At 46.6% G+C, this 72,089-nt stretch overlaps 2 protein-coding genes and 1 pseudogene across 2 annotated transcripts; 1 reads left to right on the forward strand and 2 right to left on the reverse strand.

The window, feature by feature from the left end:
* The first annotated feature begins 31,132 nt into the window (after positions 1 to 31,132).
* On the forward strand, positions 31,133 to 36,076 carry LOC123067766 (benzyl alcohol O-benzoyltransferase-like; annotated as a pseudogene).
* Positions 36,077 to 36,806: 730 nt separating this feature from the next.
* On the reverse strand, positions 36,807 to 41,104 carry LOC123072035 (exocyst complex component EXO70A1). The gene is made up of 5 exons (XM_044495595.1): positions 40,201 to 41,104; positions 39,939 to 40,057; positions 39,727 to 39,833; positions 39,514 to 39,615; positions 36,807 to 38,513 (listed from the first exon to the last, which is right to left on the reverse strand). The coding sequence occupies exons 1-5, from the start codon at positions 40,358 to 40,360 to the stop codon at positions 37,046 to 37,048; spliced, it is 1,956 nt and encodes a 651-aa protein (XP_044351530.1). The 5' UTR covers positions 40,361 to 41,104; the 3' UTR covers positions 36,807 to 37,045.
* A 196-nt stretch (positions 41,105 to 41,300) lies between these two features.
* On the reverse strand, positions 41,301 to 46,454 carry LOC123072034 (putative disease resistance protein RGA3). Its single transcript, XM_044495594.1, has 2 exons — positions 42,846 to 46,454; positions 41,301 to 41,943 (listed from the first exon to the last, which is right to left on the reverse strand). The coding sequence occupies exon 1, from the start codon at positions 46,276 to 46,278 to the stop codon at positions 42,874 to 42,876; it is 3,405 nt and encodes a 1,134-aa protein (XP_044351529.1). The 5' UTR covers positions 46,279 to 46,454; the 3' UTR covers positions 41,301 to 41,943; positions 42,846 to 42,873.
* Positions 46,455 to 72,089: the final 25,635 nt, after the last annotated feature.

Consider the following 72,089-nt stretch of genomic DNA (forward strand, 5'->3'; position numbering starts at 1 on the left):
TAGGATATTCCCGCCTAAAGCGTGGCGTCGCCTGCATAACCCTGGTAAATGGGCCAGGATCAGTGTGTGACGAGAGCGACATGTCTGCCAGGGCTAGCCTTTTTACCAATGGCCGGTTTTCTCGTTTTCTTCAAACTTTTTTCTTTTTTTCGTTTGTTTTTGAAATGTTCTAACAAATATAATTGGAATATATCTGAAAGTGAGAACATTTAATTTACTGTTTTATGACATTCATAATGCATTTTCAAAATATTCATGCACTGTAAAAACATAGTTTGTGCAATTTTTAATAAATTATCGTATTTGTAACATATCGAATTGTTCACTCCTTTAAAAATAGGTTCATGATAGTTTTCAAAAAAATTATGCAAGCAAAAATCCGTTCAGGTGATTCTAAAAAATGTGCATGAAATGTAAAAAATTGTTTGTGCAATTTTTTTTAAAAGTCACATATAATGGTTGTAACATTTATAAAAAATGTTTGAACACCGTTTTTTTGCTTTTTTAAAGTGTTCAACTTGTGTTTGAAAATGTTCGTTGTGTATTTAAAAATGTTCAATGTGTATTTTAGAAATGTTGTATCTAGAAATTGTTTTATCTACATACGAGAAATCTTCAATTATATTAAGAAAAGTTGACATGTATCTTCAAAAATGCAAAAAAAAAATAGATAGAGCCTTCTCAAAACTAGCCAAAAATGGACGGAAAGTTATGATGAATTCATCCTTAGAAGCTTTTCACAATCATTGGCTACCACTTATTGGGCCGGCCTACTTTCATTGTCCCTTTAGGTGAGCGCTACTTTTCAGATCGCAATAACATTGGCGGTGAGCAGAGCAAGACCGGTCAATGCACCCAGGCATGACTTGCAGTCAATGTTGATGTGTAGTTCAGTAAATTTGATAACCTAGAGGATGGATCAGGCATCACTTTTCTCGCGAACGCAAGGACGCACAAATGCATATGGTTTCCCCCGCCTTTTGTCTGCGTCGACGCCCGCGGCTTGCCTCATCTCCTTTGACTTTAGGGTCATTGAGGTGCGGTGGATCCCGACCCTTTGCCGGCGACAGGGCTATGTTTTTAGGTGTTTTCTTGACTTTTCGGCTCGTGAAAGATGGAATAAGCTTTTCTCTGTCTAGTTCCCGTTGTCAGTGTCAAAACCGGCGGATCTCGGGTAGGGGGTCCCGATCTGTGCGTCTTAGGCTGATGGTAACAGGAAGCAAGGGACACAATGTTTACCCAGGTCCGGACCCTCTCAATGGAGGTAAAATCCTACTTCCTGCTTGATTAATATTGATGAAATGAATAGTACAAGAGTAGATCTACCACGAGATCGTAGAGGCTAAACCCTAGAAGCTAGCCTATGATGATTGTGATTGTAATTGTGATCGGCCTTCTAAGGACCAACCTCTCTGGTTTATATAGACATCGGAGAGGGCTAGGGTTTACATGGAGTCGGTTACAAGGAAGGAAATATAATATCCGGATCGCCAAGCTTGTCTTCCATGCAAAGGAGAGTCCCATCCAGACACGGAACGGAGTCTTGAGTCGTGTATCTTTACGCTTCAATAGTCCGGACGACGTATATAGTCCGGCTGTCCGGATACCCCCTAATCCAGAAATCCCTCAGTAGCCCCTGAATCAGGCTTCAATGACGATGAGTCCGGCGCGCAGTCTTGTCTTCGGCATTGCAAGGCGGGTTCCTTTTCTGAATACTCCAAAGTACCCGTTACGACGAATAGTGTCCGGCACCCCATCAATGTTGTACTCCTCGGCTTCAGTGCCTCAATAATGACCATCTCCACGTGTCGAGCGAATGTGAGGAGCCGAGGCATTTTTGCATTCGCCACCCCCAATCCTTCGGGCTGACCATCTATTTGAAGAGACGGGGATTCTCAGATCCAAACCTCACTCTCCCCCTCGAGCAAGCATCCAACAGAGCGCTCCGAAAAAACCATTCCAACATGGCCGGTTATCACAGCTCTTCTGCTCGCTCTCCTCACTCCAAGCCGAGGGACTGGGAAGAGTGTTCAGTTCCTCATAGCCGTTGGATAGAGTTACAAACCCAAGGGTTTCTCCCATCGGCGTTCATGGTCCCCGTCCGAGCCGGAATAGCCACCTATAACGGAGGGGAGCAGGCAGAGGGATCTCCTAATCCATCTCCAGAGGAGCGAATATGCCTCATCCCGCATCTGCTAAGGGGCGTCGGGTTTCCCATCCACCCGTTCCTTCGCGGGCTCTTGGAGTTCTACGGCCTCCAGTTGCACAACTTTACCCCTGCCTCCGTACTACACATAGCAGGGTACGTTGCCCTTTGTGAGTTATTTCTAGGCTGCGAGACTCACTTCGGGTTACGGAAGAAACTGTTCTGCCTTGTCCCCCGCAGCCAGAGAGAATCCCTATGTCAAGTGGGCGGGGCCGAAGTATGGCGTATTGCCGAGACCGGATACCTGTCCGACACTCCCAAGAAGGCACCAGAGAACTGGCCTTCAGAGTGGTTTTATATTAACGATGTTCCCCTTTCGGATTCAATCCGGACAGGTCTCCCCAAGTTCAGTAACGCCCCGCCGAGGGCACGTCTGAGCTGGCCCCCTGGGGCCGCCTCGAGGACGATACCAGGGAAGTACACTTCCTGATGAGCGGGATAAAGTTACTGGCCAAATACGGACTGGCGATAGTCGAGGTTATGGCAATATGCGTAATGCGGGGAGTGCAACCGCTTCAATATTGGGGGAAGCCCATGTGGCACTTCAACGGGGAAGATGATGTCACCCGCTGTGGCCGTAAGGGTCCGGACTCCGCCACGGCTCTGGCAAGGATATTGTCCGATTTATACAAAGGAGAAGAGGAAGAATTCCTTCACATTAAACCGCAGGATGGATTCTCCATGTACAACCCCCCAAACTGGGTAAGTCGTTATTCCTTTCCCCCGCCTCACTTATTGTGGCATTCTTTGCTAAGATTATCTGCTTCGATATTTCCGAGCAGGAACTGAGGAGGGTCGTAGAAGGAATCTCCAGCCCCTCCCCACAGCCAAAGGACCCCGGAAGGGCCCTAGATCCAGGACTCGAAGAAGATCCGGATATTACCATGGAGCTTGTCAACGAGATATTCTATCAAGCAAGCTACGATGGCGCCTCAGTGGCCATTATTGCCGACTATCACGGACTGCTACCTACGCCGCGTGTAAGCCAAGCCGAAAAACCCTATCCTCCGAAGAGGAATCCCTTCAGATGTCATGCCTTACCCTGGAAGTGTCGTGTTTTTACAGAGACGACGGGCGGAGCGCGGGGCCGAGCCCCTAGGGACTCGTCGGCCATGGGTGTCCAGATCGGGCAGACTTAAGAGGAAGGCGGTAAGGGTCGACACGCCGCTGCAGAGGTAAGGCAAAAACCTGTCCTGCGATTATGGTATTTGAAGTATAACAGCGCCCTTCGTGTCCTGATAGGAAGAGGAGTAACCGGACTATATCCGGGGATCCCACCAATCACGCCTCCACTAGCCGGATTCCAAAACCGGCTTCGAGAGCGGAGGCGGAAGTGGGGCCGATGTCGCATACTTCTCCGACAGAGGACACGAATATGCTCTCGGCCACGAACTCCGAAGTAGAGAGCGCCATGAAACGCCGGCGCCGACGGGCCATGCTTCGGAAGAACATCTTTTCCGAAGAGGCATTTAATGCCTTCAATTCGGGAGACGCATACATCCGAGCTGCTCAAGGCGGGCTTGCCCGAGCGATGGACCAGTATACCAAAGATATACGGGTAAGAAAATTTGATAAGCATGTATAGCAGTAGCCCCTGAGACTTGAAACGGTTGGAACAACTGTTTTAAGGATCAATTTATGCACAGGTCCTTGTAGATAAGAATGAGCAATTGTCTCGGGAGCTGGAGGAGTGCAAGGCCGAGCTGAGGGCCACAGTTGCCAAGTTAGAGGAATCCCAGAAGCCCTCATCTGGTAACATTTGTCTCAATTGTACAAAGATGCACAGTTAGTAACTGGCTGATATGATAAGTCTAACATAAAATTCTGCACACAATCTCGGGCTGAATCCGGAGGGCGTAAGAGATGACGAGTCACATCTCAAAAGGCAGCTAAAGTCTGGCGAGCGCGTTCTTACGCAAGTTAGGCAGGAGAAGAACAATCTTCAAGATGCCAAAGTCCAGCTGGACGTGGAACTGAAAGACGTCCGCGCTCAATTGGCGAACTCCGTGAAGGAGAACAAAAGGCTTCGACGCGGCATTTATGGTAAGTGCCTAGACAAACTGTAGTATAGTTCGACGCGGAAGTATATTGAAAAGATTTTGCTTGTAGGAATGTTAACGGGTCGCCCCGAGGAGGAGATTCCCTCATCTGCATGCGATTTTCTACAAGACCTCTCACAATTGCACGAGCGAGCTCGGCAGGTGATGCAGGGCGTTGCTCAGGCCTTGTGGCCATCAAGCTTCCTGCCGAATGACATGGGGGAGCTTGTGGATATGCTTCAAGGAGCACGGCGGCGCTTCCGATTGTAGAAGATGTCAGCCTACCGGCAAGGTGCAAGGGAAGCCTGGGCTATGGTGAAGACGCGCTACACCAAGCTGGACCCGAACCATATGGCCGAAGTCGGACCGGTGGGGCCAGATGGGCAAGAAATTCCCGTGAGTCTGGTATATGACCAGGTAGCGTTAGCCGCAAAGTATTCTCAACAGGATTGTAAGCTAGATAGCCTGTTGGATGGTATAGAGGAGGAGTATAGTCAGTCCAAGTGATTGTGTAATTCAATGGACATAAGTAGTCCCTACCCGGATTAAAATCATTTGTCATGGCGGACCTTTTCGCTTCAGCCCCCGGATCCTACAGTCCGGTGTGTGTCTGAATACCCGCTCAGTTATACAAAATCGGGGTATGCGTGGAAACCAGGCATAGGGGTCATAAGTGCTTGAACAGACAAGTACCCAACTAGTTATGTTCTATTACATGGATAGTAAGAAACATCTTCCAGGGAGAATAGTTCCGTTAGGGGTTCCTTTCCCTGGGTACGCATGCGACAATGCACATGTCCGGACTGCGAACAAGGGCGCAGGATACAAAAATTTCTGGGGATTTACGTTGTAATAAACGAATACATCTTTTGTTCACCGACCGAATATTCTCTTAAGGACGCTAGCTTTCGGCTTCACCCAGTCTGAGGTACACATCTGGCTGAACCGGCAGTAACAATCGCAGAGGTGCTCCCCTTATGCCCTAGCCGAATTAACGGGAACGTAGGGCATAAACACAAGAGCAGGCAACCCAGCTTGGCCACATCTTAAGTCATATTGATGCATATAATGGTGAAGAAAAGGCACATATTGAAAAAGAACGCATATGTGATGGGCAAAAGGCCATTAAAGTAATTATATTTAGCTTCCGAATAGGAAGCCCCCAGGTATTGTTTACACACATAGTACGGCCGGAGTAATCCGCGCGTCCGTACTGTATTAAGTACTTTGTGTGAAGAGGAAAAAAAGGTTCAAGAAAGGAAAAGGGAGGGATCATAATTAAAAAGGAGGGGGTAAGGAGACGAACACTGAGTTCAGCGCTAGGCGTAGAATCTTTGGAGCCTAGCCGCGTTCCATGTGTTCGGCTCGAGTCTGTTATTGGATGCATTACATAAGCGGTACGCTCCTCCGGTGAGAACTTTGTCAATGACGAAGGGACCTTCCCACTTGGGTTTGAGCTTGTCCTTCTTCTTCTCCAGTAGGCGTAGAACGAGCTCGCCAATATTATAAGTTTTGGCCCGCACTTCTCTGCATTGATATCCTCGAGCCTGCTGCTGATAGAATGTGAAGCGGGCTTTTGCGATGTCGCGCTCCTCCTCCAGGGCATCCAAGTTATCCTGCCGATCTAACTCGGCTTCCTTCTCTTCGTACATGCGTACGCGTGGCGAATCATGTATTATGTCGCAGGGTAGTACTGCTTCTGCGCCGTATACCATAAAAATGGTGTATATCAGGTGGTGCGATTCGGCGTGGTCCGCAGCCCCCAGAGTAGGGAGTCAAGCTCTTCGAACCAGTGCGTATCCGACTCTGTCAAGGATCGCACTAGTCTGGGTTTGATGCCGCTCATGATGAGACCATTTGCCCGTTCGACCTAGCCGTTTGTTTGGGGATGGTAGACGGAAGCGTAATCAAGCTTGATCCCCATTTTGCCGCACCAAGTTTTCACTTCATCGGCTGTGAAATTTGAGCCAGTATCAGTGATGATGCGGTGGGGGACACCGTATCGGTGTACGACCCCTGATATGAAGTCTATTACTGGTCTGGATTCGGCCGTTTTGACTGGTTTGGCTTCTATCCATTTGGTGAACTTGTCCACCATGACCAATAAGTATTTTCTCTTATGGCTTCCCCCTTTAAGTGGTCCGACCATATCCAGCCCCCAGACCGCGAAGGGCCAAGTTATGGGGATTGTTTGGAGAGCAGTAGGGGGCATATGACTCTGATTGGCAAAGAGCTGGCAACCGACGCAGTGTTGGATAAGGTCCTGTGCGTCTGCTCGGGCCGTCGGCCAACAGAAGCCTGTACGGAAGGCCTTGCTGACTAGTGCTCGAGCCGCGACGTGGTGCCCTCCCAGTCCGGCATGGATTTCAGCCAAGAGCTGCCGCCCTTCCTCTTCGGAGATGCACCTTTGGAGCACTCCGGTCGCACTTTTCTTATAGAGTTCCCCTTCATGGACTTTGTAAGCTTTAGAACGCTGGATGATGCAGCGTGCTTCATTTTGGTCTTTGGGGAGCTCATGCCTATTGAGGTAGGCCAAGAAAGGCTCAGTCCACGGGACGATTACAACCATGATTTCGTGGGCCGAAGGTGTTTTTTTGGTGGTGGATCCTCCGATTATGTCTGATAGTTCGGAATCTAGGGGTGTGTTCGGATCCGTGCTAGTATTGCCGGACTCCCCTTCGCATACTATGGATGGCTTGAACAGCCTTTCCAAGAATATGTTAGGTGGGACAGGGTAGCGTTTAGCACCGATGCGGGCGAGGATGTCCGCCGCTTGATTGTTTTCTCGAGCCACATGGTGGAATTCGAGCCCCTCGAACCGAGCTGACATCTTGAGGACGACATTACGATAGGCCGCCATTTTCGGATCCTTGGCATCAAAGTCTTTGTTTATTTGTGATATTGCGAGGTTTGAATCCCCGCGCACTTCTAGGCGTTGGATGCCCATAGAGACTGCCATCCGAAGACCGTGCAGTAGAGCCTCATATTCGGCTGCATTGTTGGAGTATGTGTATAATATTTGGAGGACGTACTGGACCGTGTTTTCGGTGGGAGACGTCAAGACTACACCTGCTCCCAATCCGTCCAGCATTTTAGAGCCGTCGAAGTGCATGATCCAGTTAGAGTACGTGTCATACTCTTTAGGGAGTTTGGCTTCTGTCCATTCAGCGACAAAGTCAGCCAGTACTCGCGACTTGATGGACCACCGTGGTTTGTATGTTATGTCGAACGGAAGGAGCTCGATGGCCCATTTAGCAATCCGGCCCGTAGCGTCGCGGTATTTATTATGTCATTGAGTGGTACTTCAGAGGCCACCGTAATCGAACACTCTTGAAAGTAGTGTCGTAGCTTCCGGGATGCCATGAAGACCGCGTATGCTATTTTTTGATAGTGTGGGTATCGGGATTTGCATGGGGTGAGGACCGTGGATACATAATAAATAGGCTTTTGGAGCGGGAATTTGTATCCGTCAACCTCTTGTTCGACGATGAGCACTGCGCTTACAACTTGATGTGTTGCAGCTATGTACAGCAGCATAGGCTCGCCGATATTTGGCGCTGTTAGGACTGGATTACTGGCCAGTAAGGTCTTTATTTCGTCGAGTCCGGCCGCGGCTGCATCCGTCCACATGAAGTGTTCGGTACGCCGAAGAAGGCGGTAAAGAGGTAATGCCTTTTCTCCTAACCTGGAGATAAAGCGGCTCAAAGCGGCCACGCATCCAGCTAATTTCTGGATGTGCTTGAGGTCTGTTGGTATAGCCAGCTGCGACAGAGCTCAGATTTTTGCCGGATTCACTTCAATTCCTCTATTGGAAACAATGAAGCCCAACAGTTTCCCCGAGGGGACGCCATAAACGCATTTTTCCGGATTCAGCTTGATGACATATGTCCGGAGGTTATCGAATGTAAGCCTCAAGTCATCTATTAGGGTTTCGACGTGTCTTGTTTTTATGACCACGTCGTCCACGTATGCCTCCACTGTTTTGCTGATTTGCTTTTCCAGGCATGTTTGAATCATGTGTTGATAGGTTGCGCCGGTATTCTTAAGCCCGAAAGGCGTAGTGTTGAAGCAAAAAGGGCCGTATGGCGTTATGAAAGCTGTTGTAGCTTGGTTGGACTCTGCCATCTTTATTTGATGGTATCCAGAGTATGCATCGAGGAAACACAGCAAGTCGTGTCCTGCTGTGGCGTCGATGATTTGATCAATGCGAGGGAGGGGAAAGGGATCCTTGGGGCAAGCCTTGTTGAGGTCTTTGAAGTCGACGCATAAGCGCCAGGATTTGTCCTTCTTTGGTACCATTACCAGATTTACCAGCCAACCCGGATGCTTGATATCTCTGATGAATCCGGCCTCAAGTAGCCTGGCTAGCTCTTCCCCCATGGCTTGCCGTTTGGGCTCTGAAAATCGCCTTAGGGTCTGTTTGATAGGTTTGTATCCTTTTAGTATGTTAAGGCTATGTTCGGCCGATCCACGTGGGATGCCCGGTATGTCCGATGGGTGCCAGGCGAAAATGTCCCAATTCTCGCGTAAGAAGTCTCACAGTGCGGCGTCCATTGCAGGTCTCAACTATGTCCTGATGAAAGCTGTCTTCATGGGGTCCGTTGGATGGACTTGGAATTTGACTATCTCGTCCAAGGGTTTAAATGAGGTGGACTTGGGTCGCTTGTCGAGTATCACGTCGTCCCTATCCATGGTGGCCCGCAGTGTTGTTAATTCTTTGGCTGCTAGGGCTTCGGATAATGCTTCCAGGGCTAGTGTTGCGGTTTTGTTTTCGGCGCGAAGTGCGACGTCCAGATCACTGGCTAGAGTGATGATTCCATTGGGTCCGGGCATTTTAAGATTCATGTACCCGTAATGGGGTATAGCTTGAAAGCTTGTAAACGCGTCCCGCCCTAGAAGGGCGTGGTATCCACTGCTGAAAGGAGCCACTTGGAATGTAATTTCTTCGGACCTATAATTCTCCGGGGTGCTGAATACCACATTGAGTGTGATTTTTGCCGCACACCGCGCTTCCCAACTAGGGATAATTCCCCTGAAGGTTGTGCCACTTTGTTCAATGCGGCTTTTATCAATTTCCATTTTGTTGAGTGTTTCCTCGTAGATCAAGTTTAATTCGCTTCCGCCGTCCATGAGCACTTTAGTGAGCCGAAAGCCGTCCACGATTGGGCTAAGGACCAGAGCGGCTGGTGCCCGGACAGTCTGGAATCGAGGTTCGTCACTGGCATTGAAAGTTATAGCAGTGTCGTTCCATGGGTTTGTTTTTGCCAAATGGCAGATTTCAGCAGAGCTTTGATGAGCTCGCTTGCGCCTATTGTTTGAGGCAAAAGTCACGAAGACTATTAGTACCATATTGTGTTCGTTGGTGGGATATTGTTCTGCTTTATGGCTTGCAAGAAGATCCTCGCCGCTTTTTGCAACCTGCCAGAGTATCCAACATGCCCTAAGGCTATGAGTTGGTGGTGTGTCCGGAGTACTGTGGAGTTTACATGGCCCATTGAGCCATCCTTCCAATACGGTTCCCCGCCCTGGGGTGGGCTTTGGTTTTTTGGAGATTGGATCAGCCGACTTACAAGAGTTCACCCGTTTAGTTCGGACAAAGGTTTTGGCGAGAGCCGGACTATCCCAAAATCCTGTTTGGGTTTTCCAGGCGCTTTCCATCGCACAGTACTTCTGTACTATGGTTGCCAAGTCAGCAAAGTGTACTATGTCATGGCGACTTATAACATTAAGGATTCCTTTGTTCATGCAGTTTTTGCAGAAAAGTGAGACTACGTCCTCCTCGCGGTAGTCCTTGACCTTGTTTAACACAAGGAGGAATCTGGCCCAGTAGCGATGTACTGTCTCCTCGGGCTCTTGCCTGATATGGGAGAGACGGTTTAAGTCCGAGTGCGCGGTAGTTGCTGAATCCGGATTCTGATCCGATCTAGCACCCAGGGCATGGGAGCTTTCGAGTCTGACAGCTCGGGATCCGGGGTGCTCCCCAATTTCCCCGGCCCAGTGCCCGGTTCTAAGTCCGGGACCCGGGTCATGTCTTCCCTTGGGCGGGTGTCCGGCTCAGGGAGCTCGGTGATCCAGACATAATTCGTCCTCAAAATTGAGGGATAATCCGCGTGTGGTTCCTCCACTACCACTATCTCATGGGTGGCCGGCGGGGATTTAATGTCCCTTTGGTCGGGTTTAAGCCCGATCCGGTCATAGTCTGTAGCGACTCCTAGAGCGGTGATGCAATCCAAGAGCTCATTAAGGGAGGAGAGCTCTATTGGATCCATCTGTTCGGCGAGTTCCGAATTGATGCGAAGGTTATGTGTGATGACCAGAGAGACCATCGTCGGTGCGACAGCCGATGGGGCGGCCACGACGAAGTCGCCAAGTCAGAGAGTTTGGCCTATAGCTAGAGCTCCCCCAGAGGTAATGTTGTCCTTGACAACGAGACAAGCCATCGAGCCATGCAGCAACGACACAGAGGAACTCTCAATGAAAGCACCAATGTCGGTGTCAAAACCGGTGGATCTTGGCTAGGGGGTCCCGATCTGTGCGTCTTAGGCTGATGGTAACAGGAAGCAAGCGACACAGTGTTTACCCAGGTTCGGTCCCTCTCGATGGAGGTAAAACCCTACTTCCTGCTTGATTAATATTGACGATATGAGTAGTACAAGAGTAGATCTACCACGAGATCGTAGAGGCTAAACCCTAGAAGCTAGCCTATGATGATTGTGATTGTAATTGTGATCGGCCTTCTAAGGACCAACCTCTCTGGTTTATATAGACATCGGAGAGGGCTAGGGTTTACATGGAGTCGGTTACAAGGAAGGAAATATAATATCCGGATCGCCAAGCTTGTCTTTCACGCAAAGGAGAGTCCCATCCGGACACGGAACGGAGTCTTGAGTCTTGTATCTTCAGCTTCAATAGTCCGGACGACGTATATAGTCCGGCTGTCCGGATACCCCCTAATCCAGGAATCCCTCACCCATCCTGATGGTGCGTCCAACATTTTTGAATGGCGTGTGGAGGTATGTCTCCGACGGGTCTTGTGAGATTTGGTTTGCGTTTGTCTTCGGTGGATTCGATTGGATCTGGACTTTATTTGTTTGTGTTCGTGTGTCTACAAGTTGGATTTTTTTATGTATGCTTCTCTTCATCGACGGCGGTTGTTGTTCTGGTGCACTGGTCCTATGAGGTTTTAACACGATGACTTTTCGGTTGTCTACTACAACAAGGTTTTTTTGACTTTTGTGAGGGAGAAAAATGACGGCAATGCACCTTAGGCTTGCCCCACTGCTTGTAGTCGCTAGATAGTCTACAGGTAAGATGTAATTTCTTTACTTCTAGTGTTTTTGGTACTTTTTTTCTCAAATACGCAAAACTTGCGTATCATTGCATTGATAGAAGGAGTACGAGTGATTATAGGAGTTGGTACAACATATGACACGGACACAAAGTGTTTTTGGTATTGCTTTGAAGTGGATTTAATTGACCAAAATCCAATAACTTAGCATGCATCCATTCGCAAAATGTGCCTCATCCCTGTCATTTTTTCCAACACAATACAATAGTAGAACTTCTACTGCAGATATGGTCACTTCATTGATGCTGAGATACATCTAGAGGGCAAGACCTGTAGATTCACTGGTTTCTATGGGGAACCCCAGACGGAGCTGAGGAAGAAATCTTGGGATGCGATCCGGTTTCTTAAAGCCCAAGATAATTTGTCGTAGCTTTGCGAGGGCGATTTTAATGAAGCAATGTTTCAGTCGGACCAATTTGGAGGGAACACTCGGAGCTTTAATCAAATGGAAGACTTCAGGGTTTGTTTAGCAGATTGTGGTTTGGTGGATCTAGGGTACACTGGGTATCCGTATACATGGGACAACAAGCGTGATGGTGAGGACAACATCCAAGTTAGGCTTGATCGTGCGATGTGTAATGATGGTTTTGCGGAGATGTTCCTTGATACTACTGTTGAACATATTGTGACGGAGGAGTCCGACCATGTAGCCATAGTTATCCGTGCGATGGAGACAGCTCCATGCAGCACGCACAAAGGCCCATGCCAGTTCAAGTGGGAGGAAGCTTGGGTGAAACATCTTGAGTATGAAGATATGGTCACGACGGCGTGGCAAGCGGCGAGTAATGGTGACAGAGGTGTTGGAAATATGCCCTAGAGGCAATAATAAAAGGATTATTATTACATTTCCTTGTTCATGATAATTGTCTTTATTCATGCTGTAATTGTATTATCCGGAAATCGTAATACACGTGTGAACACATAGACCATAATATGTCCCTAGTAAGCCTCTAGTTGACTAGCTCGTTGATCAACAGATAGTCATGGTTTCCTGACTATGGACATTAGATGTCGTTGATAACGGGATCACATCATTAGGAGAATGATGTGATGACAAGACCCAATCCTAAGCATAGCACAAGATCGTGTAGTTCGTTTTGCTAGAGCTTTTCCAATGTCAAGTATCTTTTCCTTAGACCATGAGATCGTGTAACTCCCGGATACCGTAGGAGTGCTTTGGGTGTACCAAACGTCACAACATAACTGGGTGACTATAAAGGTGCACTACAGGTATCTCCAAAAGTGTCTGTTGGGTTGACACGGGTCGAGACTGGGATTTGTCACTCCGTATTACGGAGAGGTATCACTGGGCCCACTCGGTAGTGCATCATCATAATGAGCTCAAAGTGACCAAGTGTCTGGTCACGGGATCATGCATTACGGTACGAGTAAAGTGACTTGCCGGTAACGAGACTGAGCGAGGTATTGGGATACCGACGATCGAGTCTCGGGCAAGTAACATACCGTCTGACAAAGGGAATAGTATACGGGGTTGCTTGAATCCTCGACATCGTGGTTCATCCGATGAGATCATCGGGGAGTATGTGGGAGCCAACATGGGTATCCAGATCCCGTTGTTGGTTATTGACCGGAGAGTCGTCTCGGTCATGTCTGCATGTCTCCCGAACCCGTAGGGTCTACACACTTAAGGTTCAGTGACGCTAGGGTTGTATGAATATGAGTATGCAGCAAATTGAATGTTGTTCGGAGTCCCGGATGAGATCTTGGACGTCACGAGGAGTTTCGGAATGGTCCAGAGGTAAAGAATTATATATAGGAAGTGTTGTTTCGGCCATCGGGAAAGTTTCGGGGTCATCCGGTATTGTACCGGGACCACCGAAAGGGTCCCGGGGGTCCACCGGGTGGGTCCACCTATCCTGGAGGGCCCCGTGGGCTGAAGTGGGAAGGAACCAGCCCCTAGTGGGCTGGTGCGCCCCCCCCCCCTTGGGCCCCCTTGCGCCTAGGGTTGGAAACCCTAGGTGGGGGGCGCACCACTTGCCTTGGGGGGCACTCCACCCCCCTGGCCGCCGCCCCCCTTGGGAGATTGCATCTCCCAGGGCCGGCGCCCCCCCCTGGGGGCCTATATAAAGGAGGGCAGGGGGGAAGGCAGCCGCACCCTGTGTCTTGGCGCCTCCCTCCCCCTGCTACACCTCGTCCTCCTCCCGCAGCCGCTTGGCAAAGCCCTGCCGGAGTTCTGCTGCATCCACCACCATGCCGTTGTGCTACTGGATCATCATAAACCTCTCCTTCCCCCTTGCTAGATCAAGACGGAGGAGACGTCACGCTGACCGTACGTGTGTTGAATGCGGAGGTGCCGCCCGTTCGGCGCTAGGATCTCCGGTGATAGGATCACGACGAGAACGACTACTTCAACCCCGTTCTTTTGAACGCTTCCGCACACGATCTACAAAGTGGTATGTAGATGCATATCTCTCCCATGACTCGTTGCTTAGATGAACTCATAGATGGATCTTGGTGAAACCGTAGGAAAAATTTTATTTTCTGCAATATTCCCCAACAGTGGTATCATGAGCTAGGTCTATGCGTAGTTCTCTATTGCACGAGTAGAACACAAATTTGTTGTGGGCGTAGATCTTGTCAACTTGCTTGCCGCTACTAGTCTTTTCTTGCTTCAGCGGTATTGTGGGATGAAGCGTCCCGGACCGACCTTACACGTACGCTTACGTGAGACAGGTTCCACCGACTGACATGCACTAGTTGCATAAGGTGGCTAGCGGGTGTCTGTCTCTCCCACTTTAGTTGGAGCGGATTCGACGAAAAGGGTCCTTATGAAGGGTAAATAGAAGTTGACAAAATCACGTTGTGGTTATTCGTAGGTAAGAAAACGTTCTTGCTAGAACCCAATTGCAGCCACGTAAAAGATGCAACAACAATTAGAGGACGTCTAACTTGTTTTTGCAGCAATTGTCATGTGATGTGATATGGCCAGAAGTTGTGATGAATGATGATTGATATATTGTTATGTATGAGATCATGTTCTTGTAATAGGAATCATGACTTGCATGTCGATGAGTATGACATACGGCAGGAGCCATAGGAGTTGTCTTTATTTTTTGTATGACCTGCGTGTCATTGAAGAACGCCATGCAAATTACTTTACTTTATTGCTAAATGCGTTAGCCATAGAAGTAGAAGTAGTCGTTGGCGTGACAACTTCATGAAGAAACAATGATGGAGATCATGATGATGGATATCATGGTGTCATGCCGGTGACAAAGATGATCATGGAGCCCCGAAGATGGAGATCGGAGGAGCTATATGATATTGGCCATATCATGTCACTACTTTATATAATTGCATGTGATGTTTATTATGTTTTATGCATCTTGTTTACTTAGAATGGCGGTAGTAAATAAGATGATCCCTTATAATAATTTCAAGAAAGTGTTCCCCTAACTGTGCACCGTTGCTAAAGTTCGTCGTTTCGAAGCACCACGTGATGATCGGGTGTGATAGATCCTTACGTTCACATACAACGGGTGTAAGACAATTTTACACATGAAGAACGCTTAGGGTTAACTTGACGAGCCTAGCATGTACAGACATGGCCTCGGAACACAAGAGACCGAAAGGTCGAACATGAGTCGTATGGAAGATACGATCAACATGGAGATGTTCACCGATGATGACTAGTCCGTCTCACGTGATGATCGGACACGGCCTAGTCGACTCGGATCGTGTAACACTTAGATGAGTAGAGGGATGTCTAATCTGAGTGGGAGTTCATTAAATAATTTGATTAGATGAACTTAATTATCATGAACTTAGTCTAAAACTTTTGCAAAATATGTCTTGTAGATCAAATGGCCAACGCTCATGTCAACATGAACTTCAATGCGTTCCTAGAGAAAACCAAGCTGAAAGATGATGGCAGCAACTATTCGGACTGGGTCCGGAACCTGAGGATCATCCTCATAGCAGCCAAGAAAGCATATGTCCTAGATGAACCGCTAGGTGAAGCACCCATCCCAGAGAACCAAGACGTTATGAACGCTTGGCAGTCATGTGCTGATGATTACTCCCTCGTTCAGTGCGGCATGCTTTACAGCTTAGAACCGGGGCTCCAAAAGCGTTTTGAGAAACACGGAGCATATGAGATGTTCGAGGAGCTGAAAATGGTTTTCCAAGCTCATGCCCGGGTCGAGAGATATGAAGTCTCCGACAAGTTCTATAGTTGTAAGATGGAGGAAAACAGTTCTGTCAGTGAGCACATACTCAAAATGTCTGGGTTGCACAACCGCCTGTCCCAGCTGGAGATCAACCTCCTGGACGAGGCGGTCATTGACAGAATCCTTCAGTCGCTCCCACCGAGCTACAAGAGCTTTGTGTTGAACTACAATATGCAGGGGATGGTGAAGACCATTCCTGAAGTATTTTCAATGCTGAAGTTAGCAGAGGTTGAAATCAAGAAAGAACATCAAGTGTTGATGGTCAATAAGACCACTAAGTTCAAGAAGGGCAAGGGTAAGAAGAACTTCAAGAAGGACGGCAAAGATGTTGCCGCGCCCGGTAAGCCAGTTGCCGGGAAGAAGTCAAAGAATGGACCCAAGCCTGAGACTGAGTGCTTTTATTGCAAGGGGAAGGGTCACTGGAAGCGGAACTACCCCAAAATACTTAGCGGACAAGAAGGCCGGCAACACTAAAGGTATATTTGATATACATGTAATTGATGTGTACCTTACAAATACTCGTAGTAACTCCTGGGTATTTGATACCGGTGCCGTTGCTCATATTTGTAACTCACAGCAGGAGCTGCGGAATAAGCGGAGACTGGCGAAGGACGAGGTGACTATGCGCGTCGGGAATGGTTCCAAGGTCGATGTGATCGCCGTCGGCACGCTACCTCTGCATTTACCCACGGGATTAGTTATGAACCTCAATAATCATTATTTAGTGCCAAGTTTGAGCACGAACATTGTATCTGGATCTCGTTTGATACGAGATGGCTACTCATTTAAATCCGAGAATAATGGTTGTTCTATTTACATGAGAGATATGTTTTATGGTCATGCCTCGATGGTCAATGGTTTATTCTTAATGAATCTCGAACGTAATGTTACACATATTCATAGTGTGAATACCAAAAGATGTAAAGTTGATAACGATAGTCCCACATACTTGTGGCACTGCCGCCTTGGTCACATTGGTGTCAAGCGCATGAAGAAGCTCCATGCTGATGGACTTTTAGAGTCTCTAGATTATGAATCATTTGACACATGCGAACCATGCCTCATGGGCAAAATGACCAAGACTCCGTTCTCCGGAACAATGGAGCGAGCAACCAACTTGTTGGAAATCATACATACCGATGTGTGCGGTCCAATGAGTGTTGAGGCTCGCGGAGGATATCGTTATGTTCTCACTCTCACTGATGACTTGAGTAGATATGGGTATGTCTACTTAATGAAACACAAGTCTGAAACCTTTGAGAAGTTCAAGGAATTTCAGAATGAGGTAGAGAATCAACGTGACCGAAAGATAAAGTTCCTACGATCAGATCGTGGAGGAGAATACTTAAGTCATGAATTTGGTACACACTTAAGGAAATGTGGAATTGTTTCACAACTCACGCCGCCTGGAACACCTCAGCGTAACGGTGTGTCCGAACGTCGTAATCGCACTCTATTGGATATGGTGCGATCTATGATGTCTCTTACCGATTTACCGCTATCATTTTGGGGATACGCTCTAGAGACAGCTACATTCACTTTAAATAGGGCACCGTCTAAATCCATTGAGACGACACCGTATGGATTATGGTTTTGGAAGAAACCTAAGTTGTCGTTTCTAAAAGTTTGGGGATGCGATGCTTATGTCAAGAAACTACAACCTGAAAAGCTCGAACCCAAGTCGGAAAAATGCGTCTTCATAGGATACCCTAAGGACACCATTGGGTATACCTTCTACTTAAGATCCGAGGGCAAGACCTTTGTTGCCAAGAACGGATCCTTTCTGGAAAAAGAGTTTCTCTCGAAAGAAGTAAGTGGGAGGAAAGTAGAACTCGATGAAGTACTACCTCTTGAACCGGAAAGTAGTGCAGCTCAGGAAATGTTCCTGTGGTGCCTACACCAACTAGAGAGGAAATTAATGATTATGATCAAGGTACTTCAGATCAAGTTGCTACTGAACCTTGTAGGTCCACAAGGACACGTTCCACACCAGAGTGGCATGGCAACCCTGTCCTGGAAATCATGTTGTTAGACAACGGTGAACCTTCAAACTATGAAGAAGCGATGGCGGGCCCAGATTCCAACAAATGGCTTGAAGCCATGCAATCCGAGATAGAATCCATGTATGAAAACAAAGTATGGACTTTGACAGACTTGCCCGATGATCAGCGAGCGATAGAAAACAAATGGATCTTTAAGAAGAAGACGGATGCGGATGGTAATATTACCATCTATAAAGCTCGACTTGTCGCTAAGGGTTATGGGCAAGTTCAAGGGGTTGACTACAATGAGACTTTCTCTCCCGTAGTGAAGCTGAAGTCCGTCCGAATCATGTTAGCAATTGCCGCATACTATGATTATGAGATATGGCAGATGGACGTCAAAACGGCATTCCTTACCGGGCATCTTAAGGAAGAACTGTATATGATGCAGCTGGAGGGTTTTGTTGATCCTAAGAAAGCTAACAAAGTATGCAAGCTCCAGCGATCCATTTATGGGTTGGTGCAAGCATCTCGGAGTTGGAACATTCGCTTTGATGAGATGATCAAAGCGTTTGGGTTTATGCAGACTTATGGAGAAGCCTGCGTTTACAAGAAAGTGAGTGGGAGCTCTGTAGCATTTCTCATATTATATGTAGATGACATACTCTTGATGGGAAATGATATAGAACTTTTGGACAGCATTAAGGCCTACTTGAATAAGTGTTTTTCAATGAAGGACCTTGGAGAAGCTGCTTACATATTAGGCATCAAGATCTATAGGAATAGATCGAGACGCCTCATAGATCTTTCACAAAGCACATACCTTGATAAGATTTTGAAGAAGTTCAAAATGGATCAGTCCAAGAAAGTGTTCTTGCCTGTACTTCAAGGTGTGAAATTGAGCTCGGCTCAATGCCCGACCACGGTAAAAGATAAAGAAGAGATGAGTGTCATCCCCTATGCTTCAGCCATAGGATCTATTATGTATGCCATGCTGTGTACCAGACCTGATGTAAACCTTGCCGTAAGTTTGGTAGGAAGGTACCAAAGTAATCCTGGCAAGGAACACTAGACAGCGGTCAAGAATATCCTGAAGTACCTGAAAAGGACGAAGGACATGTTTCTCGTTTATGGAGGTGACGAAGAGCTCGTCATAAAGGGTTACGTCGACGCTAGCTTCGACACAGATCTGGATGACTCTAAGTCACAAACCGGATACGTGTATATGTTGAATGGTGGAGCAGTAAGCTGGTGTAGCTGCAAGCAGAGTGTCGTGGCGGGATCTACATGTGAAGCGGAGTACATGGCAGCCTCGGAGGCAGTGCATGAAGCAATTTGGGTGAAGGAGTTCATCACCGACCTAGGAGTCATGCCCAATGCGTCGGGGCCGATCAAACTCTTCTGTGACAACACTGGAGCTATTGCCCTTGCCAAGGAGCCTAGGTTTCACAAGAAGACCAGGCACATCAAGCGTTGCTTCAACTCCATCCGTGAAAATGTTCAAGATGGAGACATAGATATTTGCAAAGTACATACGGATCTGAATGTCACAGATCCGTTGACTAAACCTCTTTCGCGAGCAAAACATGATCAACACCAGACCTCTATGGGTGTTCGATTCATCACAATGTAACTAGATTATTGACTCTAGTGCAAGTGGGAGACTGTTGGAAATATGCCCTAGTGGCAATAATAAAAGGATTATTATTATATTTCCTTGTTCATGATAATTGTCTTTATTCATGCTATAATTGTATTATCCGGAAATCGTAATACACGTGTGAATACATAGACCATAATATGTCCCTAGTAAGCCTCTAGTTGACTAGCTCGTTGATCAACAGATAGTCATGGTTTCCTGACTATGGACATTAGATGTCGTTGATAACGGGATCACATCATTAGGAGAATGATGTGATGGACAAGACCCAATCCTAAGCATAGCACAAGATCGTGTACTTCGTTTTGCTAGAGCTTTTCCAATGTCAAGTATCTTTTCCTTAGACCATGAGATCGTGTAACTCCCGGATACCGTAGGAGTGCTTTGGGTGTACCAAACGTCACAATGTAACTGGGTGACTATAAAGGTGCACTACAGGTATATCCGAAAGTGTCTGTTGGGTTGACACGGATCGAGACTGGGATTTGTCACTCCATATTACGGAGAGGTATCACTGGGCCCACTCGGTAGTGCATCATCATAATGAGCTCAAAGTGACCAAGTGTCTGGTCAGGGGATCATGCATTACGGTACGAGTAAAGTGACTTGCCGGTAACGAGACTGAACGAGGTATTGGGATACCGACGATCGAGTCTCGGGCAAGTAACATACCGTCTGACAAAGGGAATAGTATACAGGGTTGCTTGAATCCTCGACATCGTGGTTCATCCGATGAGATCATCGAGGAGTATGTGGGAGCCAACATGGGAATCCAGATCCCGCTGTTGGTTATTGACTGGAGAGCCGTCTCGGTCATGTCTGCATGTCTCCCGAACCCGTAGGGTCTACACACTTAAGGTTCGGTGACGCTAGGGTTGTATGAATATGAGTATGCAGCAAACCGAATGTTGTTCGGAGTCCCGGATGAGATCCCGGACGTCACGAGGAGTTTCGGAATGGTCCGGAGGTAAAGAATTATATATAGGAAGTGCTGTTTCGGCCATCGGGAAAGTTTTGGGGTCATCCGGTATTGTACCGGGAGCATCGGAAGGGTCCCGGGGGTCCACCGGGTGGGGCCACCTATCCCGGAGGGCCCCGTGGGCTGAAGTGGGAGGGAACCAGCCCCTAGTGGGCTGGTGCGCCCCCCCTTGGCCCCCCCTGCGCCTAGGGTTGGAAACCCTAGGTGGGGGGGGGGGCGCACCACTTGCCTTGGGGGGCACTCCACCCCCCTGGCCGCCGCCCCCCTTGGGAGATTGCATCTCCCAGGGCCGGCGCCCCCCCCCCCCTGGGGGCCTATATAAAGGAGGGCAGGGGGAGGGCAGCCGCACCCTATGTCTTGGCGCCTCCCTCCCCCTGCTACACCTCGTCCTCCTCCCGCAGTCGCTTGGCGAAGCCCTGCCGGAGTTCTGCTGCATCCACCACCACGTCGTTGTGCTGCTGGATCATCATCAACCTCTCCTTCCCCTTTGCTGGATCAAGACGGAGGAGACTTCACGCTGATCGTATGTGTGTTGAACGCAGAGGTGCCGTCCGTTTGGCGCTAGGATCTCCGGTGATAAGATCACGACGAGAATGACTACTTCAACCCCGTTCTTTTGAACGCTTCCGCACGCGATCTACAAAGTGGTATGTAGATGCATCTCTCTCCCATGACTCGTTGCTTAGATGAACTCATAGATGGATCTTGGTGAAACCATAGGAAATTTTTTATTTTCTGCAACGTTCCCCAACAAGAGGTATAGCGGCTGTGTGGGCTAAACTGGAGACGGTCACGAGGGATATGCAACAGTGGGGCCGACAGGTGTTTGGCTTGATCAGAAAACAAATCAGCACGCTCAAGACGCAACTGGAAGATGCTAAGAGGAGATCCCTTGTCACCGGATGCTCACTGGAGGTCTGTGACATTGAGGGTCAGCTATGTGATATTTTTGAGAAGGAAGAGATCCTATACAAACAACGGTCCAGGGTGGATTGGCTTGCTGCTGGTGACCAGAACACTAAGTACTTCCAGAATAGATGCTCACACCGCAAGAGAAAGAACACTGTCAAGGCTCTAACGAGAGAAGATGGAACCAAATGCACTACAGATGAGGGCATGCGGGAAATGGCGGCAACTTTCTATGAGAATCTATTTTGGTCGGAGGGATCGGCGGATGCTAACCTGCTGCTAGAGAACATTATGCCCTTGGTTACTGATTTGATGAATGATAAACTAACATCGGCCATTACAGACTTAGAGATCGAACGGGCGTTGTTCCAGATAGGCCCGACTAAGGTGCCGGGGCCGGATGGTTTACCCGCAATGTTTTACCAAAGACAGTGGTCTCTGGTGAAGGAAGATGTTTGCAGAGCTGTATGTGACTTCTTCGAAGGTGAGGCAGCTCCTGACAGTTTTAATGCGACTGCTATTGTGATGATCCCCAAAGTAAACTCACCGGAGTTACTTTCACAGTTCAGACCAATTAGCTTTTGTAATGTGCTCTACAAAATAGCATCTAAAGTTCTTGCCAACAGATTAAAATATATTCTTCCAGTGTTGATCTCTGAAGAGCAAAGTGCTTTTGTACCTCGGAGGCTCATAACGGATAACGTGTTGATTGCATATGAGAGTGTTCATGCGACCTGGACTAGAAAGAGAAAGAAACCGTTGTGTGCTGTGAAGTTGGACATGATGAAGGCGTACGATAGAGTAGAATGGATTTTCCTACAGCAAATGCTTGAACATTTTGGTTTCAACCGGAGATGGATTTCCATGGTGATGAAGTGTGTTACATCAGCTAGTTTTGTTGTCAAATTAAATGGAGGTTGTTCCAGAGGTTTTTTTGCCATCAAGGGGGCTGCGACAGGGTGACCCTCTGTCGCCCAACCTGTTCCTCTTTTGTGTAGAAGGATTCTCAGCTTTACTTAAGAAGGCGCAGCAGAACAAAGATATTAGAGGTGTTTCGTTTGGGAGCACTGGCCCCCACATCACACACCTACTGTTTGCAGACGATAGCATAGTGTTCTTGGAAGGATCATGTTGTGACCGTTTTTTCAGGATATTAATTTCCCAGAAAATGGCCCTTGTGCTCACCAGCCCCGGGATTACTGTTAGCTGCTGAGACACCAATTTGATACAAAAACTCCAAGCAAAATACAAAATGTGTAGTACAAGACCATTCTGGCCTATGAGTACAACAAATGGTTTCTAGTGGTTGATGGCGGAAGCGGTTTGTGGTTCATCAGTGTCTATGGGACTCCATTTTCCACAGGAACAACTGACCTGGATAACTCCTATCTTCGTGAGGCTGCTATCACCATTGCGTAGGTTCTGGGGCTGCAATCGCAATGCTCCTCTCCATGCAAGAAATCTGGCCAAGACAATAGCCAGGGACAAGCCAGTGATTACTTTGAATGTACTCGCAAACATTATGAACACAGGTATAACATAATGAATGATAATCATGCTCTGAAATATTTCATGATCACAACGTCAGTCACGAAATAAAAAAAATCCATGATGCACGCAAGCAGGTTATTCATATACAACATGAATATGCAATAAGGGAGTGGAAATAGAATGCACCGATCGGGTGTCTGAAGCGACGCCTCGAGAGGATAATAATATAAAGCATGCCTTAGTCAGGCATATGTGCGACACCACATAAAGGGCTTATAAATAATTTAAATAACAAGCATGCCAAAGTCGGGCGTCTGAGCGACGTCACATAAAGGGCTTATAAAGGAAATAAGTAACAAGCATGCCACAGTCGGGCGTCTGTGCGACACCACATAAAGGGCTTATAAGTAATCTAAATGACAAGCATGCCACAGTCGGGCGTCTGAGCGACACCACAAAAAGGGCTTATAAATAATTTTAAATAACAAGCATGCCACAGTCGGGCGTCTGAGCGACAGCACATAAAGGGCTTATAAGAGAATAATCACAGTGAATATCGAGGAGGTAGAACCATCCCAGGGATACTCAATAATTTAAATAATGTAAATGGTTAGTCCATAATAATAGTAATCATAATCATCATGAGTCACAAGTCATGATCCATGTTCTGGTTTAGCAATATTTCCTCTGAAGACCGACATTAAGACCGACACTTGACCCATCCCAGACTGTAGTCCCTAACCATGGACACGGCTATTCGAATAGATATAATATCTGCAGAGGGTGTACTCTTTACCCACGAGTAACGGATTCCTTTAGTCCATCGGGACTAATTCCGTCTACGGTCTTTTAATTGAAAACACACCTGACCGCACACACCAGCCTAACTTACTGGTGTCTGGAATCACCCACGACACCCGTTAAGCAAAACTCTAAGTGGGGAGGCTACAACCTCGACTAGCATGGGATCACAAAATTTATAACGCGTGCAAACTAGGGGAGCTACCCCCTCGGCTCCAACCGGAAACACCCATGCCCCCGGACCAGGTGGCATGTCTACCGGATGCAGCCGGTATCTTCCACCATGGACTCTCTGTACGGTGTGTGCTGGGAAGGGGTTGACAACTTACTGAACCATACCCTACCTATGGCAAGGACAAGTGGTAGTACGAAACAAGTATGGGGGTTAGTGGAACAAGACTCGATCTATGGTCAACTCAGGAGGTTAAGACATTTCCTGCATGATAAGCATAAGAAATATATTTCACACCAATCAGACAGAATCACCACTCATCATACCTCACCATGCCTTACCGGACATAACCATCTTGACGAAGAACTAGAGACAAGCTCGTGTCTACCCAAGACAGAGACTTTCCCGGATTCCTCCCGATAGGCATGAAAGGCATATGAGGGTGATTACTAGCTATCATAAGCATATCAAATTACAACAGCAAGGAATCATCATTATGCACTCATGAATGTGATCATAACACCACATAAAATATCGAATACTTCGTGTCAAGGTGATGTCGTATTTGCATCAAATGACGCACAACAAATATTATGCCGGGGTTCAGAATGCTTGCCTTCAAGAGTATGTAAGTGGGGTGCACTTTTTTGAAAGTTGCTTCCTTCTTCAAAAATCCTATTTTAAAAATAAATAAATTAACACATAGTTTCAAAACAGTACAAAAAGTTGTCTGTAAAATTTTCAAATAAATATGAAAATAAACTAGACAAAATTTGAGAAACAATAGAAAAAGAATCAAATCAATTGGACTTATATTTAAAAAGTTATAGCCAGTCAAAATTTAGTCAAAATTTTTGCTTTTAATAAAAATCAGAAAAAGAAAACGGTTCGGGGGCTTACTCTTTCGAAGGCGTATTCGGTGGAATACGTTTCCACTAAAGACACGTCGGCAGAGCTGGGGTCACTGGCAGGTGGGGCCGTCGGGTCCACTGGTCAGGTTTGACCAGTCGCCGCGCCCTCCTTCCTTCTCTGGCCGAGCGGTGGCGGGGCTCCGGCGATTGCCGTCGACGAACGGCGGCTCCCCGCGGGATTTTGAGGGCGGGGATGGATCCGCTGGTCCAGGGTGGTCCTCCCAGTGGTTGATAGTCTGGCGGGGGAGGAGGGGGTCGCCGGCGGCGAGCTCCGTGGCGGACGGTGGTTTCGGGAAGATTGGGGTCTCGAGCTATGGTGGCTCCGCACGGTCGAGGGGAGTCAGACGGTGGCGTTGGAAGGACTAGGGAGGCCCTGATCATGACGGACGGGACCGGAGTGTGGCGGCGGCCGAACTGACCGGAGACGAGGAGGAAGGCCTCCCTCCGTCGATTGCTGGCTGCGGGGGCTCTAGAGGGATGGCCCGAGGTCGTCTGAGGGTCTGGTTGAGCTTGGGGGCTCCTTTTATAGGCGGTCGAGGTCGGTTACCGCGGCTGCGGATAAGAACGCCGGCGAACCGCCGTTCTGTTGCTGGCAGGGCGACGTGGCGGTGACGAGCGCTAGCGGACGGGCTCGTGGATGAGTTCGAGATGTTCAGGGGCGAGCTGGCGCGCGGCTGTGGCTCGGGCGGCGCCGTCCATGGCAGGAGCGTGCTGCGGACGCCGGCGTGCCGCCAAGAGGGCTCTGATGGCGGCGCTGTAGGGCGCCAAGGACGGCTTGGAGGGTTCTGGCGAGCAGACGAGAATGGGGCGTGGCCCTGCGGGCGAGCAAAGGCCAGGGGCACGACGCGGCGGCTCGGTTGCGCGCGCGTGAAAAACGTGCGCTCTGGGCGCGCCATGTGCTCGATGAAATGCCAACGCGTGCTAGAGGGCTTGAATGAGGCTGGTAGCTAATAGGTCTAGGTTAGAGGTAGCTAGGAGATTAGTGGACATGGCTGTTGGGTCAGGGGATCATGTCTGCAATGTAAACTAAAAACTATGCCAAAACTGGCCATGCACACAAGGTGCTCGACAGAATGCCATGGGCATCTAGGCATTTCTTTGGGTGGCTAAAAACTCTAGATCAGAGTCTCTTTAGATGATAAAGAGGGTGGCAAGGTTGGTTTGACAAAAACAGAAACTCACTAGTGTAAGTTTTTGAGAAAACCAAATCTGGACAGAAAATAAAGGGCATTATTACATGGACAAAAAATACTCCAATGGGTCCAATCTCCTGGACTTAAGGGTTTGGTAGGCTGGTCTATAAGCAGGAGAAAAATCAAGGGCAATAGGGCAAGATAAAACATGGTTGCAGTACAAAACACCAAACTGGACCAAAATGAAGATGAGGATGATTTGCTCAAATTTTTCAAAGAACACCAATGGGTTTTTGCATAAAGTTGAATTATACACTAGTACTAACATCCCCTAATTTTGGTGGAAGTTTTAAAGAAATATTTAAATAGGTTGTAGTGCAAATTACAAACTGGACCAGATTTGAAAACTTGAGGTAGGGCTCAAAATCTCCAAATGACTAAAAGAGATTTTTGCATAAAAGTGATGTGGGAACATCACATGACATCCCCAAATTTTAGTGGAACTTTTAAAGAAGTATTTGCAAGGGTTGTAGTGCAAATGGAACTCTAAAACTAATGAAAAATCATTTTTTAAGAAATAAAGCTTAGGAAAAATAATTGTAGAAATAATTCCACTAATAAAAAGAAATGGTCTTGGAAAGATATACAAGTCCAATAATATTTTTGAAAGGTTTCCACCTAGAAGGAAAAACTCAAAAAAATCAGAGGGACAGAGTGGTCTGAAATTAAATGATAAAACCAGAAAATAAAAGTTTAATTTCCTGGCAAAATTTTAATTAATAAATCAAGGTCAAAATTTTGGGGTGTTACAGATCACAGGATGATTTGGCGGTGCTCAAAGGGATTCTCATCAAGTATGAGGCAGCCTCCGGACAAAAAGTTAATCTTCAAAAGTCCACTATCTTTTTCGGGAAGGGATGTCCTAATGAGGACAAGGGGCCGTTAATGCAAGCAATTGGGATCCAAACAGAGGCACTTGGTGAAAGATATTTGGGCCTACCAAGAGTGGTGGGCAAATCTAAGGATGGAACGTTTAAGTATGTAACGGAGTGCTCGAAAGGCAAGGTCTCGGGATGGAAAGGGCAAGGCCTCTCTAAGGCAGCGAGAGAGGTGCTTGTCAAATCGGGATTGCAATCTACACCAACTTTCACCATGAGCTGTTTTCAACTCACAAAGAAGATGTGCAGGAACCTGACTTCAATTTCGTCAAACTTTTGGTGGGGTGAAGCAAATGGAGAAAAGAAGTTGCATTGGTTAGCATGGGAGAAGATGTGTATGGAGAAGAGGGACAGAGGGCTTGGGTTCAGAGACCCAGTAGCTTTCAACCAAGCTTTGCTTGCTAAGCAGGCTTGGCGAGTGTTGCAATGCCCGGACTCCCTATGCGCTAGAATTTTGAAGGCCCGGTACTATAGAGACGGCTCTATTATGAACGTTACCCGCCCATCCGGTGCGTCCTACACTTTCCGGAGCATGATATATGGGCGGGACCTGCTAAGAGAAGGCACGATCTGGCGCATAGATGATGGGTCAAAGATCAATGTCCACCACGATAATTGGATCCCGAGACGTGGGAGTATGAAGCCGCTGGGACAATCTTTTGTTCCGGGGGCTATCAAGGTGCAGAACCTCATGACGCCGGATGGAAGGGGATGGAATCAGGAGCTGGTGGATGACATGTTTTCACCAGATGATGCAAAGGATATCAAGCAGATAGCTATTGGTGGGCCTAACATGGATGACTACATAGCCTGGAACTTCACGAAGAACGGGTTGTTTACGGTGAGATCAACCTATCATCTGAGGATGGCGTTGAACGGGGTGAAGTCCGGACGGCCGGGCCGTTCCTCCTTGGTCAACGCGCACAAGGGCTGGCTCGCGCTGTGGGATGCTAGTGCCCCAAATAAGGCTAAAATTCATATGTGAAGACTCATGAGAAATGGGTTAGCTGTTGGGACGGAGCTTCACCGTCGTCATATCAAGCCGGGGGTGTTTTGTGTGGCATGTGGACGAGAAGAGGACCTCCTCCACCGTTTTTGGACATGTCCGCATTCAGCCTTGTTTTGGAGGATGCTGCGTTCGGAGAAAGGAGTTATGGTGGCAGCCCCACCGTGTCAGATCGACTCCTCGAGCGCGCTGTCGTCATGGCTGCCTGGGTGGTTCGCGGAAGCAAGAGAGGAGGAGAGAGCCACGATGATCCAGGCCTGCTACGGCTTGGGGCTGGCAAGGAATGAGGCAAGGGACGGTAAGAGGATCGCATCACCACATGAAATAATGAACTCTGTATGTGCGTATATGGCTGAATGGTATGCTGTCCATAGGAAGGAGGCCCAGCCAAAAACGACGAACGAATCTGCCAAGTGGAAGCCGCCGGACCAAGGGTGGATCAAAGCTAACGCTGATGGTGCGGTCTCCAGGTTTGGCGACAAAGGAGGAGCCGGGGTCATCCTACGTGGCCACGCAGGGGACTTCCAAGCGGCAGCATGCCACATCTATCGTCATGAATCTGATCCTGAAAGCGTGGAGATGCTTGCATGCAAACGAGCTGTCCAGCTAGCTGTCGAGATCAACGTCAGAAAACTCCACCTGAAGACTGATAACAAAACGGTGGCATCGTTGCTTCAGGCAAAAGAGAAAAGTTTGGCTGCCGTGGGGCCAAGGGTGCAAGAGATTAAAGACATGTTTTGTTTTTTCGACGAGGTGAAAGTTTCATGGGTTGGTCGTTCTGCGAATTCCGCCGCGCATAAGTTAGCAAAAGTAGGAGTAGGAGATGAACTTTGTAAGGTTTGGCTTATGGTTCCCCCGGAGTTTGTACTTTCGGAGATCCCATACTTGATTTAATTCCTTAAATAAAGCGGCAGTTTTCCCCCTCAAAAAAAAAACTTCTACTGCAGAGGTCTACATACATGCACATATACTCACCCTTATGACGCACGCACGCGCGCATCGCCTATCTCTATGAACATCTTCAAGCTACTGAGACAACATCACATCTCAAAATTGATGAAATCATCACGTGCGCCTCATAGTCGACGGGCAAAAAAAACTAACCATCTCGCATCTCACGTAATCGCAACAAACATCGCAAGAAAAAGGTACTCGTAACAAAATTGTGGCAGGCTGGGCACCGGCTAATAATTGTGCGCATCATTTCTACGGCTCGGCATGCACCGGCTAATAATGCAACGTAGAGGGGGGGAAACCGGCACCACACGGCCTCGTTTTCTTGGATACTTTGGCCATGGGGACATGAATATGATCACGAGTTCAAGACACAAGGAATGAAGGAATGTGAAAAAAGGTACTGCTGCGTGGAAAATACATTTGAGCATACTGACCTTTGCCAGCCACCACTGGCTGTCCATACACACGCTGCCCTTCCGTATTTGGCATTTGGCACCAACCCCAGGTTCATTCCGGCCTTATAAAATGTACCCAAACATTGCACGTACTTCCTTCATTCCTAAATATAAGTCTTAACGATATCCATTCCTTCCCAATGGCCCTCGCGTCGCCCCCTCCCCGGGGCGACACGGGCGGCGGCTCTGCCTCCGGCCATCGCGCCCCCTCCGCACCCCTCTCCCCTCGCCGTCACCGGTGGACCCCGCCGGGCGAAGCCTGCGCGGATCTGGCGGCGGCAGGGCCACTTCTTCCCGCCGGCTCCGGCCGCTCGCGGGGGGAAGCCCACGGCGACGGGCGGCGGATTCCAGCTGGCGTTCGGCGCTTGGCGGCGGCTGCGGGCAGGGGGTGGGGCGCTGGGGCGGCGGCCTCGGTCCGAGCATCGACCGTGACCTGGGCGTGGACGGTGCGCGTGTGCGAGGCGGCTCTCGGCTCTGGATGTGCATGCGGGGTGCAGATTGAAGGTCGGGAGCAGCGGCGGGCGCGGTGACTGCCGGGGCGCGGCCGGCGAGCGTGTCCGAAGCTCGAGGTGTGCTGCGGTGGAGGGATTGCTCGTCTGCTCTGCTGCTTCGCTGGAGCGGCTCCGATCCGAATCTGGCCATTGGTGGTTCCCTGATCTAGCTGCTAGTCCTTGTGATGCGTCGGTTGTTGTGGTGGTGGTGGTCGCGGTGGTGCTGCGGTGGTGGACGGCGGCTACGGCCAGGGGGTGGTGCGTGCCTGGCACGGTGGATCATGGGATCCCGCGTCCAGAGTGAGGTCGGCCTCGGCAGGTATGGTGGATCGTGGGCGGCGGTCGATGGCGGTAGGTGGTCGGTACATGTCCAGGAGAAATTCTTGTTCTGGTCTTCATCGGAGCCAACGACGGCGGCGCCCATGGGTGTCGCGGCCTTTCTTGAAAGCGTCGTTGTGAAGGTGTGCTCCTCCTCCCCATGGCTTTGGCTCCAGGGGGAAACCTCCGATCCACTAGATCGGGCGATGGAGGCATCCTCGCGTCTTTCTCCTCCTTGGGGGCATCGTCTCGGAGTCGGCTACGACCGAGAGACCGGTGGATGGCGGTATCTTCGCCGTGTGGTTTGCTGAGGCAGGGCGCTTGTTTCTGTTTTGGCAACAATGATGACGTCGAGAGGAGCTCGGGTCGCGGCATGGACTTTGGTAGTCGGTCCTTTCCGGCGTGTTCGAGGTGCTCTTTCGTAGGTTGCTTGGTTGCTTTGAAGTCAGAGCTGTGGTGGAGCGGATCCAGGTGGTGACGATGACAGACACTCGGTGGTTGTCTGCGGAGGGCATGATCGGCGCAAGTCCTGCATATTTCCCTTGCGATGCTCGTCATCAAGTCGGAGATGTCGATCGCTTGCGTGTGTGGCCATCTGTGGGCATGTGTCGTCATGGTTTCTGCGGCTGTTTGCGGGTCGGCTTCGATGATGGAGCTCTATGGTGAAGTCGGAGTCGCCCGTTCGGGGCAACCGGTGATAACGATGACGCTTGCGACTCCTCGGCGGATGTCTTTCTTCTTTGCAGCTGTGTTAGATGTCGGTGGCCAGGTTGGCCGGTGGTGCCCATGTTATATGGGTTGGGTTGTATCGGTTTTAGCCTGGTTTTCCGTCAATTAACCGGGTAATTCTCTTCTTGGGCAATTCTCTTCTTCTTAATCAATGAAAATGGCATGTCTTTTGCCTCGTTTCAAAAAATATATAAGTCTTTTTAGAGAGTGCACTACAAACTACATACGGATGTATATAAACATATTTTAGAGTGTAGATTCACTCATTTTGTTTCGTATGTGGTTCATAATGCAATCTTTAAAAAGACTTATATTTAGGAACGGTGGGAGTACATTCCACTGCATGCACCCCATAGCGTACGTTTCTACAACTTGCATTTTTTTTCCTTCACGTCTTGGATTTGGTAGCGCTCGTTCATGGCGGTGTCACTGCCGGCATTCGCGGTGCGTCGAGGCGAGCTGGTGCTGGTGGTGCCATCGGCGCCGACGCCGCGGGAGGTGAAGCCGCTGTCAGACATCGACGACGCGGAGGGACTCCGGAGGTTGCAAATTGCAACTTGTGGGCCCCCAGCAGCCTTGGCCCTAGGACATCGACGACGCGGAGGGACGCCGGGCTGCATGCAGTTACAGAAGGCCGTCGGCGAGCTTGCGCGGGGCGCCGACGTGCCGACGCTGACGCCAACATGGGGCAGGGAGATCTTCATGGCGCGGCAGCACCGGCAGCCGTCGTATCCTACCCGCACCTCGAATACCACCGGGAGCCGGCGGGGGGCCGACCGGATGCTGTCGACCCATCGGGCCCGGGGCGAAACTTAAACTTGGGCCCTTAATATAGACTTCATAATAATAAATGAATATACATATGTATATATATAATAATTATTATTTTTTTGCGAGAATATATATAATAATTATTATCCATAAGACTTGAATTAATCCTATGTATGCGTATCAAATAATTTATAAATATTACCTTAAAATTTTCTTCTAACATTCCTCGAAGTAAAGTGACTTCTGATGGGGTTGATGCCAATCTCATCCAATAATTTCTTGTCGATGGATAATGTTGCCAAACTATTTAACCTCTCCTGATTCAATAATCTCTTTGCGTCTGCGTGAAAGCCCAGCACCCAGCCCTTCACTTTCTTTGACATAGGCCCATAGGCTCGGGGCCCCTGGTTTTGGGGGGGCCGGGGCGGCCGCCCCCTCTGCCCCTCCCCAGGGCGTCGACGCGCCCCAACGACATGGTGTGCGTCCCGTTCTTCTTCGGGCTCCGAGAGATCTCGGGGCTGCGGCAGTGGGCACCACCCCACATGCGCGACGACTTCTCCCGGTTCGAGCTCGTGGCCGCCTCTATGTGGCGCAGCAGCACAGCCGTGCTTGGCTACACAACCGACAAGGAGGTGCGCCTGTCTTTCATCATCAACGTTCGCGGCCATGCCGGCACCCCTCTCCCGGAAGGCTTCTACGGGAACGCATTCGCGTACTCCACCGCGGCGACCACCGCCGGGGAGCTCTGCGGCGGGGGCCTCGGGCACACGCTGGAGCTGGTGAAGAAGGCCAAGTCAGCAGTGACATACGACTACCTGTTGTCGGTGGCGGACCTGATGGTGCTCATGGGGCGGCCGTTGTTCGCCTGTCGCGGATGTACATCATGTTGGACGTGAGCCACGCCGGGTTCAAGAGCGTGGACTTCGGGTGGGGGGAGGCCGTGTACGGCGGCCCTGCCAAGGGAGGCGAAGGACCGATCCCCGGCGTCGCCAACTACTTCTTGTGGTCGAAGAATGGCAAGGGGGAGGAGGGCACCCTGGTGCCCATCTCCCTGCCCAAGAACGTCATGGAGAGGTTCCAGCTCGAGGTGGCAGGCCTACGGCCGAGCTCTATCGGAGCTTTACGTGACAACCCCAAAATAAATGTGTGTGTCATCTAAAAAATGTTCACACATTTTTTTAAATGTACGTGATATTTTTAAAACTTAAAAAAATTATGGAGAAAAACTGTTACAAAATGCTCATATAATTCAAACAAAATGGTGTGTACCATTCAAAAATATATATATTACATTTCATAAAATGTCCGCACATTTCAAAGAAAATGTTTTGACATTTGATAAAAAATATACAATATAAAATAAATCTCACAGTTTTAAAATATATTTCATGTCATAAAAAATGCTTCAACGTGTATTTGAAATATTTAACACATATTGGAAAAGGAATATTAAAACATGTATATGAAACAGTTTTAATTATATATTTAAAAATGTTAAAAATATATCAAAACATCATTTAGATGTATATACAAAAAATATACAATGCGTATGGAAAAAAATAAACATCAAAACATATATTTGAAAAAATTAACCATATATATATGATTGTTAAGCATATATCAAAAAATGTTTTAGATGGATAAAAAAATGTACAATTTGTCTGAAAAAAAACAGGCATCAAAACATTTATTTGCAAAAAATGTTAACCATGTATTTAAAAAATGTTAAACGTGTAAGAAAAGCAAAGAAAGCAGATGCAAACAGTGAAAAACGGATTAAAAAACCTGTTGAAAACCGACACCAAAAACCAAAAAAAGAAGGAAGAATGTCTACAAAAATACAAGAAAAGAGAATTAAAAGCCAATGAAAACCATAATACTGACAAAACTCTGTAAAAATCGATGGAACCACTAAATAAAAACATAGAAAAAGAAACAAAAAGAAAAACCGGTAAAAATTTGACATGTCCAGCCAGTTAAACAGTAAAGAAGAAGAAAAACCGGACCCGAGCAGTGACGCAAGCGAGTGAACATGCTGGGAACCTGATTTCCGAGACGGGCCATACGCAAGGACGCCAGAGGCGCGATGTAATAGGAATCGGTATAGGCGATATATAGTTGTCGTTTTCTTTCCTACTTTTTTTTGTCCGTGCAACAAGTCGTCGAGGAATCGCATAGATCACTCGCTCCTGAACTGTCCCAACTAGGCAAAAGCGAGTGAACGTGCTGAGAACCTGATTTCCAGGCCGGGCCAAACTCACGGACGCCAAAGGCACGATGTAATAGGAATCGGGACGGGCGATATATAGTTGTCATGGTATTTCCTACTTTTTTTTTGTCTATGCAACAAGTTGTCGAGGAATTGCATAGAGCGCTCGCTTGTGAACAGTCCCAACTAGGCGAATCGCTACCTAGTTCGGGCAGGTGGCGTATGTTCTTGCTATCGACCCAGCTGCACCATCACACCATTAAATTGATGCTTCAAGCGTGATCAAGGAGGTGTGAAACTCCAAAGAAGCCAACAAACAATAGGGTTAGCGCCAACAATGGTATATCAGCGAGCTCCAGTCCGGAAGCTCGACCAGACGCAATTAGAGCCCTATGTTGAAACTATCACAATCTGGCAACATTGCGACAATCGAGGAGTTTCGTGAACTTGTGAAGCACGTTCCCTTGCGGTTCTTTGTGACGTTAAAACTCAAATACAAAAGACAGACTGAGGCTCTAGCCTCGAGTTTAGCTTTTCGTAAAGCCTTTGATGTAAGCAATTTTTTGATAAATAAGGGTGCCTTTATTGACACATAATGAAGCATCAAGTGAATACAAACACAATAAACAAACACTTGGTCTTTGATGCGTGGCAAGCAGCAAGCTCAGCTAATTCGGCTAGGGAGTTGCAACATAAGCTTCTTTCACTGTATGGTACGATCGAAAGGTGGGACTAGCAAACTTTCGACCACATCTGAAAGGAGATACATGATTTGATGCACAAGTTGACAAAGGGCGTGTTCTTGCATTGCATACATGTCTCAGTTGGGCCTGATTGAGGAAAAACAAGGGAAAAGAATCATCATCTGCACATTGTTTGGTTGCGCATCTAGGTTTCTTGCATTAAGGGATCATTGTGGCATGACGTTTGGTGTCCTGCATTGGCTCGGCTCATGCAACTGCACGGTATTCGTCTCTCTATCTCCTAATTTTCTACCAACGGTCTAAAACAATTGTTGTTGTTGTTGTTGTTCTGAAACAATGCGCATTGGCATATTTCAAGTACTGGGACTTTCCAGGGGCATATTTCAAAATTAGAGAATAATAATGGCATTTCTCAAAACCAAAAACTTTGTAATGGCAGATATCAAATTCATCAACACTCTACATGACCCGCCGAAGCCGGTGTATGCAACGGGTACTAAAGAGATCAAGGAACGGAGCAATCAGCTTCCATCTGGAAAGCATGAAGTGAACATGGAGACAAACAGAGTCGCTCGGAGCTCTGTTCCGAAGGAGCTTTTTTTTTCGAAACGGACTTCCGTAGTAGTGTTTGGTTAGTTTTTTTAATTCATTGGAGACAACAGTTATTCATGTTTGGTTAGCTAGTCCGCTTGAAGGCGTAGGAATCCCCGCTATTTAAAATTCTGATGAATAACCGATATTCATGTTTGGGTGTTTACCCCTGCTTTTGTATACTTTTTTTTTTTGGAAAAGCCTATGCCCTTTGCGACCCAATGAGCTCCTACCATCAGGCGCTCTAGAATCTACATGCCTGATTGTTCGATATCCTTCCACCATGACATTGTTCAGATGCATACGAGCTTTTGCTCGAGCGCCGAATCCAGACCAGCAATTAGCCCGAGCCCCTGGTGTGATGCGAGCGCAGCCATGCCCCGCCATGGTCAAGAGAGATCATCAGCCTGGCCGGCCCATGGCGTGACTTAGCAGTACGCTGGTGCCAACCGAGAGTCACTGGTGTATGTGAGTTGTTTGTGTGCGTGCGTATGACCAGTGAGTCAGGAGAGGTGTTCGGCTACATAAGCCTGAAATTGTAACTGAAAAAGCAAGTCTGAACCGAGGAACGAAACCCTGGATTCTCCTCCACTCCTCTCTCGTTTTCTCTTCTGCTTCTTCCTCACGTCGGCTATCTATCATACCGGCAAGGGGGCGGTTACACCGCGGCGTAGCAGCATTGCGTGACCACCCAGTATGCGTTACCACTTACCAGCACGTTGAGGTGTTCCATGAGGTCTCCAGACATCATGGAAATGAGGCGATGCTTTGGTACCTTTCTCAGGCAAACCTGGACTTTGAGTTCGTTGCGGCATTCCTTTTCCTTTGCAGAACCCCTCGGTGCTGCGACAGTTCCCTCAGTTCGGCGAGAGAGCAGCGGGGGCACTGCAAATTGCACTGTACATGTTCGGTACGCAGAAGAGCTTCCCGATTGATACGGAGCTGTTGCCGCATGCATCATTTTGGATGATAACCATCACCTGGTCCTTCCTAGTTCTTTCGAAGTTAATGCTCCCAGATGATTCCTTCTACAGATGGAATGATTCTGTACCTGCGGAGAGACTGGTGGAGGTAAGCTTCTTCTAGGATGGTGCAGCCATAGTAGGACAAAGTGGAAAGTCCTAATGAAGGGCAGGATTTCTGGTTTCACTTGGTCAGGTATCATCTGCCTCGAGTCTTCAGATGCACCGCACAACCAATACTTAAAAGAAGGAAGAGATGACACTAGATTTATATATCACAAGATTACTGGTTGGTCAATTGGCATGTCTTGTTGCAAAACGAATTCTAGCATCTCATAGCATCAACATGTACAAATTTTCTTAGTAAAAGCTGATAGAAGAGGACAACATACCTAGCAAGAATCGGGTTGACTGTAAAACCTATGCCGTTGCTGTAAAAACAATGAGTTACGTGTTGCCAGGAAGCTAGTACCTTGCCTGTGTTTGTCTTCTCGAAGAAGCACCGGCTCCCCTATCCTTGGTCTCGATCTTGGAATGCCCCACTCAGAAAGTACGAAGAACGTTTCTTTGTGTTGGTAGCTGGCCTTGTCTGCTTGTTCATCTCCATCGTTTTCACTGTCACATTCTTGTTCAGGAGGGAATGACATATATTCCATAAAGATAACATGAGAGGATGTCTCTAGGAAATAGCTCCAAGCAAGAAAGTACAAGTAGAGCCAACATAGCACATGAGGCAGCAAAGTTATGTTCATTGTGTGATTAATACAGTAGCAAAGTAAAGGACGAATGAATATACCATACCTCGATGCATTTACTAATGGATGATTGGATGGAAGAAAATATATAGGGGAGACGGCATTTTCTATTTTGACATCCCGAAGTCCCAAGACTGAAACCTTATTCGTGTCACACAGATATAAGTTCTTAAGTATGTACGTTAAAGATATAAATAGTACCTCCATAGCAAACATATGTCTTTAATTATACAGGCGCAAACACAAGGGGCAGCAACATAGGTACAATATACAAAGCCTCTACTTGCACTGTGGTCTTCATCCACTTCCGCTCACAGACAGAAAATTAAACTGCTACTTCATCCTTCAAACAAATCACTAATTTTGGTTTTCCACTCCGACTCAAATTCCCTCGCATTTTGTTCTGCAGACTGTCTCTGACCTGCCAAGTGTTCATGGTACGCTCGACTAACAAACTCAAGGATCTTTACACGAAGCTCATCTCGAAGAGCTGGACTGGGTACCTTCAAGCAAATCTGGCTACTGCAAGCTTCATTGAAAGACGAAGCAAAACTCTGCAAGGGAGTCAGAGGCGGAGCCGTGTACCAGAAGTTGAGCAAGTTTATCCTTGCCTTTTTACTGGGAGACATGCTTTTTGCAACCTCCAAGGTGGACGTAACAGGTCCCCATGATGCAGATAGGTAACTCTTTATGTACCCCTTGATCAAGGATCGGCGTTTCTCAAACCACTTGGCTTTTACAGTCAGCTGTACATCTGATTGCTTGACTTCTTGAAGTATCAAATGTACGTTGTTCATCAAGAATATGAATTGGAGTCCTTTAGAAGCAGCACATTGCTTTGACTGTTTATCAATTACTGATTCTAGATCAGTAATGAGCCCAGATACTAGACCACTTGTCAAACTCATTCCCTCAACTTTCAACAGACTGTCAGTGTAATCATGAGATAGAATCGTATCAAGTGAACCTTTATGCTTCACTAGGAGCATGATGTATCTCATGAGGTACCCACATATCGGCAGGATATCTCCATCCTGCACTACTTTTGGTGAGTTGTATGTCTGAATTAAGCCTTTAAGTTCTTTAAGTATTCCCCTTACAGAGTCCTCCAGTTCTTGAAGAACATCTCTGATGGATTTTGTAGAGAAGACTTTCCTGAGAGTGGGGGCAGCATCTATGAGTGCTGTGTACATGTTCAATACACAGAATAGCTTCTCTGGTGACTTCCGCACCTCATGGTCAGATACAATTGAAGCAACAGTGAACAGACGCCTAATAGGTTTTTTCACTGCTTCTGAAAGGTCATCATGTGTAAATCCATTGCATGCACGATGATTCTGCATGAGGAGCTGCATCTGCAATGTCTTGAGAACACTGACAATATACTCCAACACTGCAGGCCAGCTCTTGATGGATTTCCAATGTTCCTCCCCTAAATGTTGGGGATCTACTCCAATGAGTGAGTCAAAGCCACCAATTAACTGGCACCCAGTGAAGATATCACAGTATTTGATGTTGAATGCCTGGTACAAGTCCCTTGAGTGCTCAGCTAAAATTTGCTGCTTTACTAGCTCCTTAAAAGTGTCAAATGACTTGAGACCAATTATAGCATTGAATCTACAATCATTGTATATATAGGTTGAATTCATCACTAGGGAAGGGTCATCAAGATGTTCCGTGTCAAAGGTGTCGGTGGTGCTTCGAGAGTTGAAGAAAGAAGAGGATTTCGTGGTGTTACTATTACTGCCTGAGAAGTGGCAACCTACCAAAGAAGGAATGCCAATTTTCCTGTCTGTGTGCTGATGCCTGTAAATAAACGAGAGTGTAAGAAAAATGCTGATGAACAGATCACAGAAGCTAGCAACATTGTCATGTCAACAACAACAACAAAGCCTTTAGTGCCAAACAAGTTGGGGCAGGCTAGAGGTGAAACCCATAAGATCTCGCGACCAACAACATTGTCATGTCAGGGTAACAATAAATTTTATGTTTATTAGGGAACTGTAATACAATCTTTTACTCTGGCAGGAAAAAAAGTACAGTCAATCATGTTCCCTTACAACCGAGAAATGGGGATATGCTGGAAAAAAATATGCCACGTGATAAAACAATGGACTTCAAATGAATGCTCGTGTCTCCTTTTATATCAAGAAAAGAACAATACCATTATGTGGTTGATTACTGGAACTGCACTTATTTTTTTTTCTATTAATAAGCAGAATATATGCCGGCAAGGTAATTTTTTTAAAGCTTGAAGTGGTACCAAAAGGGAAGGAGGTGAATTTGTTTTGTCGATTGTCATAGAGGCCTAACAGTTCAACTGTGTTCTAACCTCCCACCTGGCAGTAACATCTACGGATCTACCACGGTGTTTTGACCTGACTTGGTCTTCTGCATTGCATGTCAGGCCTTCACCAAAATGAGCAGGAGGGGCTTCGACACGACAACTATTTTGGTAGCTTGGTTCATCTGGAAGGACTGTAACAACAGGGTTTTCAACAATGAGCCCATGTTGGTAGAGCAGCTCATCGACAGAGACAAGGATGAATACAAAGCTGTGGTACATGGTGGGAGCAAAAGGTCTGTTGCGAGTTTTGGCTTAGCCTTGTACAGTTTTTATTTTATTTCAGTACAGCATTGTACAGTTTCTGTTTCTTTAGTCGTATCGTTCCTTTGGGTGCTTGGCCATTCTTGGTTTGTTCAGACTCGTTTACTATCTTAATGCATTGACATGCAGTTTCTCTGCATGGTCTAAAATATAACCTCCCAAAGAACATGCAAGGTTGATTAAGGATTTGTCCAGTACCTGCTCGCAACAAGAATTCCCTTATGAAGATACAGAATATTGCACAAGCAGTCGGCCTGTTTTTCCAAAGCATCTGCTGTCTTGCTCTTCCAGCCATGTTTTCTATATCAAAACCCAGAGGTCACATGAAATGCATTAGTAAGTTGCGGCGATATTTAATACTGCGCCAGGCTGCTACCGACACCCAGGAAACATATGTAAGTAGTAATATACCTTCTTTTAACGCCCATAACGAGTGTGGTAACCTTCTGGTCTTTGACTACCTCCCCAAGTCCAACGACCACATCATCTTTGTCAATTATGAGTATCTCTGCTTTGACCTAAAAGAAATGCACAATATCAGTGTCCTACTCCTTCCTTAAAAAATATGCATTGTATACAAAAGAACAGAGCTGCGGACTAATCATTTCAGTTTCAGCATTCACCTTATACATCTGCAAGCATTCCTCTAAGTTCTTCTCGATCATGTTTCTCTCACTTATCCTGTGCTCTCTAACATGATCTTCTGTCAACTTACTTGCTGGCACTGAAGCTCCCAATACGGCTGAAACAAACAGCTACAAAATGTTAAGAGGTGAAAAATATCTGTAAATTTTCTCCAAGCAGCATGACTACTTGTGATTCATTAGAATCAAGGGGTTACATAACATCAGACAAACTAGAAGCAGACAAAAAGAGAATTCTTACTTGGGGTACTTGGCCTGTGGATGTGGACAAGAACTAACAACATCTGTGGTGGGATGAAGTGCAAAGCCCATCGGAGAGCAAGCCAACACTGCTTAGCATCATCCCCCACTGCCAGGTGTACCTTCTCACTTGCAGGTCGAGGTACAGTTGCCAGATCCATGAGCTCAGATGTCCTTTATTTCCTTTAGTGCATTAATTAACAACATTCATGCACATGTTAGCTCCACCTGTACTTAGAATCCCCCAGATGGTCTGTGTTCTGTGGTTTATTGTCTGCGCAGATGCGCAATGCCTTCTGTTGATGGTAGATTATTGTTTTAAAGATGGAGTTAAGTTTCTCTTAGGTCACTAGGAAACAAAGAATAACTCCAAACCACAATGGCTTATCTGGACAGCATATTCTCATTTTGAAGGAATAATTCTATGAAGGAGTGTAGGGCAAGTTTCTGTCAGCTTCAAGGAAATTTCCGAATCCGAATAGGACAATAAGGAGAGGTAAAACCAAAGTTCTGATGCTCAATGCATCATATCTGTCTAGTTCTGTACGTCGGGTACAATGATCATCCTTGTTAACACAGACAGAACGGCGTATTCACAAACACTTTTAGTTGCTACTAGCTCCATTCCAAAATGGATGATGCTTTAGGTGTCCAGTCAAACTTCTCTATCTTTGAAAAGTAATAATTAGTAACACAATTTTAGTTGGTTATGTTGAAATTGTACTCATTAGGTTTGTCGTGCATAGGTTTCATAATATTTCCCGACTCCTTTACACACCGTATTCATATAAAACTAACAGTAAAATTAGCACTGACCATGAAAAGCCAAAATGGCATCTAGTTTGGAACAGAAAAGGTACAATTAAGTACAAACTTGATTTATATGGCAACCAGATACCCCTAATTCTTTCCCACAAAACAAAAAGATACCCTTGATTCTTTCCCCGTGATTCCCCTATTTCACTCCCCAATGGAGTTGAATCACACCTTATGGTCCCGAAATGGACAAATATTTTGGCGAAGGATGCCCACATTACAAAAACGTCTCATGTCAAGTAAAGAATGGCAACTCCTACAATATGGCACACGATAATGAGGAAACAAGGATTTCAGTACAACTTGTAGTATGCCAGCAATTTATGTAGAACATACACATTATTTCAATTTCAAACATTTATATGAATGGTGTTGATGTTTACTATCGGAAACAACTACACAATTTACAGGGAGCGATAATCCATTTATCCTGTTGATATGGCAGCATTTACATTGCAGTAACTAGTTAGTGTCTCACAAAACCTGTGGTATGCTCTCTCTTGAAACACTTGCATTAACACTTGATCTTCACCTTTCTGGGATTATACCTTCCGAGAGTCATACATCTTAGAGATTAACTGAAATGCCAAAGCAAAGCAACTTCATGGGTAAGTGAAGTGACAGATGGAGACTCCATATGTTGGCAGGCAATGCATTCAAATTAGGTTTTTAAACTATGACCACAAGAGCTTCTACTCCATAAGTTCCAGCGGATTTAGCTTGCGGTACATAAGTAGGCCATGCCTTCGAATGATCAACCGCATTTGCATTGGCCAGTAGATAGTGGTTGCTTCTTCACAAAGCTTTGGAGTTCCCAAGAATCTCATCAAGACATTCCAATTCTATTTGTAGGTATGCTTTCAGGTGTACGTAGAGTGTTAGCTTCATGTATGAAATCCAGATATTGGCTCCATAACCACACACAAACCTAGCAGAGGTGAACAGAAGATGAACTGTGAGGAACACCATGGTCCAGAATCCAAATCCTAAAAATAAAAATTGATGATGGTGATAAACCATGAACCAAGGTATGAAATACTTAAGTAACATTTTAACCAATTGCATTGCCAAATGGAATAAAAAAAATGACAAATTCAAATTTCCCCCTCAATGCAGCTAGTATCATACTATTCTGCTACCAACGTAATGGAAGCTAGAGATGGGATGTAGTTGAATGAAAAATGGAACCAAGAGGGACTTCTGCAGAAGCAGTGACTTTTCTTAGTTTTTGGTCATCAAACTAACACAGCAGCTATCGAAGACCAAAGACAGGGATAAACTGGGGCATACTCTAATTGGTGCTACCTAGCTTTTGTTGAAGGCACAACACTGCGATGCCAGAAGTTACTAGCTCTTGTTATTGCCTGAGTCTTACCAGTTAAGTAATTTCATCAGCGACTTGCTGTCAATATGTACTAATCTGTTGCAAGACAATAAATCCTCACGGAGGTAAAACAACAATCCCACCAGCTAGTGGACCCTAATTACAAGCAAACTACCCCAAGACAGTAATCCTAGTCGACAACTAAATTAGTGCAAAATAAAAGAATAGAATAAGAAAGATGTGCACTAGACAGTAAAGATTCAAAGTAAACACAGGTTGATACGCTAGTGTGTGGAACACTAAATATATTTATTTTTTACAGTGGCCACCATTTAAAGCTCCTAACCATAAAGATATCAAGGGTTATCAGAGTGATCCTCAAGGACCTCTGATTGGTTAACTCTAGCATATAGAATAAATATGTTCATGACTAGTTTTAAAGACTAAAATCATAAAACACTGCAAAAAGATCAAGCAATACATCATTGTATTGTAAGAGAACATACCGTGCAACAACTAGCACAAGCCATACAATCAATATACTGTGATTTGGGAGATAAAGGCAATCTTCTCCCACTCTGGACCTTGCCTCTCAAGTAACCCTTCAGTCAACCTCGAGTCGCACTCAACCAAATGAAGGAATTCCAGGGATGGTGGGATACTGCTCGGCAATGACTGAAACCCTGGGCAGTGTGATATACTCAGTTTATTAAGAGATGTCATTCTCTCCATCTCAGAAGGTAGGGACACTGCTGTGACCATTGGACACCTCTCAATGATCAAACTTTTCAGGAAAATGGAGCTTTCCAAGGTAGCCAAGGAGGAAAGGTTCAGGCAATTCTCAAAGCACAAGTGTTGAAGTGTTGTAAAATACCTTGAACCAACTGGCAAGGCAAATGATTTGATATTCTTGCAGTCAATTATCTCTAAGGAAGCGAGAACAGTTAAGTGTTGCAAACACAAATTAAGATTTGCATCATCCATGTCGCACTGCCACAACCGTAGTTTTCTTAGTGATGTTAGGAACTTAAATTTTTCGGCAGCCACTGATCCCCAACAACCCCTAATGTTTAGAACCTCGGTAGCTTCAAGGTGTTGCTGATGTAATAAGAACCCTTCACTCAGAATACTCGTGGAAGAAATTTCCAACATGAATTTGCTTGATCTAGATGAACAATGAGGGGACAACTTGAGATGTGAAACTTTACTTCGTTCTACCGTCACTCTTTTTATTGTACAAGGAAGCAAGGGCACTTCATCCAACTTTGGACAGTTTGAAATCTTCAACTTTTGCAGGGAAGGGAGAAATGAGCTACCAGTTTCTCCTGTCCAGCGAACTAAATTCGGCATGTCATCAAATTCAAGATCCTTTAGAGATTGAAATGCCATCAAGCCACCATAGAACGAAGGGCCAATTTCAGCAACAGAATTCATTTCCTTCAGGTGCAACACCCTCAGAGATGGAAGCTGCCCCAGAGGAGGAAGCCACTTCCACCTTCTGCAATTAGCTAGATACAGGCATTTCAGGTGGGACAACATTTTCAGCTGCAACCACCTCGGCGATGATGCCCCTTTGTACCTTGCAATGTGAAGTTCTTCCAGATTGGGATGAGGTTGTAAGCAGTTCAATACTTCAGCATCTATGTTGGGACCAAAATCTAAATTGGCAACACTCCATTCAAATTTTAAAATGTTCACATGTTGCTTATTCGCCAATTGAGCTTCACAAGCTTCCTCTTTGCATTGAACATTTTCCAGATTCTTGATGCTAAGAAGCCCATGAAGATCCTTCATATCCTTCAACTCTTCTAAGGTTCGACCCTTTTCCTTTTTAACATGGAACTCAACAGAACCTTGAAGGTTAACCAGACTACCAATACCTCTTATTGTTGAGATGTATTTTGATTCGATGCCAAGATATCGCAAGCTGGTCAACTGGTGCATACCCTCAGGAAATCCATCAAGCTGGCACTTCTTCGGAATATCAAGAGTCTGAAGATGCAGTAATCTGCTCACAGATTCAGGTATGGTCTTGATAGTATCAGGAAGTGCTATGTAGCGTAGATGAGTTAGTACGTCAATTGCTTCAGGTAACTTGGATATATCACATCCGGTAAAATCCAACGTGCGCACATTCTTTATCTCAGCGAGAAAACCATCTGGGATAGGACTCGGGGGCATCAAAGGATCTCTAAACACAATCAGTGTCCTTAATCTCTTCAGATCATATTGGTCTTTTATCTTTCCTAAACAGTTACTTGAAACTGACAAGTGTCTGATGGTTGGCAGTATGTTTTTGGACATGTCACCTTCGACCCTCCCACAATCACCATCAGAAACCATTTGTGCCAAGTCATGAATCAAGTCATGCATGAGATAGAGCCTTTTGTTTCCTTGCTTGACCATCTGAAAGAATGACCTTGACAAAAGTTGTTTGAAATACTCTTTACCACAATCCTCCATGCTTCTGCCATTTTCCATCTGAATGAAACCTTGTGATATCCACATCCTAACAAGCTTCTTAGGCTCAAACTTCCAATTCTTCGGAAATATACTGCAATATGCAAAGCAACACTGCAGGTGTGGTGGCAGATGGTAATAGCTAGACAAAAGTGTGGTGACAACGTCACTGTGAATATCTGTCTCCAAGATACTGTTCCAATACCTTGCCGTTCGATCACCATTAAGCATCCCGCCAATAACTTTAGCTGCGAGAGGGGATCCTCCTAGCTTCAAAGCAATCTTTCTCCCAATCTCCTCCAACTGCAGATATTCACAACTTTTCTCACAACCCAATGCGTGCTTCTTGAGCAACAACCAATGCTCTTCAGTACACAATCCAGCCAGCATCATTGGGATCCTTACACCTAGCATGTCAGCCACCATCTTCATGCGTGTAGTCACAACTATTCTGCTATCTTGCTGACCATTCTTCAGAGGTGATAGTAGCTCCTTCCACTGGTCCACGTTCTGCCAAATCTTCCTTCCACTATCATCCCAAACATCATCAAGGATGAGCAAGAACCTCTTCCCTTCAACAGCAGAACGCAGCAAGCCTTGCAGAGAATCAAAATTGACTAACCCAGGATAGTCCTTCGACTCCTTCCCCTTTGTAGCCGCCTGCAGTATCTCCCTAGTAAGCTGCATTAGATTCATACAGCTCGAGACGCGCACCCACATCTGGAGATCGAAGTGAACCTGGATGTTCACATGATTGAAGGCCATCTGCGCCAGCGTCGTCTTGCCAATGCCACCATCGCCAACAATGGCAACAACCGGGACACCCTGGTTCCCGAGTTGAGCAGGGCCAGGGTCACTACACCCCACTAACCTTTCCATCAGTTCGGCGAGCTCGCGGCCCCGGCCAAAGAGAGTGTCGTCGACCGGGACGGCAGAGCTAAAGTTCACGGCTGGTTCGTAACCAAGCCGCGGAGAGGCGGCCGCGTCCAGCTTGACGAGGTGGGCGATCTCAGCGTACGCCGCGGAGGCGGCGACGAGATTCTCTAGGACGGAGGGGAGCCGACTGAGGGGCTCGTCGGAGCGGAATAGGCGGCGGCAGAGGGAGAGGGAGAAGTCGAGGATGCGGCGGAGCTTATGGCGTGGGGCGGCGAGGGAGTCGGCGAGGCGGCCGTAGTGGATGTCGTCGAGGAGGTCGTCGGCGTCGTGGGCCGCGTCCCTAAGGCGGTGGAGCCAGGCGACGAGGGCGGGGTCGGAGGGCCGGCGCCGAGCGCGCTCGACGTCGGCGGCGTTCATCTGGAGGCGGAGGAGCTCGCCAGAGAGGCGCGCGAGGTCGGCGGGCGCGTCCCCGGATCCCCCCGGGAGGTAGCGAGCGAGGTCGTCGGCGAACGACCTGGCCCGGTCGCCCAGGCACTGCAGCAGCGGCGACACCAGCCACCCCGCCGCCGCGCCGGCCGCGGCGGTCGCGGTCGATGGAACCATGTCAGGGGTCGAGGCGGCTGTGCTTGCTGGTGGTCCCGAAGATGAGAGTGGCGCGGTGGGAGGGGCCGAGGCACCGCCGCGTCCATGGTGATGTAGGGGGTCCGGGGGGGAACGGCGAGGCCGCGCGGCCTTGGAAACTTCGAACAAAATCGAAACTTGGACGAAGTTTGGCTGCTTCTCGTCTCCTTTCTCGTTCGTCACGATAGGACAAGAGAGGTTCACATCGGGAATTTCGTTGGGCCGGGTCTCCTACGGCCAATTTACCTCTGGCCTGGCCTATTGTGTGTGTACCGGGCCGTTTGTATGTACTGAGTTCATCACTTCACTTGCAGCCCATTGTTTAGCTAGAAAGAACTGGTGGCCCAGCTTTGGTGTAACTTCATTTGTGCTCACAGGATCAACTAGTTGACAAGCGCTCCTTTGGGAGCCACACAACGATCAGTGCAACCTAGCGCGCTCCCAGCCGCCTGCCACGTGTGGCGGTCTTGGCACTCCCTCTGGATTTTTTTTTATTTTCCCGCAGGCGTTTTCGGCTTTTTAAACGGTTTTTTCTGGGTTTTTTCGACGTTTTGGTTTTTCACTTGTCTTCCTTAGCTTTTGGATAAAAAGAAATTAAAAAAATGTGCGAAAAAATGTGTTTTCTTTTTTTCTTTCACGAGTCACGATTTGCTTTCGTGAGAGGCACAGTTTTGCTTTCGCTAGAGTCACGGCCGTGCCTCTCGGAAACCAAAAAAAAATGTATTTTTTATTTTTTTTCTTCCGCGAGAGGCACAACCGTGCCTCTCGAAAAAAAAAAACATGTTTTCTATTTTTTTTCTTCCGCGAGAGGCAGTGGTTGTGCTTTCGCAAGAGTCACAGTCATGCCTCTTGGAAACGAAAAAAAATGTGTTTTATGTTTTTTTCTTCCGCAAGAGGTACGGTTGTGCTTTCGTGAAAGGCATGGCCGTGCCTCTGAGAAACAGAAAAAAAAACACATTTTCTGTTGTATTTCCTTTCACGAGAGGCATGGGTGTGCCTCTTTCGGAAAGTGAAAAAACTCGTGATTCCGGACGGTTTTTTCGTCCGGTTTCTTCAATGGCAAAATTTTTGTCAAAACCTATCAATATGGGATCTAGTTTTGAAGATCTCGATGCAAGGAATCCAACGGTGAAAACAATTCGAGACTCGGACGCAGGGTTTAAGAGATAAAATATTTTAAATAAACGGATCTACGAAAAAAGAAAAAAAACTCTCAAATTGCGACAAGTGATGCACATGCAGCGCTCCACTTGTCAAAACCTGAGAAGGTGAGAGTAATCTTTGTAATGAGTACTCCTCAATTAGCGATTTTGCCTCTCTGTTCTGTCCGAAACTTTTGTTTTCGGTGAATTGTTCTGTCCGAAACTTGCAACTTCAAAGCCTATATGGAGCATCGAACGAGCAGTGAATACAAACTGAAACTTAAGCAGGTTCATCATCTACTATCCTAATGCGACTGCAGTCACCAGGCAGAGTCCAGGTATGAGGAGCACCCCTATAGCTCAGTTATTGCGAGCTCTGACTTCTAGCCAATGTTTTAAATAGCGGGCTATGGAAAATAGCGACGGACCTCCAAAAATAGCTATAGCGGAGTTATAACGGGCTATAGCGGGATATAGCGGGTTATTTGTGAAGGCGACCATTTAGCGGCACCCTGCTGAAAAGGCTATAACCGAGCTATAGCGGAGCTATAGCCAGCTATTTAAAACATTGCTTCCAGCTCGCCTGCAACAAAATTAAATGGGCATATATAGGTACAGCTTTTCTCATATCAATATATACTTTGCACTAACTTAATGTTGCAAGTTTTATAAAATGAAAATATTCAAAGGTTTCGGAAAGTAGAAGAATCGGATATATGAAAAAATACCAGTGTATTTTAAAGAAGTATTCATGTATTTTTAAAATGATTTATGTACCCAGTTTAAAAGTTATTTCTGTATTTGTAAAATAGAACAATCGTTATTTGCCAATGCGATGTTCATTTTTTGAAAATAAATATGTCCATGTTGATCAAAAGAATGTTTTGTATGTGAAAAAAAGTGTTCATGCACTTTTAAAAAGCCAAAAATGTCACATATTCAAAAATAAATGTGCATGTATCACGTAAAAAATATTCATGTTCTTTACCACCAAGAATTAAAAAAAAGTGCAAAAAGGAAGAAGAAAAGAGAACAGATGGAAAAATAAAAAATAAAGTTAACAAACATAAAATGAAAATGAAAGAAAGCAACAAAAATATAAACAAGACCAAAATAAGGAAGAAAAGCATTAAAAAATAGACATAAAACAAGATCCCAAGGTCTTTAAAAAAAATCCAGTTCCCAAGAGTACCACAAAACTACACCGTGAAAATCCTCTTTCACAAAACTGAAAAGGACATCTTCCCTAGAAAAATCTAAAATGACACACCATGTATAAAATCATTATGTGATTCGGAGCTCTAAGGGCAACTCTAACGCAGTTCACCAAATCATATCCAAAATGTTTGAACCGTGTGCTCTGGACACTTTTGGTCATCCAACAGAGGGCAATAAATTTCCGTGGAGCAGTTCTGACTTCTGACATCCAAAATCCCTCAAACTGGCACTAAATTTGGAGAGATTTGGGTGGTCCGAAGGATTCGGCTGGCCCAATTGTTAGTTGGGCCCGTCTCCCCGCAACCCCTGTTATTTTTTGACTTGATCCGCCTGGCCCACTGTCAGCGACTAACCCACTGTCCGAGTTTGATGACTATGATTAGGAGATGGTCGACTTCCCTAATCCATACACTTCCCCAGATACATTTGGACCTGTCCGTGACATTTGATGTACTATACCACGATATACTTGCCCTATCTTCGGCCGGCAAACAAGACGGCTTAGATGCAGCTGAACAGGACCGAGCAATGCTGCCCAGTGTTCAGTGCCCACACGAACAACCATGCAAATTCACGAACAACAAAATATAGACACCCATCCACCGATCCACGTACTATAACCCACTCAACCAACAGGCATGGTTCCATATTCCATACACCACGGCGTACACGCACGCTACAGCGCGCCACTGCACGCGCACAGCACTCTGAGCGCGCTGCAGACCTGCAGTGCACGCGCGCTCTCTCGTCACCCTCGCCGAACCACAGAGGAGCTGCCGCTGCCGCCTGCCGCCGCAGACCGATCATCAGAGCTCCCGTAGCCGCGCGTCAGGATCCATCAAATCCAGATCTCTTTCGAGCGTCGATCGCTGAAGCTGGGCGGAGCCACCGAACCGCTGACAGTGCGGGGCACGGGGCGTGGCCGGCGTGGGGAGGCGCGGACCTGCCGCTGTCCCCGCATCGGCCGGCACATTGCGCTCACGCTGCGCCGTCGCCAGTGCAGCAGCGTACGTGCGCGCGTGCGTGACCAATGGCCGCTGCCCCGCGGGTACGGTGGGGATCCAAGGTGCGTCGCCTCACGTCACGCGGCAAAATTTCGTGTTTTGACCCTTTTCACGTCTAAAATCGGGATCTAACCCCGGTTTAAAATTATTTCGACATTTGACCCTTTTGCTACCGCCGGGCCCCGTGACGGTAGATGTGTGCATGCTACCGCCGCTCCTCGTGGCGGTAGGTTTTCTGACGCCGTTTGGCCGTTAACGGCCGTGTACACGTGGCAAAGGGACCTACCGCCACACCCTACGGCGGTAGGCTGTTTCAACCTACCGCCGAGATGGCTGACGGTAGGTTTCTGGATAAGGTTGTGAAGGAGGGGGTTGTGCTGCTCCCCCACCCACTCATTCACCCCACTCTTTTTTCGAGCTAAAGCTCTCTCCCCCTCTCCCCCCACACCAAATCACCCACTAGATTCCCCTCCATTGCTTGAGATTTGGCCGGTGGATCGAGCTCATTTGCATCACCCAAGGTACCTCCCCCATCCCCCCTTCATTTGGTTGGTTCAAATCATGCATTTTGCTCATTTGTTGGAATCACTAGTTCATGGTTTTGTTGTGGTGAAATCATTGTATATGATGCATTTAGGGTAATGTTTGTGCTTTGACAATGTATTGTGTCAGTAGCATTGTTTGGGTAGTAAGAAATATCATTTAGGGTTTTATTAGGGTTAAGGTTGGGTTTATGGTTATGCTTAAGTAAATGCCTATATGACGAATGTTATAGTTATAGTTTAATTAGGGTTTTGTTAGAGTATGAATTATAGCTCGATCTACTCCTAGGGTTCAAGTTTTTGTCGAGACACGGTTAGGATTTTTACCTTGGATGACTGTTATAGTAATACCTCGACTTGTAGGATGGGATCGATCATTTTTGTTGAGACTTCCGCGGAGGCGGCGGCGAAGCGTGAACGTGCAGTCATTGAGGAAAATATGGACTTGTGGGTCAAAGCCGTTGATGCATTGAATGTGGCTTGTAGAGATTTTTCAAAGTGTTATGTGTCGAAGTGCGACGATGCCAAGTTAAGTTATACGAAGCTAAAGAGAAAAACATAAGCAACCTCAAGAATGAAGAGAAAAATCATAGACGCACTCTTGCAAGGCAAATTGCATTGTGTGGAACAAGGGATGAAGTGAATGAGATGGACTTTAACAACCCTGGCCAGATCATTGATTGGCTAGTTAGGCAACCATCGTCGGCGATACTTAGTCGGGCAGCTCGTTGGGCTTGGGTCCGTGAAAGAAATGATGTCATTTGTTGCAACCCCGGGCCGTACGACAAAGATGTCTTGTTGATGGAGTAGTAGAGGGGGTTGAAACAAATGATGTTGTAGTGTCATTTGGATTGTAATGGCATGTACCCTTATCATTTATGCAACCTATGTCATTTGAACCAGTGAGAACATTATGTAACCTAGGTCATTATAAATAAGTTCTGCTTTGTGTTTGTATTGTATCATTTGATTTGAGTTATGGTTTGTTCCATTTCATGTAGCATAGAAAACATGACCCCGGAGCAGTTTAAGAAAGTATATGAGAAGTGTTGTGGCATTGCATCTAAGAGTTTGGCGGCAGCGTCTGAGAAGATTGTACCAGAGCGACAACTTGCTATCAAAAGGGAGCTTGAAGCATGGTTCAAGAGCAATGATGAGGAGATTGCTGCCATGATGGATTTCAACAAGTATCCATTCATGGAGGAACCTTCTGATCTTAAGGAGAGAAAAGTTTTCCGCAGGCTTGTGAAAGAAAAACAGAAGATACTTGATGAGCTGTATGAGAAGGAATATGCTTGCAGACATTCTGTTGCAACGGAGATCTTTTTCTCTGTGAACATAGAAGAATACCGCGAGCTGGACTTGAGAAAACCCGGACAGGTCATTGGATGGGCAATCAGACAAGGCAAGTCAGAGATTCCGGAACGCCGTGCTCGATGGGCATGGTTCGGCGAAACGAAAGGGGTGTTGGAGAATTGGGCGGGATCATCGGATTATCAACTGAAGCCTAATCCTGATCGTGACGCACAAATTGAACGTCTTATGCGTTTTAGATCTTTCTTTCCGAAGTAGAAAATGTATGCTCGCGTTTGAGCTTTGTAGTTTGAACTTATGTCATTCGAATCGCTAGATGTTTTAAGTCAGTTGAACTAGTGTCATTTGTGGATGTAATGAACTATGCTCAGTTATGTATGTCTTCGCTACTCCATCATTTTTGCATGTCATTTTGTATGCTTAGTTCACAGAAATTTGTAAGAAATGCAAAGGCAAAGGGCTAAAAAAGATAGGAAGAGGGAAAAGGAACAGAACCCCTACCGCCATGGTCCCCGACAGTAGGGTGACCAACCCTACCGCCCCCAAAATGCCCGATTTGGCTACAGAAGAGGCAGCACAGTAGGCGTTCGGGTGGCCAATCCTACCGCCATGGGCCCCGGCGGTAGGGTGCCCAACCCTACCGCCCCCAAAATGCCCAATTTGGCTACAGAAGAGGCAGCACAACAGGCGTTCGGGTGGCCACCCCTACCGCCATGGGCCCCGACGGTAGGGTTCCCAACCCTACCGCCCCCAAAATGCTTGATTTGGCCATAGAAGAGGCAACACAGTAGGCGTTTGGGTGGCCACCCCTACCGCCATCGGCTCCGGCGGTAGGGTGGCCAACCCTACCGAGGAACAGGGGACCGTTTCGGTCATAGAACATTTCGCCAGCCTACCGCCATATCCTCCGGCGGTAAGGTTTCATTTCCTACCGCCATGTGGTCTGGCGGTAGGGTGCAAAGCAGAGCAGAGTTTGCTCTGTTTTTCTTCTTCATCACTTCAACACAAATCAAGTCACAGCAACAGCAAAACAAACATAGTTCATGACATAGTTTCATCAAATCAAAGACGTAGTTAATGACAGGTTTCACAAATAAAGTACATAGTTCATGATAGGTATCACATATCAAAGACATAGTTCATCACATGTTTCTCGAATCGAAGGCATAGTTCATGACTAGTTTTTCGAAACGAAGGCCTTATTGGGTCACACGAGGACATTTTCCTTTTTTGTCGCGTGCCTCATCGTCCTCTTGGGCTTCACGAGCCCTTGCAAGCTTTCTTGCTCTCTCCTCTTGACGAGCAATCTTCTCCTTGCGTGCCCTCTCCTCTTCACGCTTCTTGCGCTCCATCCTCTCCTTTTCACGACGCTCTTCATCCAAGCCTCTTTGAAATGCTTCTTCAAACAACCGCTGCCTCCTTAGACAATCTTGATGTTAATCTTTCTTAACATCTTCTAGCACATCTTGATCTATCCATGTGAAGTACTTACAAAGTGGAGGCGGTGACTAGGTACGAATAAAGAAGAAATGTGGTGTCATTAGTAAGATAGATTCAAAGGTTGGCGACATGTTTGAACTTGAACAACTTACCGGCGGTACATCATAGGCGTGAGCTGGACAAGGACGATCGTACGCATAGTTGGGACAAACAAAATATCTTCTTCCTTTCGTCCATGATTTCTTGCGATTGGTGGATACCTTAACTTTGCAAACATCTCCACACCAACATGACGGAGTTCTCATATCTTTGTCCTTCACCTTATCCAACTCGGCGTCTGTCCACTTGTCCGGCATATCCTCGCGGTTAGCACACGGTGGCCTCGTCACGGAACCGGAAGAAGCCATGCCTATAAAGACAAATTTGGTAGTTAGTAAAGCAAAATAACATGTATGTATGCAAAAAACAAATAAACAAGTTCAAATAACAAATACCATTCACCTTATTTCAACCATCTGGGTTAAGCAAGATGTCAATAGGCCTTCCTCTATCAACCCTTCTCGTCCTTGGAGCACGACCACCGGTACCCGACCGTCCCCCACGCCCTCTCATACTGTCTCCCCGTCCACTACCGCCAAGACTCGTCCGTCCCCCACGCCCTCTCATACTGTCTCCTCATCCACTACCACCCCTACCGCCTCGTGTGCCACCGGTACCTCCTCTTCGGGCACCACTTTGACTAGGATCCGGAGTGTTGGCATCGGTCCGTGCCTTTTTGGTGCATTTTCTAACATTGTGTCCCGGCTCGTCACATTTACCACAACTGTTGATGTCCGGTGCCTCCATGAAATGGCCACTACCAAATTGTTTCATTCCGGTGTATCCAACTAGGTCATCCATGTCACCCCTAAACCTCTTCTTTCTTCTTCTTCCCTTTGTAGGCACCATGAGTTCGGGGTCGGGGACGATGTGTGGCCCATGATACTCAGGCCAATGTGACTGATCTAGGAAGGGATGAAACCTAGGAGCCCATGTCAACCTTGTTCGTTCCAATGTGAACTCATGCAACCGCAAGGTGGTACCATCGGATACTTTCAAGTTTCTGAACCTTGCGGCGGTCATCACATGCGAGCAAGGCCAATGATACTTGTGAGGTCTCTCGCACTGACACCACCGGGTCTTGAGGCGCACCTCATATGCTACTCCACCATATGTCATGTCGTCCCTTGTTGTGCCACCCGGCTCATCGACTTGGTAGATTTGTTCTTTTTCATTGAAACTAATGATTTGTTGACGCCAAGACTTGCGCGCTTGATGCTTCAACCAATCCTCAACTTTGAAGGGAAATTCCATTTTGTCACCTATCCATTTGGCCGTCTCTTCGGAATGCCTCAGAAAATACTCGTTGAGCTTGAAGAAGGTATATTTCACTATTGCAGTGACCGGCAAAGAACGGACACCCTTGAGCACATTGTTGAAGCATTCCACCATGTTACTTGTCATGTCTTCGTATCGGAAACCTCCTTCGTCGTAAGCACGTGACCACTTATGCTTCTCCGGAAAATTCCTTGTCAAGAATTCTCTCCCTCCTTTGTTCTTTTTCAAAGCCTCGAATAGCTTATCATAGCGGCTTTGGAATGTGGCGGTGTTGAATGCCACACGAACATGGGTAAGATCTTTGCAAAACTCCTTACTCTTGCATGCACGGTAAAAGTTTGCCACGAAATACCTCATGCACCAACGGTGTTGGAGCTTGGGATAGCCTGGAATATCAACTTCTATTGCTTTGAGAATCCCATGTTGGCAATCCGATATGATGCACACCTCTCTTTTGGGGCCAATCACCTTCGTCCTCACATGATCCATAAACCACTGCCAATTATCATCGTGCTCGGAAGGCACCAACGCAAATGCCACCGGCAACACATTGTCATTGGACGAGTGGGTCATTGCTACCATCAACGTGCCCTTGTACTTTTCGGTCAAGAACGTGCCATCAATTGACAACACGGGGCGACAATGCCTAAATGCATCGATGCATTGACCAAAGCTCCAAAAAGCTCGATGAAACACTCCCTCAATTGACTCCACCCAATGGCGCATTCCCGGGTTCCGATGAGCAATGGCTACCAACATCTTGGGAAGAATGTTATATGCGGCCTCATAATCACCATGCAACATCCTTATAGCGTTTGCCTTCGCCATCCACGCCTTTCCATACTTGATCGGGTACCCGAATCTTTCGAAGACCGAACTCATTAGGAACTTCACCTTCACGGTTGGATCATGGGATATCTCATTCAACAATTTATAGCCTAGATACTCGGACGTGAGTTGGCGGTGTCCCTTGCTTCGGTCTGCTTTCTCCGGCGGTATGCACTTGTGGGTGGCCACACAACTCTTCAACTCCCATTGCCCGGTTTCCTTGATCTTTCTTCCACGGACCTTCCATGGGCAACCTTCTTTGTCACATTTGATTGTATAGCGCAATTTTTTGTTGGAATGACCAACAACGAACGACCTATGATTCCGAATGGCATAGTCACTCAACCATATCTTGAACTCCTGCAAACAACCAAACTTGATCCCTTTCTTCAAATGAGCATTCTCGTCCTCACCCGGTGGCCTTGGATCACCCATCCTCGGGCAAGGCGATGGTTCGATCAAGCCCAACCTCATGCCACCATCAACAACGGCCTTGTCGGCAAGGCTTAGATCACGGAACAAAGAGGGTCCTCTTTCCTTGCCATTGACCTTCTTGTAAATTTGATTTTCTTGCGGCGTGAATCCATCCTCATCTAATTCTTCCGGTGGACCCTCATCATCCGACTCATACCTACACATACGGCTATAAGGTAGGTTCCGGTCCATGTCTTGTTGATGCACAATGACATCCAAGTCACCAATGGGATTGTAATGAACTCTTCTTCTTCCGCATACACATCATCTTGAGCAATAGCATCTCCATCAACATGAGCAATGGCATCTCCATCAACATGAACATTTGCATGTTCATCAACATGAGCAACGGCCTCATCTTCAACATGATCATCACCTACAAGAACTATTGCTCTAGCATTGATGATGTCCTCTTCATTTGGTTGGCTACTTGGTGGTTGGCTAGCCGCATTGTGGTCAAACACCACGACGGCATCATGTATTGGGGAGGACACATTCCGATTCAAGTCAAGTAGTGGCCGAGGAACTTCAACCTTGAATTGTCTTGTGGCAAATAACTCAAGTGACTTGTCTTGTGATCCCTCAACTTTCTCCTTATACACATCCCAATGCAATTGAGAGGTGATGGGCATACTCTTTAATCGGGATCTTACTCCCACTCCCACATCATAACGTCCAATAAGCTCCACACCATCACTTGGGTTAATCCAATTGAGGACGTTTCTCACTTTCACGACAATATCATCATAGCTCGGGCTTGTCTCAAAAACCATGGCCTCCTCCCCTTCGTCGGCATTTCCATGCATGAAAGCCGCCTTGTCCAAATAATGCACATTCACTAGTTTATCCATCTAAAAACAATGGAACAAAATTGAGTCATCCAGGGACCGGTCATTTCATATGGATGAACTATCTAAAATATAAGGTTTTGAATCTAACAACTAGTTTACCTTAATCATAGCACTAACCCTAACCCTAACCCTAACCTAAATATACCCCTAACCCTAACTCTTAAGCTAGCTTGCCACAACAAAGAGTGACACATATTACTTAGATCAACCATGAATACACCATAAATGCCTCATAAATGTGCCATAAATGCACAATAAATGCTAAACTAGAGGAAGAACTAGGGGGTTGCAAAACTAGTTCATTCCAACAAAAGTAGATGATTTGAACTAACCAAATGAAGGGGGATGGGGGAGGTACCTTGGGTGATGCAAATGAGCTCGATCCACCGGCCAAATCTCAAGCAATGGAGGGAGATCTAGTGGGTGTTTTGGTGGGGGAGAAGAGGGGGAGAGAGTGTGAGCTCAGGAGGGAGGAAGAAGATGAGTGGAGTGGGTGGGTGGTGAGTGGACCCCACCAAACATTATCTTCAGGACCCTACCGCCGGGGTCCTCGGCGGTAGGATGTTGGAGCCTACCGCCGAGCCCTGCGGCGGTATGTCCCTTTGCCACGTCAGCCCCCGTTAACGGCCAGACGGCCGTCAAAGTACCCTACCGCCAGCTAACATGGCGGTAGCCTGCACATATCTACCGTCACGGGGCCCGGCGGTAGCAAAAATGGTCAAATGTCGAAATAATTTCAAACCGGGGTCAGATCCCGATTTTAGACGTGAAAAGGGTCAAAACACGAGGCCTCGTCGCTGCATGCTCGTCTTGTTACTGTGTCTACTGCATGCACGGCTCGTGTCTCCGTGTTCACTTTTCACCTCCATCCGCTGGATGGACCTTTGCATGCCACTTGCGAGGAAATGGATGATGGATGTGACCGCTGCGCTGTAGATCGAGCCGGCCGTTGCATTGCAGGAGGGACAGTCTTGTCAACTACAGCAGTCGATCCTCACCTCCGTCACTCCGTCAGAAGCAACCCGCTATGGGGCGTATCGCACCACTGTGGCCAAGTGTCGCGTCACATCGCCAAGTATGGATACAAAAAACTGATGTGCGCACCCATGACTTGGGCCATCTCTGAGTTTTTTTTTACAGTGTTCGGACATATACAGTACTAGTAGATGAGGTTCTTTGTGCAGTCATGCTGATCTCTCTTCCCGACCCGGCAGAAACAGTCTGACGGATGGGGTACCCAGCTTGGCTGAGAAGGATTGGATCTCAGTCAGCGAAAAACGCACACGTGAAGCTAGTTTTTGCAGTTTTAGTCCGTGTCGGGTGAGACTTTTCAGACCACGTAACAGTGGTAAATAGTTGTGGCACGTACTACTGCTGCTCATAACAAATTTGCAGTGGCAGGTATGAGTTCGATGGAGTGGGTGCCTCATTGGAGAGGGCAAAGCGGGCAGCGGGCACATGGAGGTGGCGACCAGTGCGCCGGCTGGCCATTGTACGGCTCGCCTCCCAGATCCACCCCCGATATTTGCTCCTTCTATCTTTACCTCACCGATCAGTCGGGTAAAGTTGTGGAGCACCTCTCTCTTGATTTGGCGCGCGCCCATGCATGTCTGTCCGTCTGTGTTACTGGGATTGGAGCGACATGATCGTGCGCGTGGCACACGTTTGCCGCAGTACATGATTTGTTGCATGAGCGGGTAGGCTCGGACAAAGTCTGTGCCATGCTGCCAGCTCAGCTACACCAATGTTTACTTTTTCTTTTTGCGGATAGCCACACCAGTGTTTATGCCGAGGGACGAGCTTTGAAGCATGCCACGTCTCTTTGTGTAAAGAATCCTACTCGAACCTACATTTTTACTATATGACACATGTGACAAAAGCTCGGAGTGTTTTATTTCCATCCCTCGCGGTTAGGGCAAGCTATCCCCACCAGGCATTGCCGGTGAGCCGTGGATTTGTTTTTCTTCTGCCTGCCGCTCCACTGGCAAGTGGTGAAGAGAGGAATCCCGCTGACTTCTCTCTGGTTACTAGTTGAGGTTAGTTTTTTTTAATTCTCGCACGTGCGGCGCTCGGGTGGATTGCGGTGCTTCTTCTTTGAATTTCTCTTCTGGACTTCGGCCCTCTTCAAGTTTGTTCGTCTGGACGTAGTCGACGGAACTCCAGCGTAGATTTCAGCCGTCCCCTTGGAGCGATGAGATTAGGATTTCTTGTCGTGCGTGCACAATGGTGAGATTTAGTGTCAGTTGTTTCAGATCTATTCAAGGGTTCAACGGTGACGACTGATACTCCAGGGCGCTGATCCTTAGGGGCACGTTCATGAAGACTTCCCGTCATCATCAAAGTCAACCCGGCTCTGGTAGGGGCAGGGGCGAAGCTAGGATTTGGACAAGCCCCGGGTCCCAGGCCCGCTACAATGTCGCAAACAGTGTCACGACAGTGCCCGAGATGCTACGGTTAACACTGTGTTTATTCTTCACGCCCCAGGCCCAGCCCCTCCCCCTCGGGCCGGCTGGGTCCTGGATCCGCCATTGGGTAGGGGGCGGCGACAACGGCGCAACGGCGGCTCGTCTAGCGATGGTAGTGGTCATTCGGTAGTCTAGAGACCTCGATGTACTTATTAGTATGTTTGAGGTGCTTTATACTTCTTACAAACTTTCATAACATATATTGACTATTTTTGCAAAAGAAAAAAAGAAAAAATCATACTCGATCAAAATTTCTAACGTTCTTTTTTCTTGTAGAAATTAATATGGTCTCAATTAATGTTAGCCGCATTTTATGCAATCCAATGGCAAGCATTGCTATTATCTCTTGAAAGCTAAGAGGCTCACAACAACTTTGTCAGGCGACGAGGTAGGCGACCAACGAACCCCGACTGCCACCGGTCATCTACCCCGCTCGTCACCGTCGGGGCGCGTGGGTGCATCACTAGGCAAAGCCCACGCTGTACCAACGGCAGCGGGGAGGTCCGGATTTGGTGGCGTGTTGTGCTTGGCTGGATAATGGAGAAGAGGGCATTGGTGCACGATTATGGACGGTGGCAATCATGACATCATACACGGACCTGTCGTACAACGAGATGGTTGATTTTTTGTCCAGGATTTCCTGGAGTCCTTGTGTTTGGTTTGGGGCGGCAGTGTTGCCCCATGATAGGAATATTGTTCTCCCAATACTATCTTTGTTTCGTTGATGTGTTTATCACTAGTGGAGGGTGTGTGGAGTAGCCTCTCCGGCGGGTTTCATGAGACCCGGTTTGTTTAGGTTTCCGGTGAATCCGTCTGGATTCGTCCGGGTTTTGTGGTCTACATGGTCTTTGGAGTCTCGACATGCTCCTATACAAGTTTTTTTCTTGCAAATTTCGGCGTCTTCTGGTGTTCATCGATGACTTCCCGGTCTCTGCCTCTACAAGCTCCTGGGTTTTAAAAAGTTAGCTCCGACGAGGCGGAGGCCCAGGGCGGCATTGTGCTACGCTCACGGCACGCTTCCGATAGATGCACATGAAGAAGTCTCTAGCAACCCAAAGATTTTGAATGTATTTCTATTTGTTTATACGTGGCTGTTTGTGAGGACCCATGATACTAAATACATGGCCTTAAAACTTTTCTCAAAAAATGGACTTTTCTCTTAGTATAAATAAGGAAGGTAATAATCATGTAATCAAGCATGGTGGTAGATAAGGAAATATACCATATATTAATTCATGGTCATACATGATGTGGCTGACAAATATGATCCGGTTTGCTTGGAAGTAATGGCACAACTTTCGGGCTATTTTCTGAATGTGGATAGTGAGTCTTACACTACGAGTTAACTTCATTACCCACCGTTGGTGTACGACCGAGGGCCTAAGGAAGGTAGCACGGCGACTCGGGCAAGCATGGCCAGTTCGAGCAACCAACACCAAGATGGGATCACGCGGGAGGAGGGAGTAGAGTAGATGTTCCAGAAGATGGGATTAACAGACAATGAGAAGGAAACATTGGTGGTTGATGATGAGGAAGGCATGGCGGAGGATCTGAGATGGACGCTCATTGGTAAGGTCTTGTACCGCAGGGTACTGCATATTAGCACGATCACAGATGCACTTCGTCCAGCATGGGGGAACCTGAGGGCTTTGAAATTCCGATCCAAAGGGGAGAACGTGTTTGTGGCAAGCTTTGAAGGGAAGAGAGATCGTGATCAGGTCCTGGAAGGAGGGTCGTGGACTATTGGTAAGCACTGTGTGGTGGTAGAGATCTTCAACATCACTTCACGCCCTTCAGAGCTCAGCTTCGATAAGATCGGGATTTGGGCAAGGGTGGTGAACCTGCCGTTTAATTTGTTCTGTCCTCCATGGTCGGCACGGACGGCGATAATGGTGGGTGATGTCATCCAGCTTGATGCAGATGCCAAAGGCTACGCGGCTGGTGATTGTGTTAGGGCCAGGATCTGGCTTAATGTGCGTGAGCCTATGATGAGATGGGTACAACTAGAGTGGGAAAAAAAGGGACTACCAAATTCTTTGATATATAGTATGAAAACTTGTCGTACTTCTTCTTCTCGTGTGGGCTCCTCGGCCATGCGGAAGCTATGTGTCAAACACCTGCTGGGAGAGATGAGCTTGGAAGACCACCGTGTTACGAATCGCTAAGGTATATGGGGTACCATGCTAAGGGCTGGGGTGATCCTGCTGCCGGCTATGAAGGTCACCAAACCGGCTCAAAGGGCAAATGGGAACCTGCAGCAGAACAGGAGGAGGTTGAGAGAGGAGATGAGGTGACTTCGGCGGTAAAAAAATACAACCGACAGAGTTCGGAATGCAGTGTATTAGTTTAATGCTAGGGGAAAAGGTGGTTTCGCCCGGGGTGGAGGTCATACATTTGGGAGGGAAGGTAATAAGGGTCGGGGAGTGTACCGGAGAGTTGATATGAATCATACATACACAAGTACCACAGGTGCACTCATGCTTCTGGACCAAGACACCCTGAATAAGAAAAGAGTTAGTGAGGAGCAACAGGCAGAGTCAGAAAATGACAGTAGGGATCCAAAGAAGAAGAAGGCCGTGCTTAAGGCGGCAAATTCAGATGCGGAGGCTGCTAGTCAGCTCCGCAAGACACAATGAATGCCATAGTTTGGAACTATCGCGGGCTTGGGAACCCGGAGACAGTTTGTGAGCTTCACAACCTGATGAGGCTAGAAGTGCCCGCCCTTGTTTTTTTGTGTGGGACAAAGATCAAGGGTAATCGTGTGAATGATCTAACAAAAAGACTTGGTTTTGAATGTTGCTTTTCAGTTGATAGTGCTGGCCTAAGTGGAGGTTTGGCACTGTTATGGTCCAAATGAGTACATGTTAGAGTGGAGACATGGTCTGATCAGCATATTGATGCAAAAGTTACGAATATTGGGACTAATAACAAGAGCTGGAGGTTTACTGGTTTCTATGCAAAGGCAAAACGTAAGGAACATTCAGCTAGTTGGTAATTTTTAAGATGGTTGCGGACCCAAAGTGACCTACCGTGGTTGTGTGGAGGTGACATGAATGAGATTCTCCATGGTTCTGAGTGTTGGGGAACGCGGTAATTTCAAAAAAATTCCTAAGATAACGCAAGATCTATCTAGGAGATGCATAGCAACGAGTGGCGAGAGTGTGTCCACATACCCTCATCGACCGAAAGCGAAAGCATTTCAATGACGCGATTGATGTAGTCGAACGTCTTTGCGATCCAACCGATCTAAGTATCGAACGTACGGCACCTCCGCGTTCAGCACACATTCAGCTCGATGACGTCCCTCGTGCTCTTGATCCAGTTGAGGATGAGGGTGAGTTCGGTCAGCACGACGGCGTGGCGACGGTGATGATGATGCTACCGGCGCAGGGCTTCGCCTAAGCTCTACGATGGTATGATCGAGGTGTGTAATTGTGGAGGGGGGCACCGTACATGGTTGGGGGAGAAACTTGTGTGTTCTCGGGTTCCCCCTGCCCCCGTATATAAAGGAGCAAGGGGAGGCCAGCCGACCCTCCTAGGCGCACCCCCAATACGAGAATCCTACTAGAACTCCAAGTCCTAGTAGGTTTCCACCAAGAGGGAGAGAGGGGGAAGGAAGGAGAGGGAGAGGAGGAAGGAAAGAGGGGCGCCGCCCCCCTCCTAGTACAATTCGGACCCAAGGGGGAGGGGGCGTGCGGCCTGCCCTGGCCGTCCCTCTCTCTCTCCACTAAGGCCCATCGAGGCCCATTAGTTCCCCCGAGAGTTCCGATAACCCTCCGACACTCCGGTTTTATCCGAAACTTCTCCGGAACACTTCCGGTGTCCGAATATAGTCGTCCAATATATCAATCTTTATGTCTCGGCCATTTTGAGACTCCTCATCACGTTCGTGATCTCATCCGAGACTCCGAACAAAATTTGGTCATCAAAAACACATAACTCATAATACATATTGTCATCGAACATTAAGCATGCGGACCCTACGAGTTCGAGAACTATGTAGACATGACCGAGACTCATCTCCAATCAATAACCAATAGCGAAACCCAGATGCTCATATTGGTTCCTACATATTGTACGAAGATCTTTATCGGTCAAACCGCATAACAACACACGTTGTTCCCTTTGTCATCGGTATGTTACTTGCTTGAGATTCGATCGTCAGTATCATCATACCTAGTTCAATCTCGTTACTGGCAAGTCTCTTTACTCGTTCCGTAATACTTAATCCCACAACTAACTCATTAGTTACAATGCTTGCAAGGCTTATACTGATGAGCATTACCGAGAGGACCCAGAGATACCTCTCCGACACACGAAGTGACAAATCCTAATCTTGATCTATGCCAACCCAACAAACACCTTTGGAGACACCTGTAGAGAACCTTTATAATCACCCTTTTATGTTGTGACGTTTGGTAGCACACAAAGTGTTCCTCCGGTATTCGGGAGTTGCATAATCTCATAGTTTGAGGAACATGTATAAGTCATGAAGAAAGCAGTAGCAATGAAACTGTAACGATCATAATACTAAGCTAACGAATGGGTCATGTCCATCACATCATTCTCATAATGATGTGATCCCGTTCATCAAATGACAACACATGTCTATGGTTAGGAAACATAACCATCTTTGATTAACGAGCTAGTCAAGTAGATGCATGCATTCTAGGGACAATATGTTTTGTCTATGTATTCACACATGTACTAAGTTTCCGGTTTATACAATTCTAGCATGAATAATAAACATTTATCGTGAATTAAGTAAATAAATAATAACTTTATTATTCGCTCTAGGGCATATTTCCTTCAGTCTCCCACTTGCACTAGAGTCAATAATCTAGATTACATAGTAATGATTCTAACACCCATGGAGCTTTGGTGCTGATCATGTTTTGCTCGTGGAAGAGGCTTAGTCAAGGGGTCTGCAACATTCAGATCCATATGTATCTTGCAAATCTCTATGTCCCCTTCCGACACTTGATGAAAGAGGGAATTGAAGTGTCTTTTGATGTGCTTGGTTCTCTTGTGAAATCTGGATTCCTTTGCCAAGGCAATTGCACTAGTATTGTCACAAAAGATTTTCATTGGACCCGATGCACTAGGTATGACACCTAGATCGGATATGTACTCCTTCATCCAAACTCCTTCATTTGCTGCTTCTGAAGCAGCAATGTACTTCGCTTCACACGTAGATCCCGCCACAACGCTTTGCCTGGAACTGCACCAACTGACAGCTACTCCATTCAATAAAAATACGTATCTGGTTTACGACTTAGAGTCATCCGGATCAGTGCCAAAGCTTGCATCGAGGTAACCGTTTATGACGAGCACTTTTTCACCTGATAAACGAGAAACATATCCTTAGTCCTTTTCAGGTATTTCAGGATGTTCTTGACCGCTCTCTCCAGTGCTCCACTCCGGGATTACTTTGGTACCTCCCTGTTATGCTTATATCAAGGCACACATCAAGTCTGGTACATAGCATTGCATACATGATAGAACCTATGGCTGAAGCATAGGGAATGACTTTCATTTTCTCTCTATCTTCTGCAGTGGTTGGGCATTGAGTCTGACTCAACTTCATACGTCCTAACACATGCAAGAACCATTTCTTTGCCTGGTCTATTTTTAACTTCTTCAAAACTTTATCAAGGTATGTGCTTTGTGAAAGTCTAATTAAGCGTCTTGATCTATCTCTATAGATCTTGATGCCTAATATGTAAGCAGCTTCTCCGAGGTCTTTCACAGAAAAACTCTTATTCAGGTATCCCTTTATGCTATCCATAAATTCTATATCATTTCCAATCAACAAAATGCCATCCACATATAATATTAGAAATGCTACAGAGCTCCCACTCACTTTCTTGAAATACAGGCTTCTCCAAAAGTCTGTATAAAAGCATATGCTTTGATCACACTACCAAAGCGTTTATTCCAACTCCGAGAGGATTGCATCAGTCCATAAATGGATTGCTGGAGCTTGCACACTTTGTTAGCACCCTTTGGATCGACAAAACCTTCTGGTTGCATCATGTACAACTCTTCTTCCAAAAATCCATTCAGGAATGAAGTTTTGACATCCATCTGCCAAATTTCATAATCATAAAATGCGACAATTGCTAACATGATTCGGACAGACTTAAGCATCGCTACGAGTGAGAAAGTCTCATCATAGTCAACTCCTTGAACTTGTTGAAAACCTTTTGCAACAAGTCGAGCTTTGTATACAGTAACATTACCGTCAGCGTCAGTCTTCTTCTTGAAGATCCATTATTTTCTATGGCTTTCCAATCATCGGGCAAGTCCACCAAAGTCCACACTTTGTTCTCATACATGGATCCCATCTCAGATTTCATGGCCTCAAGCCATTTCGTGGAATCTGGGCTCATCATCCCTTCCTCATAGTTCGTAGGTTCACCATGGTCTAGTAACATGACTTCCAAAACAGGATTATCTTACCATTCTGGTGCGGATCTTACTCTGGAAGACCTACGAGGTTCGGTAGTAACTTGATGTGAAGTTTCGTGATCATCATCATTAACTTCCTCACTAATTGGTGTAGGAATCACTGGAACTGATTTCTATGATGAACTACTTTCCAATAAGGGAGAAGGTACAATTACCTCATCAAGTTCTACTTTCCTCCCACTCACTTCTTTCGAGAGAAACTCCTTCTCTAGAAAGGATCCATTCTTAGCAACGAATATCTTGCCTTCGGGTTTGTGAAAGAAGGTGTACCCAACAGTTTCCTTTGGGTATCATATGAAGACGCACTTCTCCGATTTGGGTTCGAGTTTATCAGGTTGAAGATTTTTCACATAAGCATCGCAGCCCCAAACTTTAAGAAATGAGAACTTTGGTTTCTTGCCAAACCACAGTTCATAAGGCGTCGTCTCAACGGATTTTGATGGTGCCCTATTTAAAGTGAATACAGCCGTCTCTAAAGCATAACCCCCAAACAATAGTGGTAAATCAGTTAGAGACATCACAGATCGCACCATATCCAATAAAGTACAGTTACAACATTCGGACACACCATTTCGCTGTGGTGTTCCAGGTGGCGTTAACTGTGAAACTATCCCATGTTGTTTCAAATGAACACCAAACTCGTAACTCAAATATTCTCCTCCATGATCAGATCGTAGAAACTTTATTTTCTTGTTACAATGATTTTCCACTTCACTCTGAAATTCTTTGAACATTTCAAATGTTTCAGACTTATGCTTCATTAAGTAGATCATATCTGCTCAAATCATCTGTGAAGGTAAGAAAATAACGATACCCGCCACGAGCCTCAACACTCATTGGACCGCATACATCAGTATGTATTATTTCCAATAAGTCAGTAGCACGTTCCATTGTTCCATCGAACGGAGTTTTAGTCATCTTGCCCATGAGGCACGGTTCGTAAGCACCAAGTGATTCATAATCAAGTGATTCCAAAAGCCCATCAGCATGAGTTTCTTCATGCACTTTACATCGATATGACCCAAATAGCAGTGCCACAAATAAGTTGCACTATCATTATCAACTTTGCATCTTTTGGCTTCACTATTATGAAATGTGTATCATCACCATAGAGATTCAACAAAAATAGACCACTCAGCAAGGGTGCATGACCATAAAAGATATTACTCATATAAATAGAACAACAATTATTCTTTGATTTAAATGAATAACCGTCTTGCATCAAACAAGATCCAAATATAATGTTCATGCTCAACGCTGGCACCAAATAAAAATTATTCAGGTCTAAAACTAATCCCGATGGTAGATGTAGAGGTAGCGTGCCGACGGCGATCACATCGACCTTGGAACCATTTACGACACGCATCGTCACCTCGTCCTTAGCCAATCTTCGCTTAATTCATAACCCCTGTTTCGAGTTGCAAATATGAGCAACAGAATCAGTATCAAATACCCAGGCGCCACTACAAGCATTAGTAAGGTATACATAAATAACATGTATATCAAATATATCTTTCACTTTGCCATCCTTCTTATCCGCCAAATACTTGGGGTTGTTCTGCTTCCAGTGACCAGTCCCTTTGCAGTAGAAGCACTCAGTTTCAGGCATAGGTCTAGACTTGGGTTTCTTCTATTGAGCAGCAACTTTCTTGCCGTTCTTCTTGAAGTTCCCCTTCTTCCCTTTGCCCTTTTTCTTGAAACTAGTGGTCTTGTCAACCATCAAAACTTGATGCTCCTTCTTGATTTCTACCTCCGCAGCCTATAGCATTGTGAAGAGCTCGGGAATAGTTTTGTTCAGCCCTTGCATATTATAGTTCATCACGAAGTCTTTATAGCTTGGTGGCAGTGATTGAAGAACTCTGTCAATGACACTATCATCAGGAAGATTAACTCCCAGCTGACTCAAGTGGTTATGGTACCCAGACATTCTGAGTATGTGTTCACTGACAGAACTATTCTCCTCCATTTTGCAGCTGTAGAACTTGTTGGAGACTTCATATCTCTCAACTCGGTCATTTGCTTGAAATATGAACTTCAACTCTTGGAACATCTCATATGCTCCATGATGTTCAAATCATCTTTGAAGTCCCGATTCTAAGCCGTAAAGCATGGCACACTGAACTATCGAGTAGTCATCAGCTTTGCTCTCCCAGACATTCTTAACGTCATTAGTAGCATCTGTAGCAGGCCTGGCACCTAGCGGTGCTTGTAGGACGTAATTATTCTATGCAGCAATGAGGATAATCCTCAAGTTACAGACCCAGTCTGTGTAGTTGCTGACATCATCTTTCAACTTATCTTTCTCTAGGAACGCATTAAAATTCAAAGGAACGATAGCACGGGCCATTGATCTAGACTAATATAGACAAGCCAAATAACTATCAGGACTAAGTTCATGATAAATTAAAGTTCAATTAATCATATTACTTAAAAACTCCCACTTAGATAGACATCCCTCTAGTCATCTAAATGATCACGTGATCCAGAACATCACTATGTTGATCATATCTACTATATGATTCATGTTCAACCTTTCGGTCTCAGTGTTCCGAGGCCATATCTGCATATGCTAGGCTCATCAAGTTTAACTCGAGTACTATGCATGTGAAAAACTAGCTTGCACCCATTGTATGTGAACGTAGAGCTTATCACACCCGATCATCACGTTGTGTCTCGGCACGACGAACTATAGCAACGGTGCATACTCAGGGAGAACTCTTGTACCTTGAAATTTAGTAAGGGATCATCTTATAATGCTACCGATGTACTAAGGAAAATAAGATGCATAATAGATAAACATCACATGCAATCAAAATATGTGACATGATATGGCCATCATCATCTTGTGCTCATGATCTCCATCATCGAAGCATCGTCATGATCTCCATCGTCACCGGCGTGACACCTTGATCTCCATCGTAGCATCGTTGTCGTCTCGCCAACTATTGTTACTACGACTATGGCTACTGCTTAGTGATAAAGTAAAACAATTACATGGCGATTGCATTGCATACAATAAAGCGACAACCATATGGCTCCTGCCAGTTGCCGATAACTTTGTTACAAAACATGATCATCTCATATAACAATTTATATCACATCATGCCTTGACCATATCACATCACAGCAAGCCCTGCAAAAACAAGTTAGATGTCCTCTACTTTGTTGGAGGTTTACTGGTTTCTATGCAAAGGCACAACGTAAGGAACGTTCAGCTAGTTGGGAATTGTTAAGATGGTTGCGGACCCAAACTGACCTACCGTGGCTGTGTGGAGGTGACATGAATGAGATTCTCCAAGGTTCTGAGTATTGGGGAACATGGTAATTTCAAAAAAATTCCTACGATCACGCAAGATCTTTCTAGGAGATGCATAGCAACGAGTGGGGAGAGCTACCCTCATAGATCGAAAGCGGAAGCGTTTCAATAACACGGTTGATGTAGTCGAACGTCTTCGCGATCCAACCGATCCAAGTACCGAACTTACGGCACCTCCATGTTCAGCACACGTTTAGCTTGATGATGTCCCCCGTGCTCTCGATCCAGTTGAAGATGAGGGTGAGTTCCGTCAGCACGACAGCGTGGCGATGGTGATGATGATGCTACCAGCGCAGGGCTTTGCCTAAGCTCTACGATGATATGATCGAGGTGTGTAACTGTGGAGGGGGGCACTGCACATGGTTGGGTGCAAAACTTGTGTTTTCTATGGTGCCCCCCTGTCCCCGTATATAAAGGAGCATGGGGAGGCCGACCGGCCCTCCTAGGCGCGCCCCCAATAGGGGAATCCTACTAGGACTCCAAGTCCTAGTAGGTTTCCACCAAGAGGGAGAGAGGGGGAAGGAGGGGAGGGAGAGGAGGAAGTAAAGGGGGGCGCCTCCCACCTCCTTGTCCAATTTGGTCCCAAGGGGGAGGGGCTGCACGGCCTGCCCTGGCCGCCCTCCCTCTCTCCACTAAGGCCCATCGAGGCCCATTAGTTCCCCCAGGAGTTCCGATAACCCTCCGGCACTCCGGTTTTATCCGAAACACTTCCGGTGTCCGAATATAGTCGTCCAATATATCAATCTTTATGTCTCGACCATTTCGTGACTCCTCATCATGTCCGTGATCTCATCCGGTACTCCGAACAAACTTCGGTCATCAAAAACACATAACTCATAATACATATCGTCACCGAACATTAAGCATGCGGACCCTACGGGTTCGAGAACTATGTAGACATGACCGAGACTCATCTCCGGTCAATAACCAATAGCGGAACCTGGATGCTCATATTGGTTCCTACATATTCTATGAAGATCTTTATCGGTCAAACCGCATAACAACATACGTTGTTCCCTTTGTCATCGGTATGTTACTTGCCCGAGATTTGATCTTCGGTATCATCATACCTAGTTCAACCTCGTTACCGGCAAGTCTCTTTACTCGTTCCGTAATACTTCATCCCGCAACTAACTCATTAGTCACAATGCGTGCAAGGCTTATAATGATGAGCATTACCGTGAGGGCCCAGAGATACCTCTCCGACACACGGAGTGACAAATCCTATTCTTGATCTATGCCAACCCAACAAACAGCTTTGGAGACACCTGTAGACCACCTTTATAATCACCCTTTTACGTTGTGACATTTGGGTAGCACACAAAGTGTTCCTCTGGTATTCGGGAGTTGCATAATCTCATAGTCTGAGGAGCATGTATAAGTCATGAAGAAAGCAGTATTAATGAAACTGTAACGATCATAATGCTAAGCTAATGTATGGGTCATGTCATCACATCATTCTCCTAATGATGTGATCCCGTTCATCAAATGACAACACATGTCTATGGTTAGGAAACATAACCATCTTTGATTAACGAGCTAGTCAAGTAGAGGCATACTAGGGACAATATGTTTTGTCTATGTATTCACACATGTACTAAGTTTCCGATTAATACAATTCTAGCATGAATAATAAACATTTATCATGAAGGAAATAAATAGTAACTTTATTATTGCCTCTAGGGCATATTTCCTTCACTGAGTACTTTGGTATGCATGATCGCCCGGAGTGGCAGATGGAAGGGTTCTGTGAAGTGATGGATTTTGTGGTTTCCATGATCTGGAGTTCCAAGGAACGCTGTTTACTTGGGATAATATGCAAGACAACCAAGCTAATGTAAATGTTAGATTGGATCGGTTTCTCGCCGATCCCGAGATGATGCGTATGTATGCAGGCACCTTTGTACGCCATGTGTGGTCTGCTACGTCTTGAGCTTGCGTTGGTTTTCCTTGAAGAGGAAAGGGTGATGCAGCACAGTAGCGTAAGTATTTCCCTCAGTTTTTGAGAACCAAGGTATCAATCCAGTAGGAGGCTCCTCACAAGTCCCACGAACCTACACAAACAAACAAAGAACTCGCAACCAACACGATAAAGGGGTTGTCAATCCCTTCACGGCCACTTGCGAAAGTGAGATCTGATAGAGATAGTATGATAAGATAAATATATTTTTGGTATTTTATAATATAGATGCAGAAAATAAAGATGCAAATAAAAGTAGATTAAAAGCTTATATGATAAAGGATAGACCCGGGGGCCATAGGTTTCACTAGTGGCTTCTCTCAAGATAGCATAAGTATTACGGTGGGTGAACAAATTACTGTCGAGCAATTGATAGAAAAGCAGATAATTATGAGATTATCTAGGCATGATCATGTATATAGGCATCACGTCCGCAGCAAGTAGACCGACTCCTGCGTGCATCTACTACTATTACTCCACACATCGACCGCTATCCAACATGCATCTAGAGTATTAAGTTCATAAGAATAGAGTAACGCATTAAGCAAGATGACATGATGTAGAGGGATAAACTCAAGCAATATGATATAAACCCCATCTTTTTATCCTCGATGGCAACAATACAATACGTGTCTTGCAACCCTTTCTGTCACTGGGTAAGAACATCGCAAGATTGAACCCAAAGCTAAGCACTTCTCCCATGGCAAGAAAGATCAATCTAGTAGGCCAGACCAAACCGATAATTCAAAGAGACTTGCAAAGATAACTCAATCATACATAAAAGAATTCAGAAAATATTCAAATATTATTCATAGATAAACTGGATCATAAACCCACAATTCATCGGATCTCGACAAACACACCGCAAAAAGAGATTACATTGAATAGATCTCCAGAAGAGAGGGGGAGAACATTGTATTGAGATCCAAAAAGAGAGAAGAAGCCATCTAGCTAATAACTATGGACCCGAAGGTCTGTGGTAAACTACTCACAACTCATCGGAGGGGCTATGGTGTTAATGTAGAAGCCCTCCATGGTGGATTCCCCCTCCGGCAGAACACCGGCCACGGCTCCAAGATGGGATATCGCGGATACAGAAGGTTACGGTGGCGGAAATATTTCTTTGGTGGCTCCCTGGATGTTTTCGGGGTATGTAGGCTTATATAGGAGGAAGAAGTACGTCGGTGGACGCCCGAGGGGCCCACGAGACAGGGAGGCGCGCCCAGGAAGGGTGGGCGCGCCCTCCTATCTCGCGGCCGCCTCGGCTGCTTCTTGGCTTGCACTCCAAGTTCTCCGGATCACGTTCGTTCCAAAAATCACGCTCCCGAAGGTTTCATTCCGTTTGGACTCTGTTTGATATTCATTTTCTTCGAAATACTGAAATAGGCAAA

This window comes from Triticum aestivum, chromosome 3B (genome assembly GCF_018294505.1).
Source record: "Triticum aestivum cultivar Chinese Spring chromosome 3B, IWGSC CS RefSeq v2.1, whole genome shotgun sequence".
Taxonomy (NCBI): domain Eukaryota; kingdom Viridiplantae; phylum Streptophyta; class Magnoliopsida; order Poales; family Poaceae; genus Triticum; species Triticum aestivum.

Bases quoted from the DNA above. Each gene is read 5' to 3' on its own strand.
- LOC123072035 (XM_044495595.1), bottom strand. From the start codon at position 40,360: ATGGATCTGGCAACTGTACCTCGACCTGCAAGTGAGAAGGTACACCTG. The intron at 40,058-40,200 runs GTAAGAATTCTC...TGTTTGTTTCAG, and splicing joins CCACAGGCCAAGTACCCCAA to CCGTATTGGGAGCTTCAGTG. The intron at 38,514-39,513 runs GTACTGGACAAA...GTTTATTTACAG, and splicing joins GGAATTCTTGTTGCGAGCAG to GCATCAGCACACAGACAGGA.
- LOC123072034 (XM_044495594.1), bottom strand. From the start codon at position 46,278: ATGGTTCCATCGACCGCGACCGCCGCGGCCGGCGCGGCGGCGGGGTGG.